The sequence below is a fragment of the Balaenoptera physalus genome, assembly GCF_965194825.1.
Source record: "Balaenoptera physalus genome assembly, chromosome: 13".
Lineage (NCBI taxonomy): Eukaryota > Metazoa > Chordata > Mammalia > Artiodactyla > Balaenopteridae > Balaenoptera > Balaenoptera physalus.
The window spans coordinates 83021734-83093822 of record NC_138892.1 but is presented as its reverse complement, the minus strand read 5'-3'; the positions used below and the strand labels follow the sequence as shown (position 1 = coordinate 83093822).

The following is a 72089-nucleotide window of genomic DNA, read 5'->3' as shown; positions in this document are numbered from 1 at the left end:
ATTTTCCTCTTTTTGATCGGGAGAACATATTCAAACTGCGAGGTTGAGTCGTAGAAAAAATGGATGCTTTAGAAAGATATTCTTTGTCAGACTATTTAGAATTTAATTCTGAAAATTTGGTATTGTAGAAAAGTGGTAATGTCTAATTCTATTTATAACTTAGCCTGTCAGACAAAAGAAAACAATAATCTTTTTCAATTGAGAGAGATGTTGTTTTGAGATACAACAACAATAACAAAAATCAACCAGGGCATAGTAATTAAGGGAGTTCCTAGCACACCAGGATCGCTGCTGCTAAGTGAACCACCAAAGCCCTTTATTTCTGTTACTGGCATTTCTTAAATTTTCCCCAAATGTCAATAATTTTACAAAACAAGCATCTGCTTTCACTTTAAATAAATGTGTCAAAAACTTTAGACAGAAAGCTGAAAAGTTGATCTAAATTGATAAACTAACAAGTCCTTAATTACTGAAAAAAATATGGTAAAATCTTTATTTGCTTTTGCTAAATTTCTTCTCCTTATGATAGAGCCAGCAACTGAGATGATGCAAATGCTTTTATTCAGCACATGAGAAAGAAGTGTCAGTAATGATAAGCAAAGGGAAAATTCCCTTTGAAGCCGTGAATGTTCCTTGGGAAAATGTACACACTTTGAATTCTAGTAAATGTTCCTCCTAAAAAAATCTATGATGAAGCTGTTCGTGGTCCCAGTATCCCTCTTTGAGGGATGTGACCTTTTGGAGGTTCCTGCAAAAAATGTAGAGGTGGTTCGCAGGGTTTGCTTGCAAAACATTAAACATTTTTATTCATGTTGTAATAGACATTTGGATCCATGAACGCTAGGACCTGGTTGCTTCCAAGTCAAAGTGGACAGTCAGGACAAAGAGAAATTTACGGCAAAGAGAAATTTCTCCTGTTATTGCAACATTTCCCAGTATCATCTCATACCCAGCCGCCTCATCTCGCTAAGTAACCACAGTTATTATGATAATGGAAAGTGAGCCAGCTGCTGTGACCTTGGCTCAAATTGTCCCCGGAAATCTATTTTAATGTGTTTGCTCTTACCATCTTGATATTTAGTATGATATCAAGCACTAAGTGATCAGGAAATCCCACATACTAGTGTTTCTCAAAAGGTAGCCTAAACACCACCTCCAGCAGCATCCCCTTTGGTTCTTTTTATGAATGCTGATGTCGGGGCCCTGCCCCACACCCACTATATCATTGAAAGGCCTGGGGCCATGAATTGTAATAAGTACTCTAAGTAATACTTATGACACTGAAATTTGACAACTGTAGATCTAGGGGAAAGGTCATAGAGAATTATAGATCAGTACTTATTTACACTATTGGCTAAGGAAGTACAGATTTCTAGAGGAAAATGATACTGCTTTATCCTATGGATAGAATATTTTTTTCTCTGCTCATCTGTTTAACCAGCATCTTACTTAGCCCAGACTGCTATAACAAAACAACACGGACTGGGTAGCTTATAAACCACAGAACTTTATTCCTCACAGTTCTGGAAGCTGAAAGTCTGAGATCAGGGTGCTAGTGTGGTCTGGTGAGGGCTCTCCTCTGGGTGGCAGACTTCTTATATCATCACATGGTGGAAGGGGGATGGGAGCTCTCTTGGGCCTCTATAAGGGATTAATCTCATTCATGACCTAATTATTTCCCAAAGGCCCCATCTATTTATATCGTCATATTGGGCGTTACGATATCAACATATGAATTTTGGGGGGACACAAACATTCAGACCATAGCAACCAGAATTCCCTAGTTCCATCCAGTGTCAACTGCAACACCCTTAACAGAAGTTCTGAGAGTCATTATTGTGTTGCCCTCAATATCACATGATTTTCACAAGGGACTCAAGCATTCTTTTCTCTGACTTCAGACTAAAGTGGCTAATTGGACAGAATATGTACTGACGTGTTACCTAGTTGTACAGCAGATTCAACCATTCTTATTTTATTCATTTGTTCAACACAAATGACCTTGGGATTTCAGGTTTCATCAATATAATATGAAAAAACAACATGCACACTTTGTTACATACCACAATTGCCTGGCCAATTCAGGGAAAGCTATATTTTACTAACTATTTTTCCTTTCTGAATATACCTGTCAATCCAGCTCACATGGTTCATATGATACTCCTTTATAGATGGAGGTGAAGTCAATACTTGGCTTCTAGTTTCCCTAAATTATTTATTACACAGTCAAAATGCATTCATTAGGAAGTTTTAATATTGCTGATGCCATCTCAGGGGTGATCTCTGTTGTCAGAGTAAATAGGCCATTCATATTAAGAAACAGCATAATGATTACCTGAAATTTCCTGTATGTCTTTTTAGTACCCTATCCTGTTTTTCATTTCAGTAGCTCCTGAAAAAATGAATCATCTAGGAAGTTTGCTTGTCTCCTTAAACCATTTGTGTGTGTGTGTGTGTGGGGGTGGTGAGAACATTTAAAATCTACTCTCTTAGCAAATTTCCAATATATAATAGAATATTGTTAACTATGGTCACCCTGATTTACATTAGATTCCCCCAAACTTATTCATCTTATGATTGAAAGTTTGTACCCTTTGACCAGTATCTCCCCCGGTCTCCCACCCCCCAGCTCCTGGTAACCACCACTCTACTCTTTGTTTCTATAGGTTTGACTTTTTAGATTCTACACATAAGTGAGATTATACAGTATTTGTCTTTCTCTGTCTGACTTATTTCACTTAGCATAATGCCCTCAAGCTTCATCTATGTTGTCTCAAATGCAAGATTTCCTTCCTTTTTATGGCTGTATTCCATTATATACAGATGTGTATATATAGATATACATCTTTTGTTGCTGTGCTTTTGGTGTTATATCCAAAAAAATCATTACCAAGACCAATATCAAGTAGCTTTTTCCCTATGTTTTCTTCTAAGAGTTTTGTGGTTTCAGGTCTTATGTTTAGTCCTCAATCCAGTTCGAGTTAACTTTTGTGAATGGTTTAAGATGGGGTCCAGTTTCATTCTTTCAAATGTGTACATCCATTTTTCCCAAGACAATTTATTGAAGAGACTATCCTTTTCCCATTGAGTACTCTTGGTTTCCTTGTCAAATATTAATTGGTCATATTGGGTTGGCCAAGAGTTCGTTCGGGTTTTGCATTGCATCTTATGGAAAACCCGAACGAACTTCTTGGCCAACCCAATATATGCATGGGTTTATTGGGGGCTCTTGATTCTGTTCTATTGATCTATGTGTCTGTTTTTATGCTAGTACTCTACTGTTTTGATTACTACAGCTTTGCAAGATTTTGAAATCAGGAAGTGTGATGCCTCCAGCTTTGTTCTTCTTTTCCAACATTGCTTTGGCTATTTGAAGTCTTCTGTGGTTACATACAAATTTTAGTATAGTTTCTCTATTTTTATATTGAAATTTTGATAGGGTTTGCATTGAATCTATAGATGGCTCTGGCTGTTATGGACATTTGAACAATATTAACTCTTCCAGTCCATGAACATGGGATATATTTTCATTTATTTGTGTTTTCTTCAATTTCTTTCATCAATTTTCCTATAGTTTCAATATACAGATCTTTTATCTTCTTGGTTAAATTTATTCCTAAATATTTCTATTGTTTTTTATCTTATTGCACATGGGACTGTTTTTTTTACTTCTTTTTCAAATAGTTTGTTGTTAGTGTATAGATACGCATCTGATTTTTGTATATTGATTTTGTATCCTGCAACCTTACTGAACTTGTTTACTAGTTCTAACAGTTTTTTGGTGGTGTCTTTGGACTTTTCTATACATAAGATCATGTCATCTGCAAACAGACAATTTTGCTTCTTTCTTTCTGATTTGAATGTCTTTATTTTTTTCTTGCCTAATTGCTCTGGCTACGATTTCCAGCACTACGTTGAACAAGAGTGATGAAAGTGAGCACCCTAGTCTTGTTACTGATTTTAGAAGAAAAGCTTTCAACCTTTCATTAGGTATTCACTGCCAGATATTCTGATGCACTATCCTGGAAACATGTCTGATATGTTCCACTAACATATACCAAAGGATGGCATTTGATTCACAGGGAGAAAAGATAACAATTCATCCCCAAAACAAGTTTTCTGGAATTCAGTTTTGATTAAGTTCTAAAGATACATTTTAAAGATAAAAAAGAAAACCAAGATTCACCCTTAAAATTAAAATTTTTTATATATATTCCATTGTTAATACTTTTTGTGTTCTTACAGTGCAAAAATTTAGAAACTTTTAAACTCTAAAAATTTTGACCAGTTTACCTATTTGGCCTTAACACATTCTAAATTCCCTTCTAAGAATCACATCAGTGTTTGCAGTTCATCAGTCCAATATGGATGGAGTAATTCTATCTCTTCTTTGTTGGTTTATTCTTGGAGTTGCCATCCATGCTGGTGCTGCTGCTACTGAAAGAGCTGGAATCTGAGTCTGAACCAGAGGAGAAAGAAGAGCTTGTTGAGGAGGCTGAAGATGATGAACTGCAGGAGCTTTCATTGGTGTCACTGTCCTCTGAGGAGAACGAGGTAGATGTTTCTTCACTATCTAATGAAGAATCACTAAGTGAGCTGTCACTGCAGTTGCTATGGGGATGGTTATACTCTTAGACCTTTTTTCTTGGTCTTTCTACATTATTTTTTCTAATGCTTTGTTATAACAATTATTATTTTTTCTTTTAAAGATTTCTTTAATTCTGCTCTTCTTAAAGGCCTATGTAGGTACTCTTTTTCCTGTGCACTCATAAAGCCAATGTCCAAATTCCAAGTATTTCTGACCTTTTACATATATTGCTTATTTGCTTCAGTTTGTCTCCAGGCATGCATGGGGTCACCATCTTAGCTCGGCTGAGGCCTGTCATGCTGATGGAAGATGCAATCTTAATCATGACCCAAAGATCAGAGTAGATAGGGGATAGGAAGTGAAGGAAAGGAAGAGTGCAAGAGAAAAGATGTTATGGTCAAAAGGAACATTTCAATATTCAGGTATTAAAAGAAGAAAAGATCTCAGTGATGAAGAGATCAGTGGTTTGGCCATACTGGTGAGTGTCTGAAGAAGAATAGCAATGAAAGGCCCCAAAGTGAAGGGTGCAGAGGAGCTGGGGGATCAGTGTTGACAGTCACCAAGGACAACAGCATAAGATAGATAACAACAGAAAATAGTGGCCCTGTGGCTTAAGTGCTGTAAGATATGGGAGAAAGTTCGGGACACTGTGAGGTGACATCAAGGAGGATGGTGGGTGTGCTTTGGGGTGCAATCTTCAAAAACTTGGGCAAAAAGCCCTGGAAAAGGCCATGTACAATTTGGACAAGGAAGAGATGAGAACATAATGAGGGTGAGATGAAGGATAAGGAAGGAGGTAACCTGAATATTAATGTGTTACCATCAAGGGGTGGCATGTGTGCATAACTTGCCAACCCCAGATTCTACTTGGAGTATCAACATTACAGTGTGGTCATATCAGTTGGGACTGGAGTTTCAGATTCTTTGGGGCTTTGGGAAGAGAGCTGGAAAAGAGAGATCTGCTATTTTGAGTTTCTGAATATCCATTTTTAGAATGAAAAGTTGTGTGGCTTGTTCCAAAGTTTTAAAGAAAAATATTCCCCCCAATATAATGGTTGTCATTCTTTTCACAATCTTTTGTCTTGAAAATCAATTTGACAAAGAATTAGATTAAGAAACATTAAATATATCTCATTATCAAATCCATTTTCTATACAGGCATACCTCAGAGATATTGCGAGTTTGGCTCCAGACCACCGCAATAAAGTGGATATGGCAATAAAGTGAGTCAGACAAATGTTTTGGTTCTCCAGTGCATATAAAAGTTACGTTTACATTATACTATAGTCTATTAAATGTGCAATTGCATCGTGTCTAAAAAAATAACATACATACCTTAATTTAAAAATACTTTATTGCTAAAAAATGTTAAACATCATCTGAGCCTTCAGAGAGTAGAAATCTTTTTGCAGGCGGAGGGTCTTGCCTCTATGTTGATGGCTGCTGACCAATCAGAATGGTGATTACTGGAGGCTGGGGTGGCTGTGGCAGTTTCTTAAAATAAGACAGCAGTGAAGTTGGCTGCATCTATTGACTCTTCCTTTCACGAATAATTTCTCTGTAGTATGCAATGCTGTTTCATAGCATTTGACCCACAGCAGAATTTCTTTCAGAATTAGAGTCAATTTTCTCAAATCCTGTCACTGCTTTATTAACCAAGTTTAAATAATATTCTAGGTACTTTGTTGTCATTTCAACAGCATCTTCACCAGGAGTAGATTCCATCTCAAGAAACCACTTTCTTTGCTCATCCATTAGAAGTATTGATAACTTCTCATACATTCAAGTTTTATCATGAGATTACAGCAATTCAATCACACCTTGAGGCTTCACTTCTAATTCTACTTCTCTTGATATTTCCAGCACATCTGCAGTGACTTCCTTCACTGAAGTCTTAAACCCCTCAAAGTCATCCATGAAAATTGAAATTAACTTCTTCCAAACTCCTGTGAATGTTGATATTTTGACTTATTCCCATGAATCACAAATGTTCTAAATGGCAGCTAGAATGGTGAATCCTTTCCAGGTTTTCAGTTTACTTTGCCCAGATCCATCAGAGAATCACTATCTATGGCAGCTTTAGCCTACTGAAATGTATTTCTTAAATCATAAGACTTGAAAGTCAGAATTTCTCCTTGATCCATGGGCTGCAGAATGGATGTTGTATTAGCAGGCATGAAAACAACATGAATCTCATCTCCATCAGAGCTCTGGGATGACCAGGTGCATTGTCAGTGAGCAGTATTTTTTTTTCTTCTGAGCAGTAGGTGTCAACAGTGGGCTGAAAATATTCAGTAAACCATGTTGTAAACAGATGTGCTGCCATCTGGCTTTGTTGTTCCATTTACAGAGCACAGGCAGAGTAGATTTAGCACAATTCTGAAGGGCCCTCAGATTTTTAGAATGATAAATGAGCCTTGGCTTCAATTTCAAGTCACCAGCTGCATTAGTCCCTAATAAGAGAGTCAACCTGTCTTTTGAAACTTTGAAGCCAGGCATTGACTTCTCCTCTTTAGCTATGAAAGTCCTAGATGGCATCTTCTTCCAATAGAAGGCTGTTTGGTCTACATTGAAAATCTGTTGTTTAGTGTAGCCACCTTCATTAATTACCTGAGCCATATCTTCTGGATAACTTGCTGCAGCGTCTACATCAGCACTTGCTTCCTCACCTTGCACTTTTATGTTATGGAGAGGGCTTCTTTCCTTAAACCTCATGAACAAACCTCTGCTAGCTTCAGACTTTTCTTCTGCAGCTTCCTCACCTCTCAGCCTTCATAGTATTGAAGGGAGTTAAGACCTTGCTCTGGATTAGGCTTTTGTTCAGGGGAATGCTGTGGCGAGTTTGATCTTCTATCCAGATTACTACAGCTTTCTCCATATCAGCAATATCACTTTTTTATCATTTGTATGTTCACTGGAATAGCACTTTTAATTTCCTTCAAGAACTTTTCCTTTGCATTCACAGCTTGGTTAACTGTTTGGTGCAAGAGGCCTAGCTTTCAGCTTATCTCAGCTTTCGACAGGTCTTCCTCACTAAACTTGATCATTTCTAACTTTTGATTTAAAATGGGCGATGTGCAACTACTTTCACTTGAATACTTAGAGGTCATTGTAGGGTTATTAACTGGCCTGACTCCAATATTGTTGTGTCTCAGGAAATAGGGAGGCCCAGGGAGGAGAGAGAGACAGAGGAATGGCCAGTTGGTGGAGTAGTCAGAACACACACAATAATCGATTAAGTTTGCCATCAGATGTGGGTGCGGTTCAGGGTGCCCCCAAAATAATTATAATAGTAACATCAAAGATCATTGATCATGGATCACTGTAACAAATATAATAATAATGAAAAAGTTTGATATACTGTAAGAATTACCAAAATGTGACACAGAGACATGAAGTGAGCAAATGCTATTGGAAAAATGGTGCCAATAGACTTGCTCGATGTGGGGTTGCCACAAAACTCCAATTTGTAAAAAATTCAATATCTGCAAAGCACAATAAAATGAGGTATGCTTGTACTTTTCGATTATTAAACTACTACATTTTCTTCTGAGTTTTGCTTCTAAGGTTTATTATAACAACCACATTGCATGTAGTGAAAAGATAGTTTTAGGGATGGGGAAAGATATGATGCTACCATGAACTCTTCATCTTTGGTTTCAAAAACAAACATCAACACTTCATCCAAGGATCCACAACAATGCTTTTTCTAGCATCCCAATGTGCAATATTCTATTACATTAATCTGGGCATTTACGGACTTCTGCTCATCTACAAAAACTAATTTTGCCTATTTTCAGGAAAAAAAATTTTTCTTTATATTTAAATTTCTAAACAAAGCTAATGGTAATTAATATAAATTAAGAATATCTCATGACAGCTTATTCCTTATCAATCTCTCCACAGGAACTATGCTGCACAGAATCTTGGCTGATCACCTTCTAGGTTCATGGAAGAACACAAATGTTTGTGGAAGAAGTCAAAGTACTAAGATAAGATTCAGAGAGTTCTTTTGATGTGAAAAGACTCAAACATAGTGAACTGTCTTACGGGTCCAAGGATTCAAATACAATGTGTTCCCAGCACTATAGCACTTTCCCCACAGGAATGGAACATTCTGTTAGCCTCTCATTTTTAGGGCATTTAGGCTGGTCAAAAATCTCACATTTATTTCAGTGAGAGTCATTAATAAAGGATTCTGGGGAATACTCCAGCTCTGAGGTGGCTCCCGGGAAGCAGTGGAATGCGGTGGTGAAGAATATGAGTCCTCAGACCAAACAGATCTGGGTTCTATTCCCAGGTCTTCTTTCTGGGGTCTCGGGGAATAGTTTGCTTATTTACAAAATAGGAATAAAGACAGTCTCTACCTTGTAGAGGTGCCCACATCTAATCTAATTTGTTCACATCAAAAGAGTTAACTTTGATTCTTGGAATGAACATTAAGTTTTAGAAATTTTTAAAAAAGAACAACGATTTTAAAGGACATACTTAAAAAAATAATAAAACAGTATGGTGTTGTAAAGCAGAGAGACAAAACACATCTAGAACAAATCAAGTGAAAGTTAAAATATTATTCCCTGCTTCCAGACTTTGACCCACTTCTACTTAGAAACATAAATATCTTAAGGAAAGTGGAAGTAAAGCTCAAAGTTATCTAAATGTGGATTAGTCCTGCTGTTTTCTGGGTCACTCCTCTCTGCACTTAGAGATACTGGCTCAGAGGAATGTAAACCAAATTTAATATCTCCTTCAGAGAGACACAGTTAGGAGTGTGCTTTTCTCCAATGTGGGAAACACAAATCATTAAATTTGAACACAAGCACTTTTTGGATTTCTGAACTATTGGCCAGCATGGGTAATGGAAAGTGAACAGAAGTTTTAAGGGCAGGAGTTCAACCCTGGCTCTGCTCTAGCCTAGACTAAGGTCATATGAGATCTCTGAACCTTGGTTTCCTCACCTGTAAAATGGGAATGAGGATGATAAAAATAGCTATGGCTAAAGTTACCCTGAAAATTAAATAAGACAAATGCTGTAAAGTGGAAGGTATTATACAGATGTTAACAATTATAATTATTTTAAACTACTGAATTGAATTATCTACCCTAGAATGCAGCCATTCTGCTTGCAACAAACAAACAAGCAAAAAAACAGACTTTAAACCAGGGTGACAGTCCAGGTCTTGTCATCAGTTAGTTGTGTGACCTTCTACAAGCCACTTCATCTCTCAGGACTTCACTTTCTCTTCATTCTGATCTGCTTCACACACTCATTGTGTAGTTCTCATGAAATAAAGAAAAGACCATATTTTGAAAACAAAGTACCAAACAAATGTAAGGCATATTCATTAGCTGGGATAGTCATCAGGAGTTGACTTTACCGCAGTGGAATTGGAGAAAAGAATTCCTATGTTGGTTTTTCTTGAACCCCTTTTATTGTGAAAAGGAGTCATTTCCACCCTTCAAAATGATTGTTTTTTTTCTAAATTGAACTCATATGTACCAATTCAAGAAAACAGTTACTGGAAACTTATGTGGCTTGAAAAGGGAAGATTATTGTGTTGACATCTTGTTTAGGTCTTGGAAAATGAAATTTAAAAGAATCTTTGCCATCCTTCTCGTGTGGAGCCACATTCAGCACAACGTTATAACATAACTGCAGGGTATCTTTCATAAGAATGAAACATCGTTTTGTAGGCAGGCCACTAAAGCTCCTTTTCTTGAAAAAAATTAGCAAAGAAAAAAAATACACATCTACGTGATACTTGAAATCAGTTTTTTATTGTATTATATGATCCAGGGGCCCAAAAAGTATAAGAAGGAATTTTCCCAGACTTTCTGTTATTTCAGCTTTAAGTAAAACAGATTGAAAAACAGTAATAACTTTAAAAAAATGAGTCCTTAGAACTACACATGAAGAAATAAGTGGCCGTAAAAATCCAAAACTAGTGGAATAAAATAATAAATACCATCTAGTCCTGAATTCTAAGTAAATACTATAATAACTACACTCATTTTTCTTTCAGTTTTTGATTTCTTTTTATTTTCTTAAGGAGCTTCATGGTGCTAAAATGGCGTTTCTGTCTCAGTAGCTACTTCTTCAATCATCCTCAGCGTTCATCTTTTTCAATTTCTATTAACTATTAGTACCTGGTATTCAAATTAAGTTAAAATTTTTTTTTTTTTTTTTTTACTGATTTTTACTTTTAAAGTGTTCTTCAATAAAACAATAATGGCATTCACTTTTTGTGTTGTATGTCCCCTTCATTTTGTATTCCATCATGAGACCTAAGGTCATTCTGAGCATACAACTTACTTCATACCCATGATGAATGTTATCACCATATACTATGTTACAATTATCCCATAACTGACCAAAATCAATGCTTCCATTTGATAGGATTAAAGAAAAACATGGACACACATACATGTGTAAAAAGGCACAAGTCTCTCTGTAAATATGACCCCAAGATTCATAGGGTAAATTGGCAGATGCATTACACTGCAGTTACCCAGTTCTATTACAGAGAGGCTAGAAGAACACAAGTAACCTTTTAACTTGAAGGGCTATTTGAAGAGAGCCCTTGACAAAGCATTCATGAAAGACAGAACTGAAGGCAACCATGTCAATCAACGTATATATATATATGCTCAGCTGGGCAACCGTAACTTTACAAGAAAGAATAAAATAGGATTATGTCTGTTTAGAATAACCAGAATGTTTAGGATTATAACTCATGCTGATGGGACAAAAACAATTATAAACAAAAAATGAAAAGTAATCTTATTGTCTCATTAAAATTAGTTTAGTAAATTTCAAATTTCAAAAGAAAATCTTTCAAAATGTTTTAATTTTTAATTTCTGAAACTTTAAACTTAAAATATTTTAGAAAAAAGTTTAATTTTAGTTTTTCATCTTTGTAGATAAAGCAGAATATTCCAACAGCAAGATGTGTGATGACAGAATTACTGATGAGATATTTTAATTCCGTTAAAAGCATCATAAATTATCTAGTAAATACAAGGGACCAGGGCAAGCACCATAAGATGTACAAATATGAGTAAGAATATTCTTTGCCCTCCAGAAGTTTATAAATTCAGAAACGATTCCATCATTTGTGTGAATTCCTGGCTTCTCAATAAGACATATATAAAAACATTTCATTACCTTTCTTTGACTCTAATCATTTTTTTAAAGTTACTATTTTTTGTTGCTGTTTTCATTCTGACTAGTTTGGAAGTAAAACACCATCACCACCCTTTCCATCGCTAACAACATCACTCATGTATTTAAGGTTTGTATTAATAAACACAAAAGTTTCATCCAATTCTAATCCAGTCTTCAATGACCTAACTGCATTCCCAACTCATAACATGGCAGTAAGAAAAAACCAAACATTATTCATAAGAACAAAGGTCACCACTATTAATCCCAGCTCACTCTATTTCTTATTTATGGCATAAACTAGGCATTATAAATGAGTTATAATCCTGCATGATTTTCCACAAATGGAATGCTGGTCTTGAGAAATGCCTTTCCTTAAAAATCAATCTTCAGAATCAACATTGTGAAAATGACTATACTATCCAAAGCAATCTACAGGTTCAATGCAATTCCTATCAAACTACCAATGGCATTTTTCACAGAACTAGAATGAAAATTTTTACAATTTGTATGGAAACACAAAAGAACCTGAATAACCAAAGCAATCTTTATTTATTTATTTATTTATTTATTTATTTATTTATTTATGGCTGCATTGGGTCTTCGTTGCAGTGCATGAGATCTAGGTGTGCGGGCTTCAATAATTGTGGCACGAGGGCTTAGTAGCTGTGGCTTGCAGGCTCTAGAGCACAGGCTCAGTAGTTGTGGCGCACAGGCTTTGTTGCTCCATGGCATGTGAGATCTTCCCAGACGAGGGCTCGAACCCGTGTCCTCTGCATTGGCAGGCAGATTCTTAACCACTGTGCCACCAGGGAAGCCCCAAAGCAATTTTTTTATAAACAACTTTATTGGAGTATAGTTGTTTTACAATGGTGTGTTAGTTTCTGCTTTATAACAAAGTGAATCAGTTATACATATACATATGTTCCCATATCTCTTCCCTCTTGCATCTCCCTCCCTCCCACCCTCCTTATCCCACCACTCTAGGTGGTCACAAAGCACAGAGCTGATCTCCCTGTGCTATGCGGTTGCTTCCCACTAGCTATCTATTTTACGTTTGGTAGTGTATATATGCCCATGACACTCTCTCTCTTTGTCACAGCTTACCCTTCCTCCTCCCCATATCCTCAAGTCCATTCTCTAGTAGGCCTGTGTCTTTATTCCCGTCTTGCCACTAGGTTCTTCATGACCTTTTTTTTTTTTTTCCCTTAGATTCCATATATATGTGTTAGCATACGGTAGTTGTTTTTCTCTTTCTGACTTACTTCAGTCTGTATGACAGACTCTAACTCCATCCACATCACTACAAATAACTCCATTTCATTTCCTTTTTATGGATGAGTAATATTCCGTTGTACATATGTGCCACATCTTCTTCATCCATTCATCCAATGATGGACACTTAGGTTGCTTCCATGTCCTGGCTATTGTAAATAGAGCTGCAGTGAACATTTTGGTACATGACTTTTTTGGAATTATGGTTTTCTCAGGGTATATGCCCAGTAGTGGAATTGCTGGGTCATATGGTAGCTCATTTTTAGTTTTTTACGGAACCTCCATACTGTTCTCCATAGTGGCTGTATCAATTTACATTCCCACCAACAGTGCAAAAGTGTTCCCTTTTCTCCACACCCTCTCCAGCATTTATTTTTTTTAGATTTTTTGATGATGGCCATTCTGACCGGTGTGAGATGATATCTCACTGTAGTTTTGATTTGCATTTCTCTAATGATTAGTGATGCTGAGTATTCTTTCATGTGTTTGTTGACAATCTGTATATCTTCTTTGGAGAAATGTCTATTTAGGTCTTCTGCCCAGTTTTGGATTGGGTTGTTTGTTTTTTTGTTATTGAGCTGCATGAGCTGCTTGTAAGTCTTGGAGATTAATCCTTTGTCAGTTGCTTCATTTGCAACTATTTTCTCCCATTCTGAGGGTTGTCTTTTGGTCTTGTTTATGGTTTCCTTTGCTGTGCAAAAGCTTTTAAGTTTCATTAGGTCCCATTCGTTTATTTGTGTTTTTATTTCCACTTCTCTAGGAGCTGGGTCAAAAAGGTTCTTGCAGTGATTTTTGTCATAGAGTGTTCTGCCTATGTTTTCCTCTAAGAGTTTGATAGTGTCTGGCCTTACATTTAGGTCTTTAATCCATTTTGAGTTTATTTTTGTGTATGGTGTTAGGGAGTGTTCTAATTTCATACTTTTACATGTACCTGTCTGGTTTTCCCAGCACCACTTATTGAAGAGGCTGTCTTTTCTCCACTGTATATGCTTGCTTCCTTTATCAAAAATAAGGTGATAATATGTGCGTGAATTTATCTCTGGGCTTTCTATCCTGTTCCATTGATCTATGTTTCTGTTTTTGTGTCAATACCAAACTGTCTTGATTACTGTAGCTTTGTAGTATAGTCTGAAGTCAGGGAGCCTGATTCCACCAGCTCCGTTTTTCTTCATCAAGATTGCTTTGGCTATTCGGGGTCTTTTGTGTTTCCATACAAATTGTGAAATTTTTTTTCTAGTTCTGTGAAGAATGCCAGTGGTAGTTTGATAGGGATTGCATTGAATCTGTAGATTGCTTTGGGTGGTAGAGTCATTTTCACAATGTTGATTCTTCCAATCCAAGAACATGGTATATCTCTCCATCTATTTGTATCATCTTTAATTTCTTTCATCAATGTCTTATAATTTTCTGCATACAGGTCTTTTGTCTCCTTAGGTAGGTTTATTCCTAGGTATTTTATTCTTTTTCTTGTAATGGTAAATGGGAGTGTTTCCTTAATTTTTCTTTCAGATTTTTCATCATTAGTGTATAGGAATGTAAGAGATTTCTGTGCATTAATTTTGTATCCTGCTACTTTACCAGATTCACTGATTAGCTCTAGTAGTTTTCTGGTAGCATCTTTAGGATTCTCTATGTATAGTATCATATCATCTGCAAACAGTGCCAGCTTTATTTCTTCTTTTCCAATTTGGATTCCTTTTATTTCTTTTTCTTCTCTGATTGCTGTGGCTAAAACTTCCAAAACTATGTTGAATTCTAGTGGTGAGAGTGGGCAACCTTGTCTTGTTCCTGATCTTAGTGGAAATGGTTTCAGTTTTTCACCATTGAGGACGATGTTGGCTGTGGGTTTGTCATATATGGCCTTTATTATGTTGAGGAAAATTCCCTCTATGCCTACTTTCTGCAGGGCTTTTATCATAAATAGGTGTTGAATTTTGTCGAAAGCTTTCTCTGCATCTATTGAGATGATCATATGGTTTTTCTTCTTCAATTTGTTAATATGGTGTATCACGTTGATTGATTTGCATATATTGAAGAATCCTTGCATTCCTGGAATAAACCCCACTTAATCATGGTGTATGATCCTTTTAATGTGCTGTTGGATTCTGTTTGCTAGGATTTTGTTGAGGATTTTTGCATCTATGTTCATCAGTGATATTGGCCTGTAGTTTTCTTTCTTTGTGACATCTTTGTCTGGTTTTGGTATCAGGGTGGTGGTGGCCTCATAGAACGAGTTGGGGAGTTTTCCTCCCTCTGCAATATTTTGGAAGAGTTTGAGAAGGATAGGTGATAGCTCTTCTCTAAATGTTTTATCGAATTTGCCTGTGAAGCCGTCTGGTCCTGGGCTTTTGTTTGTTGGAAGATTTTTAATCACAGTTTCAATTTCAGTGCTTGTGATTGGTCTGTTCATATTTTCTATTTCTTCCTGGTTCAGTCTCGGCATGCTGTGCATTTCTAAGAATTTGTCCATTTCTTCTGGATTGTCCATTTTATTGGCATACAGTTGCTTGTAGTAATCTCTCATGATCGTTTGTATTTCTGCAGTGTCAGTTGTTACTTCTCCTTTTTCATTTCTAATTCTATTGATTTGAGTCTTCTCCTTTTTTTTTCTTAGTGAGTCTGGCTAATGGTTTATCAATTTTGTTTATCTTCTCAAGGAACCAGCTTTTAGTTTTATTGATCTTTGCTATTGTTTTTTTCATTTCTTTTTCATTTATTTCTGATCTGATCTTTATGATTTCTTTCCTTCTGCTATCTGTGGGGTTTTTTTGTTCTTCTTTCTCTAATTGCTTTAGGTTCAAGGTTAGGTTGTTTATTCGAGATGTTTCCTGTTTCTTGAGGTAGGCTTGTATTGCTATAAACTTCCCTCTTAGAACTGCTTTCGCTGCATCCGAAAGGTTTTGGGTCATCGTGTCTCCATTGTCATTTGTTTCTAGGTATTTTTTCATTTCCCCTTTGATTTCTTCAGTGATCACTTCGTTATTAAGTAGTGTATTGTGTAGCCTCCATGTGTTTGTATTTTTTACAGATCTTTTCGTGCAATGGACATCTAGTCTTATAGCGTTGTGGTCAGAAAAGATACTTGATACGATTTCAATTTTCTTAAATTTACCAAGGCTTGATTTGTGACCCAAGATATGATCTATCCTGGAGAATGTTCCATGAGCACTTGAAAAAAATGTGTATTCTGTTGTTTTTGGGTGGAATGTCCTACAAATATCAATTAAGTCCATCGTGTTTAATGTATCATTTAAAGCTTGTGTTTCCTTATTTATTTTCATTTTGGATGATCTGTCCATTGGTGGAAGTGGGGTGTTAAAGTCCCTTACTATGATTGTGTTACTGTTAATTTCCCCTTTTATGGCTGTTAGTATTTTCCTTATGTATTGAGGTGCTCCTATGTTGGGTGCATAAATATTTACAATTGTTATACCTTCCTCTTGGATCGATCCCTTCATCATTATATAGTGTCCTTCTTTGTCTCTTGTAATAGTCTTTATTTTAAAGTCTATTTTGTCTGATATGAGAATTGCGACTCCAGCTTTCTTTTGATTTCCATTTGCATGGAATATCTTTTGCCAGCCCCTCACTTTCAGTCTGTATGTGTCTCTAGGTCTGAAGTGGGTCTCTTGTAGACAGCATATATACGGCTCTTGTTTTTATATCCATTCAGCCAGTCTGTGTCTTTTGGTGGGAGCATTTAATCCATTTGCATTTAAGGTAATTATTGATATGTATGTTCCTATTCCCATTTTCTTAAATGTTTTGGTTTTGTTATTGTAGGTGTTTTCCTTCTCTTGTGTTTCTTGCCTAGAGAAGTTCCTTTAGCATTTGTTGTAAAGCTGGTTTGGTGGTGCTGAAGTCTCTCAGCTTTTGCTTGTCTGTAAAGGTTTTAATTTCTCCATCAAATCTGAATGAGATCCTTGCTGGGTAGAGTAACCTTGGTTGTAGGTTTTTCTCCTTCATCACTTTAAGTATATCCTGCCACTTCCTTCTGGTTTGCAGGGTTTCTGCTGAAAGATCAGCTGTTAACCTTATGGGGTTTCCCTTGTGTGTTATTTGTTGTTTTTCCCTTGCTGCTTTTAATATTTTTTCTTTGTATTGAATTTGTGATAGTTTGATTAATATGTGTCTTGGCGTGTTTCTTCTTAGATTTATCCAGTATCGGACTCCCTGCACTTCCTGGACTTGATTGACTTTTTCTTTTCCCATGTTAGGGATGTTATCAACTATAATCTCTTCAAATATTTTCTCAGTACCTTTGTTTTTCTCTTCTTCTGGGACCCCTATAATTCGAATGTTGGTGCGTTTAATGTTGTCCCAGAGGTCTCTGAGACTGTCCTCAGTTCTTTTCAGTCTTTTTTCTTTATTCTGCTCTGCAGTAGTTATTTCCACTATTTTATCTTCCAGGTCACTTACCCGTTTTTCTGCCTCAGTTATTCTGCTATTGATCCCTTCTAGAGTATTTTTAATTTCACTTACTGTGTTTTTCATTGTTGCTTTGTTCTTCTTTAGTTCTTCTATGTCCTTGTTAAATGTTTCTTGCATTTTGTCTATTCTATTTCCAAGATTTTGGATCATCTTTACTATCATTATTCTGAATTCTTTTCAGGTAGACTGCCTATTTCCTCTTCATTTGTTAGGTCTGGTGTGTTTTTACCTTGCTTCTTCATCTGCTGTGTGTTTCTCTGTCTTCTCATTTTGCTTATCTTACTGTGTTTGAGGTCTCCTTTTCACAGGCTGCAGGTTCGTAGTTCCCATTGGTTTTGGTATCTGTCCCCAGTGGCTAAGGTTGGTTCAGTGGGTTGTGTAGGCTTCCTGGTGGAGGGGACTAGTGCCTGTGTTCTGGTGGATGAGGTTGGATCTTGTCTTTCTGGTGGGCACGTCCATGTCTGGTGGTGTGTTTTGGGGTGTCTGTGGCCTTATTATGATTTTAGGCAGCCTCTCTGCTAATGGATGGGGCTTTGTTCCTGTCTTGCTAGTTGTTTGGCATAGCGTGTTCAGCACTGTAGCTTGCTGGTCGTTGAGTGAAGCTGGTTCTTGATGTTGAGATGGAGATCTCTGAGAGATTTTCGCCGTTTGGTATTTCATGGAGCTGGGAGGTCTCTTGTGGACCAGTGTCCTGAAGTTGGGTCTCCCACCACAGAGACACAGCCGTGATGCCTGGCTGGAGCACCAAGAGCCTTTCATCCACACGGCTCAGAATAAAAGGGAGAAAGAATAGAAAGAAAGAAAGCAAGAGGATAAAATAAAATAAAATAAAGCTATTATAATAAAAAATAAGAAAAAAATTATTAAGAAAAAAAATTTTTTTTAATTTTTTAAAATAAATTTATTAATTTTTTAAAATAAAAAATAAGAAAAAAATTATTAAGAAAAAAAATTTTTTAGTTTTTTAAAATAAAAAATAAGGAAAAAATTATTAAGAAAAAATTTATTAAGAAAATAAATTTGTTAATTAAAAAAAAAAAAAAAAAAACGGACAGACCAAACCCTAGGACAAATGGTGAAAGCAAAGCTATACAGACAAAATCTCACCCGGAAGCATACACATATACATTCACAAAAAAAGGAAAAGGGGAAAAATTAATATATCCTGCTTCCAAAGTCCACCTTCTCAATTTGGGATGATTCATTGTCTATTCAGGTATTCAACAGATGCAGGTATATCAAGTTGTTTGTGGAGCTTTAATCCGCTGCTTCTGAGGCTGCTGGGAGAAATTTCCCTTTCTCTTCTTTGTTCGCACAGCTCCCGGGGTTCAGCTTTGGATTTGGACCCGCCTCTGCATGTAGGTCGCTTGAGGGTGTCTGTTCTTCGCTCAGACAGGACGGTGTTAAAGGAGCAGCTGCTTCGGGGGCTCTGGCTCACTGTGGCTGGGGGAAGGGAGGGGTACGGATGCGGGGCAAACCTGCTGTGGCAGAGGCCGGCGTGACATTGCAGCAGCCTGAGGCGCGCCATGCGTTCTCCCGGGGAAGTTGTCCCTGGATCACGGGAGCCTGGCAGTGGCGGGCTGCACAGGCTCCCGGGAGGGGCGGTGTGGATAGTGACCTGTGCTCGCACACAGGCTTCTTGGTGGTGGCAGCAGCAGCCTCAGAGTCTTATGCCCGTCACTGGGGTCTGCGTTGATAGCCACGGCTCGCACCCGTCTCTGGAGCTCGTTTAGGCGGCACTCTGAATCCCCTCTCCTCGCGCACCAGGAAACAAAGAGGGAAGAAAAAGTCTCTTGCCTCTTCGGCAGCTGCAGACTTTTTCCCGGACTCCCTCCCGGCTAGCTGTGGTGCTCTAACCCCTTCAGGCTGTGTTCACACAACCAACCCCAGTCCTCTCCCTGGGATCCGACCGAAGTCCGAGTCTCAGCTCCCAGCCCCGCCTGCCCTGGCGGGTGAGCAGACAAGCCTCTCTGGCTGGTGCACGCTGCCCAGCACCGAGCCTCTGTGCGGGAATCTCTCCGCTTTGCCCTCTGCCCGTCTGTGGCTGCGCTCTCCTCCGTGGCTCTGAAGCTTCCCCCCTGCCCACCCCCGTCTCCACCAGTGAAGGGGCTTCCTAGTGTGTGGAAACCTTTCCTCCTTCATAGCTCCCTCCCACTGGTGCAGGTCCCATCCCTATTCTTTTGTCTCTGTTATTTCTTTTTTCTTTTGCCCTACACAAGTACGTGGGGAGTTTCTTGCCTTTTGGGAGGTCTGACGTCTTCTGCCAGCGTTCAGTGGTGTTCTGTAGGAGCAGTTCCACGTGTAGATATATTTCTAATGTATCTGTGGGAAAGAAGGTGATCTCTGCTTCTTACTCTTCCGCCATCTTGCCCAGACCTCTCTCCCAAAGCAATCTTGAGAAAGAAAAACAGAGCTAGAGGAATCAGGCTCCTGGACTTCAGACTATACTGCCAAGCTACAGTAATCAAGACAGTATGGTACTGGCACTAAAACAGAAATATAGATCTATGGAACAGGATAGAAAGCTCAGAGATAAACCCACACACATATGGTCACCTTGTCTTTGATAAATGAGGCAAGAATATACAATGGAGAAAAGACAGCCTCTTCAATAAGTGGTGCTGGGAAAACTGGACAGCTACATGTAAAAGAATGAAATTAGAACACTCCCTAACACCATACACAAAGATAAACTCAAAATGGATTAAAGACCTAAATGTAAGGCCAGACACTATTAAAACTCTTAGAGGAAAACACAGGGAGAACACTCTATGACATAAATCACAGCAAGGTCCTTTTTCACCCACCTCCTAGAGAAATGGAAATAAAAACAAAAATAAACGATTGGGACCTAAAATAACTAAGCTTTTGCACAGCAAAGGAAACCTTAAACAAGATGAAAAGACAACCCTCACAATGGGAGAAAATATTTGCAAATGAAGCAACTGACAAAGGATTAATCTCCAAAATATACAAGCAGCTCATGCAGCTCAATATCAAAAAACAAAAAACCCAATCTAAAAATGGGCAGAAGACCTAAACAGACATTTCTCCAAAGAAGATATACAGATTGTCAACAAACACATGAAAGGATGTTCAACATCACTAATCATTAGAGAAATGCAAATCAAAACTACAATGAGGTATCACCTCACACCAGTCAAAATGGCCATCTTCAAAAAATCTACAAACAATAAATGCTGGAGAGGGTGTGGAGGAAAGGGAACACTCTTGCACTATTTGGTGAGTATGTAAATTGATACTGCCACTATGGAGAACAGTATGGAGATTCCTTACAAAACTAAAAATAGAACTGCCATATGACCCAGCCCAGTAGTATGCCCACTACTGGGCATATACCCTGAGAAAACTATAACTCAAAAAGAGTCATGTACCACAATGTTCATTACAGCTCTATTTACAATAACCAGGACATGGAAGCAACCTAAGTGTCCATCAACAGATGAATGGATAAGGAAGATACAATGGAATATTACTCAGCCATAAAAAGAAATGAAATTGAGTTATTTGTAGTGAGGTGGTTGGACCTAGAATCTGTCATACAGAGTGAAGTAAGTCAGAAAGAGAAAAACAAATACCATATGCTAACACATATATATGGAACCTAAAAAAATAAAATGGTTCTGAAGAACCTAGGGCAGGACAGGAATAAAGATGCAGACATAGAGAACGGACTTAAGGACACAGGGAGGGGGAAGAGTAAGCTGGGACGAAGTGAGAGAGTGGCATGGACATATATACACTATCAAATGTAAACCAGAAGCAGCCACATGGAACAGGGAGATCAGCTCTGTGCTTTGTGACCACCTAGATGGGTGGGATAGGGAGGGTGGGGGGGAGGCACAAGAGGGAGGGGATATGGGGATGTATGTATACGTATAGCTGATTCACTTTGTTATACAGCAGAAACTAACACAACAATGTAAAGCAATTATACTCCAATAAAGATATTTAAAAAAAAAAACACTCTTCAGGAAACCCTGTGTCTCTATTTCTTAAAGTTTCACAGAGTTCATTAGCACTCTAAAGGCTCCTGCAATAAAGGAATCTACTTATCTTTGCTTAACCCAACATTTTCTAACTTTCTTTGACAGGCGAACTACCCCCTCCCACTCCACCCCTTAAAGAACTGCTATGGAAATCCCTCAAAACTAGTATTTCCAGGAAGACATTTTGAGAAATGTCGCTGATCCACAAGGGAAAGAATAAATTCAGACGGATATCACATTCTCCTAAAGCTTGAAAACCCGAATTATTCTGCCCTAGGAAGAGGCTGTGACACCGTAACTAAAATGGTGTTTAAATTACAATGCCCCTTGACCTTGTACTTCTTGAAGGATATTTCAAGATTTAAATGGCCTGGTCGTGCTATGGATCTAGCTGGGGAGCTCTCTGATGGTACCTTCTTTTCTCTAAGGTGTCCATGGTTGTTCAGGGCACTTGTATGGGGAGACATACCCTGAAAAAGTAAATATGGTAAGTCATTTGACTGTACAAAAAGCTCTAAGTTAGGCATGGTTTGCTTGTTCTTTTGTCCCCAGATATTCCACTGTCAAAAATCAAACATTGGTAAATTTTCCCTCAATAAGAAAACCATTGACACAGTATTAAAATACTGTGTATTTTACAGTTTTAAATAACCATCTAATAATACATGATTTGGAGCTACTTGGCAAAAGCTACCAGCATTAAATAAATTTTAGTTCACTTGGGGCTAAAATTACTATCAAGTTCTTTCATTAGAAAGTCCTCCTGTCCTCAGATTCTGAGTTTCTGGCTTTTGGGGGCTGCTGGCCACCTGTTCATACAGTGCTCTCTGTTTGCACAAGATGGCGGAAATTCCTTGGGTAGAGGAAGTACTTTACGAAGAAAAGAAAATGGCCAAAATTTCTGCCAAATGGTTCTTTCTCTTGATTTCCTATTCTGTTTTGTTTTATTTCCCTCTTCTTTTGCCAATATACTCTGTCTGGCATGATATAGTTTTTAGCATTGAAATCCTGGCAAAACGCTATTAAAAATATTTAAGCAATGCACAATTATGTGGAAACAAAATAAAACCAAAAAAATAAAAACAGAAGCAAAACTAGGTCAACATTAGCCAAGTTCAGAAGCAGTTGCAAAGGAAGACTGGTTGTATGTACATCTGTAAAGAAAGCTTGTACCAATTAAAGAAAGAAGAGAGTTAGCTTACTTCCTTAACTCCAAACTATAAAAAAGCCAAATCAGCATTCCTACATGACTTAGCTGTTTTGCTACATTTAGTGTAGACATATTCGACGTTTAATGGTTTCTCTTCATCTCTCTCTCTCTCAAGGTACTAGAAATAAGGCTTTTAATGTAGACAAGCCAAGACAGACAATGACCAAGTAATAAAAACAGGATCAGTGCTTGTCAAGTCTCTGGACAATTAAATGCCAAGCTTGCTCCCCTGTATTGCCCCATCTAAGAAGATCAATTTAATAAGGAACAGAAGAAGTTTCTGTTGAAAGGCCAGGGAAAACATGTTGCATTAGCTTAAAAGGTCCCCACAAAAGCTTAGGAAACTGTTTTGAGAGACATATAAGAGGCAGCTGGACAAAGAAAGCACACTGAGCCTCAGAAGGCCCCACTGCTTCTCTCTGGACATCTTTAATTGACAAAGACAGTTCAAGAGGCTTCTTATCCCCCCAATCTCACTGTAGGCAGTAACTAGGGGGCAGCAAATCCCAGGTGCTGTCTTTGAGAGGCGGCTAGTGGATATCATAACTATGACTGTAGCACAAAATACCCTTGTGCTGGACCACCCAAGCCTTGCCCTAGAAACTCTCCTGGACAGCTTATGTCTAAGAATTACTTCGCTGTATCTTGGAAGTGTTTATAAGAACACTGCACAGCCAGGAATGTAATTCAGAAGTTTGTCCTAACTATCTGTCTATCATCTATCTATCTACTATCTAACTATCTATCTCTATCTACTATCTATCTATCTATCTCAATCTACTTACCTAGCTAGGCTAAGCTCTCTGATCACTGACAGATTTAAGAAATGTTCAGTGAACACAGTGAGGCTATTCCCATGCTGACAGCTTCCTTGATGACAAGCAGTAATACAAGCCTACCTGGGACCTTTTGCTCCCTCATCACAGAAGTAATTTCTTAAAGCCTGATCCTTTCCTTAGGAGAGAGAAACAAATATAAACTCTGAAAGCAGAGAAGGCTTTTCATGTATCCTATGCACAAAGACTCTGTCTGCAGCTGCAGAATCATGAAATTTACAGGGAGAGGACTTCAGGATGGCCACAGTGAAGGAGAGACTTTGTTTCAATAGCCTCAGAGTGTCAAAGAATGGAATTGCTAGTATTCATAGCAACTTACTGATTCTATTACCAAGTGTAGCTCTCCACATGGATAAAGTGCAGATATTTTTTGTTCCTGGTAATTGTAAATGTCTGGAAGCAATGGCTTCTTACCAGGTATCTCATTAGGTGAAAATTCCTTTGGGGTTCATCTAATCATGTGAAAGCATTACATTAGTTATGAAACCAAGCTCTATTTCATTAAAATAATTCTTAACTATCAGTTTAGGAAAAGTATCACTTTTTTTGATTTTCTATAATGTTTTCTTAAAACATATACATACATGCATTTATTTAGTTACCACAGACTCAGGCAGAAACAAAACACACTTTGTGTGTTTCCCTTTTAAACATGTTTGAGCTGGAGTAGGGCTTGAGGTCTCCAAGAAGAGTCAAGTAAGGGTATTTTCTTTTGGAAAGATGAATAATTCAAGAGATGTCTTTTGAATAAATTTAAGCTCATCTTGATTTTGATTTCTATAGGTGTGTCATACAAAAATTCCTGCTGTTACTTATTTCCTACCCCATCACAAAAGAACAGAGCCCCATTGATATAACTCAACATAAGCTTCACCAAACTGCAGCAGACTGGTGATTTTCACGCCCTCTTTTGAAGACCAGTGTGAATAGCCACTGTATTTTCCATCTTACAGTCTTATTCAACATTTGTATTGTTTATGGGGACTCTCTTGCTATTGTTTTTTCACTTTTTTCTGTGAATTGAATTTTTAAAATTCATTATACGGTGCTGTGTTTGATGCTTTAAGTAGTTCTGAGGTCGAAAAAAGTTCATTTTCATTTAAAAGACAAAATAAATACAGAAATATAGTTTAATGTGCTGAAGGGAAAAGGAAGAAATTAGTTGTCATGGAAAGAATCTCTAATCCACTGAGAATTTTAAGCCTTTTAATTAAAACATTAGAAAACTTAAATGCATAATAAACACATAAAATGGAAATTGGATTCAGATTCTGAAGCCCTAAGTGAGTTTTCTGACTATGACACTTAATAGCTGCATGATTTGGGTTTATGTCTGTGATTTAGACCCTTTCCCTGAAAAATAGGGCCAATGATATCTTATTGGGCTGCTATGTGAACAAATGAAATGATTTATGTAAAACCACTCCCTCTTACATATTTACAGTCTGTGCATTAAATGTGGTTGTCTTCATTCTGAACCTGCCCCCGGGGTTGGGGGGAAGACACATGGCTGTGTCACCTGGACAACTGCAGGACCCCTGGGCAGTGGTGCTCAGCTGGCTCCACAGCACTGTTGAGCCCGTGCCAGGCTGATACACCTGGCTCTGCTTCTCCCCCAGTCTTTATTTTCCCCCAAACCATTTTCTTCACTGGTGTCAATGACCTTCTACTTGCTCACATCAGTCAAGGTATCATCCATTATTTCTCCAACACTAACCCAGTGACACACAAGACAACTTTCTCTTCTACTAAGTGCTTTTTGTTTGTGAAAGATGAGTGACTGTCTCTCTCTATTTCAAGGCAATAAGAAAGCGCATGTTGAGAGCTCACTCCAAAGTTTGTCATCCTTCATCATCCAGGATGGATGATCTTATGAACACTTGAGTGGTTTTTCTTAAAGACTCTCTGAAATGCCAACAGCAAATAGAATTACAGGCCTGCTCAACCTAAATGTCTACATCTAAGGTTATAGTAACATTCAAAGTTCTGTGAGGTGCCTGTGTGATTGATCAAGGTGCTCATGGAATCCCTGTTATAATACTTCAAAGTATGGCTAGCTCTCTGGTTGGTGGATAGACTCAGGGAAGAGAAAAGGCACAATCACAGATGCCTTTTCTGAGACCAGACCTCATAAAGTTAATATGTGCCGATAACTAACTGATTCTGTGATAGTTTAATGTCCTCATCAATTTCTAGTGGAGATGTACTTTTTTTTCTTTAAGCATCAGCCTTCTGATTTCTAGTAGAGCAGTTGAGATCTATACAATCTGATAGTCTCAATGAGGGGCCTAATTCTTTTTGATTCTCCAAGTATTCCCACTCCACCACCTGGAGTACAATCTTAGCTCAGAGCTTCCCAGCCCAAGGCAAGCTGTCTCCATAAGAAGCATCCAGAAACGTGTGGGGGCATTTCTGGTTTTCCAGTGATTGGGGGCATGACTAACATAGAGTGGGCAGGAGCCCGCAGTGTTAACCATCCTGCAATGCTTAGGACAGGAGCCAGGCTCTGAGCAGACGTGTGATTTGAACAGTCTTACCAAATAAAGAGCTGTTCCACCCAAAATGTCAACAGGTCTCCCATTGAGATACTGCTTAATATTACCAAGTTGTCATCTGTCCTAAGGGCCATGTGGCCCTTATGCATTCATGCTCATTCAGTCTCTCTTTCAACAAGCAATTATCAAGCACCTACAAAATGGTGGGCCTCTGCTAGGTGCAAAGGACACAGAAGAAAAAAGAATGCAGTCCCTGCCCTCAAGAAGCGTCCATGGTGGAAGAAAAACAAGAAAACCAATTTATTTCAACACAGTGTGATGAAGGCTGAAAGAGAGAGGAACACAGGGGAGGACCAGGCACTCACCAAGGTCTTTGCAGAGGAGATGATGCTGGACCAGGAGAGGCAGAAGAGTTGGAGCTAGGGCGGGGTCAGGGAGTAAAAGGAGAAGGAGGAGGAGGAAGGAACGCTTTCCAAAGAGAAAGCAACACCCAAGCAAAACTCAGGCAACTGAAAACATTTCACTCTGATGAGGCACAAGGTAGGTGTGAGGAGAACAAAGGACAAAAAGCAAGCTTTGGAGAGAAGACGATGAGCTTAGTTTTAGATATTCTGGGTTGAAGTGCAGAGGGCAAACTTTAGATGGATACATGGCTCTGACATTTGGGGAAAGTTATGGGGTGAAAATAAAGATTTGAAAGTTGGTCATCACATAAATTGTAACAGAAGCTATTGAAACTAAAGAGATCTCTCAAGAAAAGCAAGCTTGAGAAGAAGGATTTTAGAGTGAGAGAAGACAGTTGACAAAGCAACTGAGAAAGAGGATTAAGAGTAGTTGGAGAGAAGAAGACATACAGATGGCCAATAGGCACATGAAAAGATGCTCAACATCGTTAATTATTAGAGAAATGCAAATCAAAACTACAATGAGGTACCACCTCACACCTGTCAGAATTGTCATCATTAAAAAGGCTACAAATAACAAATTCTGGAGAGGGTGTGGAGAAAAGGGAACCCTTCTACACTGTTGATGGGGATGTAAATTGGGGCAGCCACTATGGAAAATAGTATGGAGGTTCCTTAAAAAACTCAAAATAGAGTTGCCATAGAACCCACTGATCCCATTCCTGGGCATATATCTGGTGATAACTCTAACTCAAAAAGATACATGCACTTCAACATTCATGGTAGCACTATTTACAATAGCCAAGACATGGAAGCAACCTAAGTGTCCATCAACAGGTGAGTGGATAAAGATGTGGTATATCTATATCTATGTATATATAGATAGATATAGATATATATATAATGGAATATTACTCAGTCATAAAAAAGGAATGAAATTATGCCATTTTCAGCAAAATGGATGGACCTAGAGATTATCATACTAAGTGAAATAAGTCAGACATAAAAAGACAAATATCATATGATATCATTTATATGTGGAATCTAAAAAATGATACAAATGAACTTATTTACAAAACAGAAACAGACTCACAGACATAGAAAACAAGCATAGTTACAAAAGGGGAGAGGGGTAGGGAAGGGATAAATTAAGAGTTTGGGATTAGCAGATACAAACACTATATATAAAATAGATAAACAGTAAGGTCTTACTGTATGGCACAGGGGACTATATTCAATATCTTGTAATAAACTATAATGGAAAAGAAAAAAAAAAACAGTAGTTGGAGAGATTGTGATGTATCTTAAGCCAAGAAAAGAGGGAGTTTGAAGGAGGAGAGAGTGTCAATGGTGTCACAGGCTGCTAAGCAGTCAGGAGGCTGATTCCTAGGAAGTGTCAGCTGGATTCAGCCACCGGGGATAGCTGGGGCCCTTGGAGGGACATTTCAGAGGTGGGCTGGGAACAGGAGTGAAGCTGGAGGTGGCTGAGCAATGAGAGGGACAGAGGAAGAGGAGACTGAAACTCTCTCAGGGAAGAGGTGACCGCCCCGGAAAGGTAGACACGACATGGAAAAAGAGAGAGGGGTGGAGGAGTAGCTGGAGGGAAGAAAGAGATGCAGAGACCTGTGTTTATTTGTTCATTTAAAGATGAGGGAAACTTGAGAGCATTTAAATACTAATGGGAAGGAGCCATTCGATTTTAAAGGGGGGAGTAGAACTGCTAAGTGAGGTCCCGCTCACCCTCCCCAGAACCCAGAGCTTGGAATCCTAAGCACAGGAGGGAGGAGGGGAGGAGAGCAATGAAGGTGGGTGTATTTATGGATTTGCCATGAGGAAGCTGAGGATCTCCTCCTACAATGACTTTGATTCCCCGGGTGTACCGGTTACATACTTCTTATTTCAGACAATTCACACATTACAAAATCAAAACAGTACTAGTGATGTGTGTAATGTGCAACATTCATTCATTCAACAGATATTGGTTGTAGGCCTGATGCTGTCCTATGTACTGGGATATAAACAACAGTATCCGATAATTAACAAAACAATAAGAAGGTGATGAGAGCTACAGAGGATAACAAATCAGGGAAGAAGGGGAGGAAGTACTGGGGGTGGGGTGTTGTGATTTCTGTAGGGTGGTAGGGGAAGGCCTCATGGAGAAGGAAGTGGTGAGCCATGCAGATATGAGGGAAAAGCCCTCTAGGCAGTGGGAACATTAAGCGCCAAAACCCAGATAGGCAGGGCCTGTGGCGTCCAATATGGCTGAAGCTAAAGCAGCAAGAGGGAGCAACAGGCGATGGGGACAGAGGATGGGCTGGACCTTGTGAGGGCATCAACTTTCACTCTGGATGAGGTGGGGCTGGTGCCAGGCTCTGAGCAGACGAGTGACTTGAACCAAGGACCCAGGAATCCCCGAGGCTGCCCAGGTGAGAAATGATGGGACAGAGACAAAAGTGGAGGCGGGAAGACCAGCGGAAGTTATACTGTGATCCAGCAGGGGATCCTGGAGGCTCCAGTGGGGGCAGCAGTGGAGATGGGGCTGGATTCTGGAAATAGTAATAACTAACACTTGCACAAAGTTTACTAGTACCAGTGACTCTTCCCAGAGCTACCCATGAATTAACTCATTTAATTCTCACAATAACTCTGTGAGGTGGGTACCTCAACTAACTCCATCTTAACAGTCTAAAGAATATCCTGCCCAAACTGCCATATTGACTTACAGAACAGAATATCAATTAAGCTATTTTTGAAGTGTACGAGAGGTATGAAGCCAAAAACAAAACAAAACACTTTAAAAAAAATTTTTATTTTCTTAAATTTTATTGAAGTCTAGTTGATTTACAATGTTGTGTTAATTTCTTCTGTACAGCAAAGTGATTCAGTTTTATATATATATATATATATATATATATATATATATATATTCAGTTATACATATATATATTCTTTTTCATATTCTTTTCCATTATGGACAAAACCCTTTTTGAATTAAAAAAATTGTGCTTTGATTTTGAAATTTAATTTATAAGTATGATCACTATGAATTAAAATGCTTGAACATTTTAAAAATTAAATGATATTTAATTTCTTTGATTTAATGAACATACATTTGTTACTTTACCGACTTAATTAACACAGCATATATAGTGAGAATGTAATTTTATTAACAAGAAGAGACAAATAAATTCAAGTTTCTAATTGTGATATTAAAAGGACATTTTGGGGACCCTATCACAAAGTCCCAAAATAGCAACACCACTCCAGCAGAGGAACCTCTCTCTACTTATTAAACGCAAGTAACAAATGGCATTGGTATTTTAATTCTTCCAGAAATATATGGCAGTTGGTCTCCAAGGCTACCTGTAACCATGAGAGAGCTATTTTAAATGTTCTTTCAAACAAGCAATGTAAAGAAGTGTGCTTTTTTGTAATATTCAATAAATTCTAATTCTAATTTTATTTTTAATTTTATTGACTACACTTTTCATTTGGAATTATAATAAAATAATCTTATTAAATGATATCACAAGATGTCATTGAACAGTAGGGAAATATATATCTGAGATTAGGTATGTTTTCATGGATTTCATTACAATACAAACAGTAGTGGTTCTTCAATATCCATTCATATGTTACTTTGTTTACTCAATGTCCCTTTATCAGAGTCTAGTGAAATTTCCATACAGGAGGGATGACACAATAAGATATTAGCAGATACCATTCTCAGGACAAGTCTCTATGTATTAAATGAGTTTTAATCAAAACTCTTTGAATCCTTTCCCTTCCCCTGGGTTAGCAAATTAAAAATTGAGTGAGGATTCCTTTTGTGCAGAAGCACATTCCTTCCTTTAGTTTACCAATAGAAAGGCAAGAACTTAAAACTCTTTGAACACATTTTTTTTTCAGTTTGTAGTTTCTACTAAAATTGACCAGTCATTTCCACAGTCTGATGACTGTGTAAGTACATTTGTGTTTCCTTCAGGACGTGGCGACATATCTTGTTTGTCCAAAACAGCAGGGAGGAAAGAAATCTTGTTTGATTTATACATTTTAATGCTAAAACCAATACTTCGGCAGAAGAAAATGGCCTTCGAGTTTAACTGAGGATCACAGCCCTTTTATCAGGTAGGAATCCTTCACATGCCTGGTAACCAAACAGCTGGGACACATCAGCAGGCCTCAGATCACCGGGCGCAGCAAGGCCATATGGGAATGGGGTTGGAGAAAGGGCGTCTAGGTGAACAAACATTCAAGGGAACATGGATAATTTTCTGGTGACAGCACTGAGACCTTCCAAACCACCACGCAATAAAGAATTCTATTTTACATTCTTAGATGCAGGGTTTTTGATGACCAGCCCACATTAATCCATCAATAATTAAGTCATGCAGGGAGTTTGAATAATAGTAAAATTCACAGTTGGTACTAATTTACCTATGATAGATATATTTCACCTACAGCAGAAACTCTTTTAAACAATCTCCGCTTCATCATGTCACCAGGTTAATAAACATTCCCTATTTCCTCTGTAAAACGTATCAGTGGATATCCACAACCTAGAAAACATTCTCTAGTAGCCTGTGCACTTCTGCTCCCAAAATTGCATGACTGCTCAGAGTCAGCTGAGTTTATTCCCAAATTTATCCTGGTTGTACTTTTTGATCAAAATTGCATAAATTAAAGTATCTGCAAATTGATAAAATACACGTATGAAAAGGACTTGTTGCTATTTTTACGAAAACTACGTAAATGATGTGGAAAGATAAGGTCATGATTGCTCAAATAATTGCTATTGAATAAGGTATGGGGAAAACAACTGGAAGAAACTGGAAGAAAATATAAAAATCTCAGATTCTCTAAACAGATTGATATGCAACTGTGTTTAAGTTTTCCTTCTACTTCAAAGCTATCAAGATTGATAATGACTAATTATCATTATCAGTGGGTTTATACAAGAAAGATGACGTGTATTCTAAGCAGTGGGCTCTTATAGAAAAGCCCTTGGTCTGACATTAAAATATTGATGAATGAATGCATATTTGCTCATTTTAGGTTAAAACAAAATGTGTAAGATTGTGTACAATTTGTTTTATGATTCTTCACTTTTAACTGACTTTTAAAATTAATCAGCCAACTATTGGCCAAGTACCCATTCACTTAGAGAGTTCTTTCTGTACTTTATTCAGGCAGGCTCATTGAATTTCTTCTGTGGTTTTATTGGAGGACTGCTCCGTGTAGGAATAGTGAGCTGGTTTTGTATGGTCACTGAAGGAGAAAATATGTATAACTTCTTATTTGCATCCACTGTAATGAAATGACAGAAACATTCCTCAAGATAACTGAGGTTTATTACAAAAATGGCTCCAACTGAGTTACTCCTCTTTGATTTCATACCCTTGGTGTAACGATCTTCCAATGTTAATTTCTTGGGCAGACAGAATATGGCAAAAGCAGTGCTGCACAACTGGGTCTTGGCTTTAAGAAGCCTCAAACCTTTTGTTCTCTTGCTGTCACCAGATGCCATACAAGGAAGCCCAAGCCAGTTTCCTCATGGACTGAAAGCCATGTAAAGAGAGAGAGTCTGGAAGATAAAAGACCGGTTTGAAGAAAGAGAGGCCAAACCAGCACCCATTTGTTCCAGCCATCACAGATGAGATGTGAAACATACGCATTAAGTCTATCTTGGATGCTCCAGACCCAGTCACAACACCAGCTGACTGCAAACACATGAGTTTGCCCAGCTGATACCACATGGAGCAGAAACAGGCTGCCCGACTGAGCCCAGTCTGTTTGCAGAATTTTAAGCAAATAAATGATCGTTGTTATCTTAGGCCTCTGATTTTGGGGGACAGTTTGTTACACAATAATAAGTAACTGTCACAAAACTGAATGGCCACAAAACTTTGGAAGCCAATGGCAGATGTCCCAGTGCTTCTCTGGTGTTCAGAAATATATGATCACAAGCCTTAATGCACCAGCTATAGTAAAAATAAGAAAGCCGCCTCACACTTAAAAAGAAAGCTAGCACTCGTGTTTGTTGAAGATTTAAGAAAGGGGTTCTGACATTTTTCTTTGATTTAGGCTTAAAATTAAATCCATAACCTTAGAAGCAGCATTTTCCAGGGATGATTTTGCTCATACTGCAGAAATAAAATATGCTATGCTAAGAAGAGAAAGTGCAGTGCTAGTTCTACATGATTTTAAAAGTAAAACAAAAAGATGAAGAAGCAGAACAGTTAGGTAATCTACGAATACCAATTTTATATTGTACTAATTTGAAAAATATAAGTCAGACAAAACAGACTGGTTGTTATAGATAAATACCTGATGACAAATGTAACTATTGTCTTTGGAATCAATGTGCTCATGGCAGCAGCAGAAGACCATTGTTAGAAGTGATTTCATACTATCACCTTATCCCTGTATTTCCCCAATTATTCTCCCCCCTGCTGTGTACGAATATGGAAAATGCTAGAAACCTGCACTTAGAGTGGGAATGGGACAAATGGGAGAGGAGGAATCCCTCCCTCAGGAACTGCTACAAAAACCAGCAATATCGAAGTAAAAACAATCTTCCAATCACTTGTGTAAATAATCATTAAAATGATGAACCATCTGCATTTTCCCCTTTCTCTCCAGTGCACATTAAAAAATGACAATTTATTTCAAAAATGACCAACATTCTTTGAATATTTGCAACAGGGGGCTTCACACCAAAATGCTAATATTTTCAAAGCAGGAAGTGTTTTCAGCCTGGTATGAGAAGATAAAATATTTCAAAAATTACTATGCAGTATTTTTGTAGCATTATTTTTTTTCCTTTCTCAAGAGACGTGTTTCTTCCAGAAGCACAGTTGATAAAACATGATTTATTTTTATAATTTCACCAGAGAGAAGATGGAAGTACCTAGCCAGCTTCAATAATCCTGTAAAATTAACTGCCAGTGATTTTTGTTCATTTCATATCCTTATTCTGAGCTTTGCTTTAAGGACTGCCTTATTTTTCTGTTTGAGTCTAACAGAAAAATAAACTTTTAGAATAAAAAGAAATTACTAAAACATTGCTTTCCATCCTATAGTTTTCAGATAAACTTAGAACTCTTTTTCTTCATTCTAGAATGCCATCTAAAATTACTAAATGTTAATTGTTAAAATTAACATCACTAATCTGTGTCCTTTCACTTCAAAATGACATTTTCCAATAGTTAAAGTAATGACATTCATTATAGAACATTTCGCAGATAAGAAAATCTTAAAAAGAAAATAAAAGTCAAGAATAATCTCATGACCCAGAGATAATCACTGTAAATTTTGGTAAACTGTCTCCCAGTGAAGGAATATGAATGTTTATTCAATCTTAAGCATATCTTCTGTTCCTCAATAAAACATCAAACTTTGGTCTGATTATCTCTTTGTAATTTATATATCTTGAAATCTTTGGGAAAGTTTTTGATGGATGCTGTTTTAAATTATTTGCCAGGCTGAATGTTAAGCTAGTGATGAACAACACCCTGTGTGGAATATGGTGGAAGAGGATAACTCTTGATACACTCATATAATCACAACACAATTGAGACATAAAACATTTCCATCACGCCTGTAAATTCCTTTGTGCCTTTTTGCAGCCAATCTCTTTTGCTCATCCACGGCACCAGGCAACAATTGATCTGCCATTTATTGCTATAGCTTTGCCTTTTCTAGAGTTTCACATAAATGGAATCAGACAGGATATGATCTTTTGTGTCTGCCTTCTTTCCCTTAACAATAGCTTTGAGATTCATCCATATTGTTGTATGCAGCAGTACAATGTTATTTTCATTAGTAAGTAGTAGTCCATTATATGGTTAACAACGGTTTGTTTATTCACCAGTTGATGGACATTTAAGCTGTTTCCAGTTTAGGACTATTATGTTTAAAGCTACTATCAACATTTGTGTAAAAAGTTGTGTGTGGAGACGTGTTTCATTCTCTTGGGTAAATAAATACTTAAGAGTGGGATTGCTGGGTGCAAATACTGGGTAAATATATGTTTGACTAGATAAAAAGCTGCCAAAGTGTTTTCCAAAGTGATGCAAACCGTTTACATTCTCATCAGAAGTATTTTGTTAGAATACTCCCCCAAACTTTTAGCCGTTTTGGTGAGTGTATAGTGCTGTATCATTAGGGTTTTAATTTGAATTTACCTAACAACTAATGATGTTGAGCATTATTCATGTGCTTATTGGCCATTGATATCTCTTCTTCGGTTAATTTTTATATATGGTGTGAAGTAAAGGTTAAGGTTCATTGTTTTCATACAGATACCCGATTTACCAGCACCATTTATCAAAAAGATGAACTTTTCCATCACTCAGTTACTCTGGACCTTTATCAAAAATCCACTGACCCAGCTCTTTTGGTCTCTTTGGTCTCGTCTCGGCGGCAGAAGCGAGATGACGAAGGGAACGTCCTCGTTTGGAAAGCGTCGGAATAAGACGCACACGTTGTGCCGTCGCTGTGGCTCTAAGGCCTACCACCTTCAGAAGTCGACCTGTGGTAAATGTGGCTACCCTGCCAAGCGGAAGAGGAAGTATAACTGGAGTGCTAAAGCTAAAAGACGAAATACCACCGGGACTGGTCGAATGAGGCACCTAAAAATTGTATACCGCAGATTCAGGCATGGATTCTGTGAAGGAACAACACCTAAACCCAAGAGGGCAGCTGTTGCAGCATCCAGTTCATCTTAAGAATTTTAATTATTAGTCATGCAATAAATGTTCTGGTTTAAAAAAAAAAAAATCATTGACCCTATATGTTTGGATCTATCTCTGGACGCTTTGTTCTGTTTCATTGATCTATACGTCCATGATTAAAGCAATACCACACTCTATTAATTAATGTGACTTCAACAGAAGTCTTTAAACTAGGTAGTGTAATTCTTCCAATTTTTTTCAAAATGATTTTGTCTATTCCAGGTTCTATGTATTTCTATATAGGTTTTACATTCACCTTGTAAATTTCTTCAGAAAAACCTGCTGAGATTTTTATTGTGACTGCATTAAATTTATAAATCAATCCGGGAATTTACGACATCTTAATAAAATTGACCCTTCTTCAATGAATATGTTATATTGTTCCATTTCTTTAGGTTTACTTTAATTTTTCTCAGCAATGTTTTATAGTTTACAGTGTACAAGTTTTGTATATATTTTGTTAAATATACCCTAATTATTTATTTTTGCTGCTATTGTAAAGGTTATTCTTTAATTGCAATTTCCAAATATTGGTTGCTCATATATAGTAATATTGATTTCTGTACACTGATCTTGTGTCCCATTACCTTGCTAAACCGGCCTTTTACTTCTTAGGATTTTGTACATAGACAGTCACCTTTTCTGCCTTTCAAATAAATATGCATGCCATTTCTTTTTCTTGCCTCATTGCACTGGCTAGGAACTCCAGAGAAGGTTGAGTAAAAGTAGAAAGAGCACACATCCTGACCTTCTTCTGGACCTTATCAAGAAAATATTCAGTCTGTTACTCTTAAGTAGTTATCTGTGGTTTTTTTTTTAATAGATATTCTTCATCAAGTTGAGGAAATTATTTTCTGTTCCTAGTTTGTTGAGAATTTTTTTATGAATAAGTGTTGAATTTTGCCAAGTGCCTTTTCTGTATCTATTGAGATGATTGTATGACATTTCTTTCTTAATCTGCTAAAATGTTGAACTATGATTTAGTTATACATTGTAAACCAACTTTGCATACCTGTGATAAACCCCACTTGTTCAAAGTGCATTAGTCTTTTTCTGTGTTGTTGGATTTAGTTTGATTTTTTTTTAATTAATATACAGCATTCATATTCACAAAGATATTTACTGTAGTTCCCTTTTCTGGAATAGTCTAGGTCTACTTTTGTTATCAGAGAAATGTTGGCCTTATAAAATAAGTTGGGAATTCCATCCTATTCTATTTTTCTGAAGGAGTTTGTGAAGAAATGGGATTATATCTTTTTATATGAATTTTTATACAGAATTCACCAGTAAAGTCATCTGGACCTGGAGGTTTCTTTTTGGGAAGATTTTAAGCAATGAATTCAATTTCTGTAATAAATATAGAGCTATTTAAATTATCCATTTAATCTTGAATGAACATTGATAGTTTGTGTCTTTCAAGAAATTTGTTCATGTCATATAATTTGTGAATTTATTTGTCATAAAATTGTTTATAATATTCCCTTAATAGTCTTTAAGATTGTAAGTGATACCCTCTCTTTAATTCTTGATAATTTGTGTTTGCTCACATTTTTCCTTTATCAGTCTATCTAGATGTGTATAAATTATTTATTTATTTATTTATTTATTTATTTATTTATGTCTGTGTTGAGTCTTCGTTTCTGTGCAAGGGCTTCCTCTAGTTGCAGCAACCGGGGCCACTCTTCATCGCGGTGTGCGGGCCTCTCACTATCGTGGCCTCTCTTGTTGTGGAGCACAGGCTCCAGACGCGCAGGCTCAGTAATTGTGGCTCACGGGCCTAGTTGCTCCGAGGCATGTGGGATCCTCCCAGACCAGGGCTCGAACCCATGACCCCTGCACCGGCAGGCAGACTCTCAACCACTGTGCCACCAGGGAAGCCCCCTAGATGTGTATAAATTTTAATGATCTTTTCGAAGAACTAACTTTCGGTTTCTTTGACACTTTTCCACCCTTTTTTTTTTTTTTTTGGTTCATTTTCTATTTCATTGATATTTCTTTTCATTTTTCTTATTTTTTTTTTACCTTTTCTGGGTTCAATGTTCTACAGTTTGTTAAGGTGAAATTTTAGATATTTAATTTTAGACTTTTTTTTCTTTTCTAATATAAGTAATTAACATTATAAATTTCCTATTTAACACAAATTGTGATATGCTGTTTATTTTTCTTAATCACTTGTTTTGAAATATTTAAAAACTGACACATAGATCATTTAGAAGTAAATCATTTAATTTTGAAATATGTAGGTAATTTTAGATATCTTTCTGCTACTGGCATCTAATTTGATTCTGATATGGTCAAAGAACATACTGTATATAATTTTGATTATTTTAAATTTCTTAAGAATCATTTTATGTCCCAGAATATGTACTTTATTAGAGAATTTATATATGCACTTGAAAAGAATTTGTTTTCTGCTATTGCTGAGGAAAGGGTACTATTAATGTCCATGATATAAAATTGCTTGATTGTGTTGTTCATCTTCCCTATCAAGAACTTATTTTTTGTCTATTTAATCTAACAAATATTGATTGATAGAGGAGAGCTGAAGTCTCCAGCTAAAGTTATGATTAGTCTAATTTCTTCTTTTAATTTTTTTTATTAGGTGCAAAGTCATTTAGAATTTTTGTCTTCTGAATTGATCCAGTTATCATTTCTGAAGTTCCCTTCTTTATCTCTAGTAACATTCCTTGCTCTAAACTCTTTTGTCTGATTTTAATAAAGTCACTTCAGTTTTATTTTGATTATATGTGTACAGTATACATCTCTTTACATTCTTTTACTTTTAACCTATCTGTATCTTTATAGTCAAAGTAGGTTTTTAATGGGTATCATATAGTTTGCCTTGATTTAACAAAAGCCCAACTTACAATATCTGCCTTTTAATTGAAGTATTTAGACTGTTTTCCTTTAGTGGGATTATCATTCTTTTGGATTTAAATTTATTATCTTGTTATACTTTCTATTTGTTTCTTCTGTTCCTTGCTCTCCTCCCCCAAGTTTTCCTGCTTTCTGTTGAAATAATCGATCCTCTTTTGAATTCTACTTCATTTCCTCTTTTGGCATATTAGCTCTTTGTTTTTCACTTTTAAGGACTGCTCTAGTGTTTATCATATATACATGTATTATTATAATTAGGTATAGATGATGACTTATCATATACTATTATTATTATTAAGTACAGAATAGGACTTACCTTGCTTTGTCTTGCTCATATTTGCAAGATCCAGAGGCAAAGTTTATTTACCAAGTCTCTAACATGTTTAAGGGTAAATATATTTCTAATCTGAAACCTTTCTGAGATGATCATTGCAAAAAGTCAGTGTTGTGATGTGAGCAAAGTGCCTGCGAGCACTACATCCAGCTGTGGATTAACACAGTATTTAAATCTTTGTTTCCCCAATAAAGTCAGAGCATGCTTGATGTCCTGCCACCCAATGAAGAATATAAGGGGAGTATAAGAACTATGTATTTTTATAAGGGTAAATATAAATTTTTTAAGTTTCACATTCCCAACATGGCAATAAAGTGCTGTCTCATTTTATTCTCAATCTAATATAACTAACAAGGTAGAATATTTCAATTGCTTTTAAATGTCTCCACAGAAATCCTACTCAAACTGTGAAAGCCTAGACTATATCAGATATGTGTCATTAGTGATTTTTAGAAAAAATGTCCTAAGAACTCACCAAAATATTTTGACAACCGCTTTCTGTTTACTTCCATATATTAAACTGTTACTTTTTCATTTCTTAAGATAGAACTACAGAAGCTTTTTTAAGTAAACATAAAGAACTAAAATACAATTTAAAGTTACTGTATTTAATAACAGACTTGAAACTTGAGCAAAAGACTTGGGCCCCAAGAACTATACCACCTCCAAGGGAAACAAACAAAACCACTCCTGGACTGATAGGAGACAAGTGAAATAATGTCTGAAAAGCATTAATGTATATCATGTACTTATTTGAGGATAGTGGAAGATTACTTTGCTGTTCCAACTGTGAGCTTTCAGGAAATTATCATATAAGTAGTATACCTAGGCCTTGTGAGGCAGAATTGACTTCTGAGCTGAAAAATGAAAACAAAGAGTGAAATTAGGAATTTGTCATTTTACCTCATTTTTAAATTCATGGCTTTGTGAACTTATATTTGAAATGATTCATTATCTTTGAGGCAAGGCTTCCAAAAGAAGTGAACTACATGAATTATTAAACACACCTATACTCAAAACTATGGAGAAGGCAAGAATAACCATCTGAACAAATATGCTGAGTGCATACGAACCAAATGCTGTTAGCATGTAAAACATAAGGGTTTGTATGTGCCAGAAACACACTTGGAGCCTCTTCAGGGCTTTGTTGTCTCGCCCAAGGATCTCCTGAGCATCTTCAGGAGCACAGCAGGGCCCAATTATAGACCTGAGGGCACATCATACAACCAGGGAAACACGTAACTCAAAATCATCTGGCCAGTCTGGCTTTCCTGATTTAGAGTGTGGTGGGCAGAAAATGTGATGATGACACTGGGTCTGCACTGCTGCAAAGCCAGACCCCACAGAGGACAATGACAGGCACTCAGCCTGCTAGGGGAGCCAGCATTAGGCAAACCCTTTCTTCCTTTCATATCTATCCATTTAAAAAGGATAGCTTTTTAATAATGGAGCTTTGAAGAACAGCCCCAGTTGATCAATGTGAGCACAATAAAAAAGAGGATTAATTGGTTTTTACAACATGAAAATAGCCTAAAATCACAACTTCCTCTGCAAACTAAAAATGAGCAATATGTCTTCATTCTCTGCTTTCTTTACCTTCATCACTTCCTCCATTCTAGTTCCTTCAACATTAGACTCAATTCAGTTGGCATATTTGAAGGTTCAAAGACTCTCTCCCTCTCTCTCCATGTTTTCACTTTTGTTTGCATAAATCTCAGGGGGTTCGTGCTTGGAAGGAAAACACATTTGAGACCTGGAGGCTGTGCACGGGGAATTGAAAAGCTCCTCAAGTACATAATTATGATGGGGGATAGAGCTGGGCTTAGCTGAGATAATTATCACATGCCTGGCCTGGAAAAAGTGGGGAGAGTACAGTTCTAAGTAATGGAGGAAGGAGGGGAAAAGGTAAAAAAAGTATGTGTGAGCCAACACAAAACCATTAAAAGTGGAAATTCCTGAGCTGAAATGTTTTGGTCAAATTAATTTCAAGCATTTCTGTGATCTGAGTAATAGGTATAGTCATTCAATATTTTTGCAGGGCCTGCTATGTGCTAAGCACTGTGCTAGGCGCTGGGGACACTCTGAGTTCCTGCCCTCAAGGAGCTTACAGGAGGGCAGGAAATCTGGGCAACTACAACATGGCTTGTAAGAGTGGTGACCAGAGTCTCATGGGAGCAAAGAGAGGGACATCTAGTTAGACGTGGGGACCAGGAAAGTCTTTCAAGAGGCAGTGATAGCTAAGCTGAAACTCTAAGAATAGGTAGAAATTAGCCTCTGGAGAAGGAGGAGTGCCCAGGGAAGGAGAAGCATCCCTTAAACAGGGAATCCAGAGAGAAGAGAGTGTGGGGCTTTTGAGAGATTGAGAAATTCAGGCTGGCTGGCTCGTAGAGGGAAGTCTGGAAGTGGAATAGTCATGAAGGAGCCTTGTGGTCACATTAGAGACCTTGGGCTTTGTTTTAAGAGCAGTGGAAAGTCACTGGAAGGTGATAAATAGATGAGTGAGACCAACTGTATAGCATTTTAGAAAGACAGCTCTGAGTGCAGAGTGGAAACAGATCAGAAGGAGGGAAGACTGGAAGTCGTATCAGGGTTGTGTTTCCATAACTTAGGAAAGAGGGAGACTGTCCAGAAACACAGCAGTGCTGCTATAAAGAATTAATACAACCGTAGCAGCTTAAAGCCACACAAATGTATGATCTTACAATTCTGGAGGTCTGAAGTTCAAAATGGGTCCCCTAGGGCTATAAGCAAGCATTCAGCAGGGCTGTGTTCCTTTCTGGAGGCTTGAGGTAAGAATCTGTTTCCTTATGTTTACTAGCCTCTGGAGGCTGACCCATTCCTTGTGCCATGGCCCCCTTCCTCCATCTTCAAGGCCAGCATGGCTGATCAACTCTTTTCCGTATTGTCATCTCTCTGGTTCTGAATCCTCTCTCTCCTTCTTCCCATTTAAGGGTCCTTGTAATTACATTGGGCCTAACTGGATAATCCAGGTGAATCTCTTTATTTTAAGGTCAGCTGATTAGCAACCTTAAGTCTATCTTTAGCCTTAATCTCCCCTTACCATGCAACATACATCCAAAGACTGGGGATCAGGATGTCAGCATTTTTGGGTGATGATTATCTTGTCCCCCACAGTGGGCACTGGGTGAAGGATTCAGGAGATATTCAGGAAACTGAAGTAATATCACTTGGTGATAAATGCTTCCTCAGGAATCAGCCTCGTATGCTCAGTCAATTTGTTTTTGTGCTCTCTTATTTCCTTCATTCACCTATAGCCTTGCAGTATATGAGGGAAAGAAAATCAAGGTGGCTGACAGAAATGCATCATTACAAAAGGGGAAAAAGAGATCAGAGCAGAAGTGGTTCAAGGAAAAATCTGAGTAAATGGGCAAAATTTACCTGTAGAAATAGTTCTGAGATTCCCAACAGGGGAGTGATTTCTATGCTTTACTCATAGTCATGATGATTTTACTCTGGGAAATTTTCAAGGAAACATTACCACTCATCTTTGATAACTCTTCAGAAGACTCTCAGTAATTACCATAAAACATCTAGGTTTAAATGATGTAACTTCCTGGTGCTATTACCAAGATAAATTACCACATTTCCTCAATTCTAAAATGCACAATTTCCCCACACTCTAATGTTTCTAAAATCAGGATGGATGTAAACATTTAATGTAGTTATTAGTTTTTTCCTCTCAAAAGCTATTTTCAGCTGAGGTTGTCTTACAATTTAGGAAATATGGTAATTGTGAAATGCCCTTCTAAAAGTTGCCCTGCTATACCAGGTTACTGGTTATATAAGAGTTTCTGTGAAACTGAATATAATTATTTTAGCATAATTGATCTAAAGGTAGTTATAATAGGTAGAATAATGGCCCACAAAGATATCAGATTCCCATCCCTAGAAACTGTAAGTATTACTTCATGTGGCAAAATCTGTGCAGATGTAATTAAGTTAATGGTCTTGAGACACGGAGACTATCCTGAATAACTGGCTGTGGGAGGGGCGTGGCTAAATGTAACCCATGTAGTCTTATAAGAGAGAGATTTGATGTGAAGACAGAGCAGAGAGCGATTTGAGGATGCTGACCTTGAAGACTGAAGTGATGCAGCCACTAGCCAAGGAATGCCTGCAGACACCAGAAGTTGAAAAATGCAAGAAACAGTCTTCCCTTGAGACTCCAGAGGGAGTGTAGCCCTGCTGACACCTTCCTTCAGCCCAGTGATACTGATTTTGAATTTTTAGTCTAGAGAACTATGAGGGAATAAATTTAAGCCACCAAGTTTGGGGTAATTTGTTATAGCAGCCAAAGAAAACTAATACAAGTTTTCCTGATAGTAATTGTGCAGCAGGACCAGCTGTGTGTTTAGAACAATCCTATCTCTGTCTTGTGACTATAAAACAATTCCCTGGAGACCTAGGAGAATGTTTACTGTTCAATCCTAATTAAGGTAACTATACATTTTTCTTGACTATTTCAGTGATCACAGTGAATTTTGTGTTTGTCTCTTTAGCAAATATCCCATTGCCCCCTGAGATGTAACAGACATGTAATCTGGATAATAAAATGGACCCCATCCCCAAACTTAAGGTAAGCTCTGCTTTACCTATCCAGGTTGAAAACCCATTTCTCCAACCACAGTGACTGTCCTAGTAAAGGCAGACTATGTTAATAAGTAAACAGCATTCCCTTTGCCAAAGAAGTTAGTATAGACCCAAATCAGACCAATGAGCTGTGAGATGTCTGAGAAAGATGGTTCTCCATCCTGGGAGAGAAACTAGAAGGCAGGTACCTTCCTACGGGATGTGAACAAGGAGGAAGCTAACAACATGGTAGGCAGAAGGCAAAGATATGGCTTCTGGATGAGAATGTTAATGTAACAAATCCTTTATTGAGCATCCATTATGTGCTAGAAGCTATTTTATATACTTTACAGGATTAATTTATTTAATCCCCATAACAATCCTATGAGGTATGTTGCCAATTTGAATCCTGTGTACATAAATAAACAAATTCCCTCTATTATCTCAGTCGGTTTGAGTTTTTTTGTCACACACAATCACGCACATTCACGCTGATACAGCTAGATAGCTTTACCTGGGGTGGCTATGGGAAGGTAGCCATCACCACCTAAAAAACCACTAAACATTGAAATCACACACTGTGACATAAGCAGAAAACACCCGCCTGATTTTCTGCAGCACAAGCCTGACCAGTACCCAACTCTGAATCAGCCCAACTTTCTGCTTTCTCCTCAGTGGTCAAACAGTGTTGGTGACACTAGATGCTTGAATAGCATAACACTCCATAACCCCATGGTTCCCCATTTCATTTTAGAAATCAGTGCTGCTCAGATTTTTCTTCACTTTCTACTAGCTATCTTTTGAATTGTCCAATGCAATAATCTAAATATGTATTGCTTTCCTCTTGGGCCCTAATCCACCTCATTTTCCTGCTCTCAGCAGACCTTTCTTACCCTGTATGGAGATGTTGGACTTCACCTGTGAACATCCTTAACTCCTCCACCTGTTCTCCTTGCTCACTCAGTCAGGGGTTTCACCTGGATAGAGCTGCACATTTAGGTATATTGGCAAACAATTTATCCAATCTGGGGTTAATATCCACAATATTCAAAGAACTCATGCAACCGGATCAAATAAGCAAACAACCCAATTAAAAAATGGGCTAAAGTAGGCATAGAGGGAACTTTCCTCAATATAATAAAGGCCATATATGACAAACCCACAGCCAACATCATCCTCAATGGTGAAAAGCTGCAACCATTTCCACTAAGATCAGGAACAAGACAAGGTTGCCCAGTCTCAACACTATTATTCAACATAGTTTTGGAAGTTTTAGCCATAGCAATCAGAGAAGAAAAAGAAATAAAAGGAATTCAAACTGGAAAAGAAGAAATAAAGCTGTCACTGTTTGCAGATGACATGATACTATACATAGAGAATCCTAAAGATGCTAGCAGAAAACTACTAGAGCTAATCAATGAATTTGGTAAAGTAGCAGGATACAAGATTAATGCACAGAAATCTCTTGCATTCCTATACAACAATGATGAAAATTCTGAAAGTGAAATTAAGGAAACACTCCCATTTACCATTGCAACAACAACAACAACAAAAATATCTCAGAATAAACCTACCTAAGGAGACAAAAGACCTGGATGCAGAAAATTATAAGACACTGATGAAAGAAATTAAAGATGATACAAATAGATGGAGAGATATACCATGTTCTTGGATTGGAAGAATCAACATTGTGAAGATGACTCTACTACCCAAAGCAATCTACAGATTCAATGCAATCACTATCAAACTACCACTGGCATTTTTCACAGAACTAGAACAAAAAATTTCACAATTTGTATGGAAACAAAAAAGACCCCGAATAGCCAAAACAATCTTGAGAAAGAAAAACGGATCTGGAGGAATCAGGCTCCCTGACTTCAGACTATACTACAAAGCTACAGTAATCAAGACAGTATGGTACTGGCAGAAAAACAGAAATACAGATCAATGGAACAGGATAGAAAGCCCAGAGATAAACCCACACTCATATGGTCACCTTATCTTTGATAAAAGAGTCAAGAATATATGGTGGAGAAAAGACAGCCTCTTCAATAAGTGGTGCTGGGATAACTGGACAGTTACACATAAAAGAATGAAATTAGAAAACTCCCTAACACCATACACAAAAATAAACTCAAAATGGATTAAAGATCTAAATGTAAGGCCAGACACCATCAAACTCTTAGACAAAAACATAGGCAGAACACTCTATGACATAAATCACATCACAGCAAGATCTTTTTTTGACTCACCTCCTAGAGAAATGGAAATAAAAACAAAAATAAACAAATGGGACCTAATGAAACTTAACAGCTTTTGCACAGCAAAGGAAACCATAAACAAGATGAAAAGACAACCCTCAGAATGGGAGAAAATATTTGCCAATGAAGCAACTGACAAACGATTAATCTCCAAAACATACAAGCAACTCATGCAGCTCAATATCAAAAAAACAAGCAACCCAATCCAAAAATGGGCAGAAGACCTAAATAGACATTTCTCCAAAGAAGATATACAGATTGCCAACAAACACATGAAAGAATGCTCAACATCATTAATCATTAGAGAAATGCAAATCAAAACTACAATGAGATGTCATCTCACACTGGTCAGAATGGCCATCATCAAAAAATCTACAAACAATAAATGCTGGAGAGGGTGTGGAGAAAAGGGAAACCTCTTGCACTGTTGGTGGGAATGTAAATTGATACAGCCACTATGGAGAACAGTATGGAGGTTCCTTAAAAAACTAAAAATAGAACTACCATACGACCCAGCAATCCCACTACTGGGCATATACCCTGAGAAAACCATAATTCAAAAAGAGTCATGTACCAAAATGTTCATTGCAGCTCTATTTACAATAGCCAGGACATGGAAGCAACCTAAGTGTCCATCATTGGATGAATGGATAAAGAAGATGCGGCACATATATACAATGGAATATTACTCAGCCATAAAAAGGAATGAAACTGAGTTTTTTGTAGTGAGGTGGATGGACCTAGAGACTGTCATAAAGAGTGAAATAAGCCAGAAAGAGAAAAACAAATACCGTATGCTAACACGTATTTATGGAATCTTAAAAAAAAAAAAAAAAGAAAAAAGAAAATGGTCAGAAGAACCTAAGGGCAAGACGGGAATAAAGATGCAGACCTACTAGAGAATGGACTTAAGCATATGGGGAGTGGGAAGGGTAAGCTGGGACAAAGTGAGAGAGTGGCATGGACATATATACACTACCAAATGTAAAACCAATAGCTAGTGGGAAGCAGCTGCATAGCATAGGGAGATCAGCTCGGTGCTTTGTGACCACCTAGAGGGGTGGGATAGGGAGGGTGGGAGGGAGGGAGATGCAAGAGGGAAGAGATATGGGGACATATGTATATGTATAGCTGATTCACTTTGTTATAAAGCAGAAACTGACAGACCATTGTAAAGCAATTATAGTTTAATAAAGATGTTAAAATATTTTTTTTAAAAACCCTGCTATTAAGGTGAGGATCAAGGAGGGACATCTGGTGGGGTTTGGGTAGAGGGGGTGCTGCAGTGAATGTGTGTTCTCCAGCCCCGTAGGATACTGGGCACCTGCTATGATGGTGAGGTGGTGGCATTAGAATGTTGACTGAAAAAAAAAAGCACATCCTTAGAGTTGTGAATTAAATTTTATTTGGGGTGAAATAAGAACTATAGCCCAGGAGATAGCATTTCAGATAGCTCTGAGAAACTGCTCTGAAGAGGGAGGGGGAGAAGGTAGTATTATATATGATTTTGGTGAAGGGGGTACGTGCAGTTAAGCACACATTTTGGCAGAGACTTGCTGTTAGTCATGAGGAACAGATGTTACTGTTAATGATTTTAGTGCTTTTCTAAATGAGGAGATGGAAGAATTGGGCTCATAGAATCTTCTCCTGAAAATATCTAACTATCTGAAGGCCTGTTCTGCCAGTTTTTTCAGAACACAGAGTGTGTCATTCCTGGTCTCCACTCTGAACTCCTTTCAGGGTGTGTTGAATGTCAGCAGCTACAGCAGCTTGTGACTTAATTTTTGTAGAGGCAGATGGCAAGTGCCAATTTTTAGTTGGCAGGAAGGAGTAGAGAAGAGAAAGGGAGAAGGAAATACTAGCAACAAGTTTATCAGTTCTCAGTGTTGCCTTAAGCCAGTCTTGGGGCCCTTTCTCGGGTTTAGAAAATGATGAGAAAAGGGAAGTTTTTAAAACTTTTAATTAGAGGCACTCATTTGGCTGAGTTTTGTTTGGGAGCTTTGCGCATTTCAAATATTTTTTTTAACTCAATAATTAATGAAGGTACTAGTAGATGTTAAAACTATCTCAAAGGAGAATTCCACGAACACACAAAGACACACACACCCATAAATCAGGGATGATGAAATATATTTGCTAACAGGCAAAAGTGGTTGGTACCATATAGGGCGGGAAAATGTAATATTTTGAGGTTTTCTTTTCCACAGGGTAGAAGTCAATTGTATATTCATAACACAAAATTTTGGGGTGTTTTTTATGACAAATATGTTTGGATTACTATGAGTTTTTCATAACTTTTATCCATGCAATATTGTAAAATAGTCTAATCAAGGCAAAGATGGTCAAAGTTGTCCACAGCTATAGAGTCAGATAATCCCTGGAGGGTCCACTGGACAAGATACCGGCACTCCACTGAAAGGATAGCCAGCAAACCTTTTTGCCCACTTATAAGTCTGGGATAATTTTCCTGACAAAATGAGGTGAAAATGAAAATGACTCTGAGTAGGTAGTTTTAACAAGAATGTAGTTCTGAGGCTAAGGACAGTAGCCTTATATGTATCATTATTTTAAGGACTTTTAATTTATTATCTATCTTCTTTCATCTCTGTAACCCTATGAACTATGTACTATCATTCCCAAATTACTGATTGAAAAAACGCAGAGATGTTGAGTTATTTGTCTTGAGGTCACACAGCTGGTACACAGCAGAGCTGGAAGCCCAACCCAAGGAGTTTGGTTCTACAATCTGTTCCCTGGCCTGGACTGAGGTAGTGAAGAGAGCAGCCAGGAGGAAAGATAAAATAGTGGAAAGAATTGAGAATGTTTTAATCCATGTTTATTTGGTGTTTTGAAGATTGGAGAAGGGTTTATCAGATCATATTGTTATGGTGTTATTTTATTGCAAACAAAGGTAAGGTAGTATAAAGTGCAATCGTCCCTGGCTGGACACTGCCGTCATCACTGTTTCCAGGATATAACACTCTTCTTGTTAATAGAAATTAATTTCTTGATGATATAATTATAAACATCTCTTATTTATATTGGACATAGATTAGGTTGGAAAATGCCCTCCTCTCCCAAGCAAAAACGGGGTGGAGTTTAACATCTTTTAGCTTTTAAATCAGATGTGGGTTCAAATCTTGGCTTCCTGTTCTACTAGCTTTGTTAATTTGGACCACTAGTTGCTCTCACTGTTTAAACACTGTGCGTATATCATTGATTAGAATGCTGGCAGGCACCCTTATAAATGGTCTCTGTCATTAGCATTACCCAGCTTGATGAAACCCAAGTGCTGTGTTCCTGTGGTCCTCATTCTTGCAAATGGAGGCACATCACTCACAAAGCTGAGGAGACAGACCTTGTATCTGTTTCTCCTGAAAATGCACCAGACGGTAGGATTTCTTTTGTGCAAAGAAGGTCATTTGAAAAAGCTGGGACTTGAAAAAAATTTGTGTTTTCTCTAACACAAAGGCTTATGCTAGGATATTCTGTAAGATTGCTTCCAGTACAGACCATCCTAGATGCAAGTCAGTGAGATATCTTTGGGCTATTGGCATCATCTGTGGAGGGTTTGAGCACCAATCCTTAATCCTTGAAATAAAGTGCTATCTGACAAAGATCCAGTCCCCATGGAAATGCTGCTATTAGACTGTGGGTACCTTTATTAAGCAGCAGCCTGCCCCAGGACAGAACGACCTTCAAGTTTCTTTAAAAACTGCTAACATTTAAAAGATGAAAGAAAAATGAAACAGAGGCTAAGAGGAAGTTGAAGTGCTGAATGTCAGCGCACCTGTGTTTACCGAATGACCTTGGTTAATGCATAGTCTAAGGCAGTGGTCCCCAACATTTTTGGCACCAGGGACCGGTTTCGTGGAAGACAATTTTTCCACGGACGGCGTGGGAGGGATGGTTCAGGCGGTAATGCGAGCGATGGGGAGCGATGGGGAGGGGCAGATGAAGCTTTGCTCGCTTGCCCGGGCCTCACGTCCTGCTACGCAGCCCAGTTCCTAACAGGCCGCGGACCTGTAGCGGTCCTTGGCCCGGAGGTTGGGGACCCCTGGTCTAAGGGAACGAGGCCATTGGAGTCTGTGAGAACCGTGCGGAGTGGGGACCTATAGGATGATAGTGACTGAACCGAGACAACAGCAAAGGGCTGCGTGAGGTGCCTTGGGGTGATCTGCTCACCCCTGCCACTGTTACACTGCTTCCCTGACGCCTCCCCAAAGACTCCATCCGTAAAGTCTAAAGTCTTGGCAGGCATTTAGTGCCTCTTGTAAGAAACTGAGCTGGTATCTCACGATCCAGGGGTGAGGGAAGAAGCTGGTTTCCCACCCGTTTCAGAGAAATGACTACATGCTATACATGGCAGAGACGACAATGACGATGGTGGTGGCTGGCGTTTATTCAGTTCTCACTACGTGTCAGTCACTGCCTCAGCACATCCTCACTCCCCACATTTGCAGAGTCCAGGGCAAGTGTACAAACAGAGTTCATATGCTCTATGTTTGCATATTTAAAAAACTATTAATCAAGCTAAACACTTAAAAGAAGTCTGTTCTCCTATTTGACAAATATTCCTTCATAACAACCTGGGGAACCTAAGGCTCAGGCTCCCCGACATTCTGTGTAAGAACGTGGAAGCCCAGGAAAAGTCAGCTCCTAGCTCACCCCCTTCTCCTCCTACTTACTGTGCGACATGTGAACGTCCCATATCACAGGGCCAAGCCCCCCCAGCCTTACTAACTGCCACTCTCTGGCCTCCCTCAGGAGGGGAGATGCTCACACCAGCAAGGGCTCAGCCTTCAGGAGGAAGGGTGCAGAGAAGAAGGCTGCAAAGGCCCTGGGGAACGTGGGAACATTTGGGTCCCTGCAAGGGGACATTTGGGTCCCTGCCCAAATGGAGTTCTTGGTGCTCAAATTTCTTCTAGGAGGGATAGCGTGAGCTGGAGACAGGGAGGGGAGAGGCCACTTCCTTGCCACCCCTCCACACTTCCCAGATTCCTCTCTTTGTAAGAAAGAACCCTGCTATAGGAGGGCTAGCGTAGAGTCCCCTAGAGTCTAAGGTCCAGGATGGGTGCCTCGTGCCTGGGTCTGAGGTATACTGGCTTTAAGTGTATCATCTAATTTAAAATTTTACTGCTCCTAAAATCCCATGAAGTTGTGACTGTTATCTGCTTACAGATGAGGAAACTGAGACTTAGAGGGTTCTGTAACTTGCCCTCTAGTAATGGGATGAAATCAGGGCAGTCTTGCCTCCGGAGCCTGTTCCTAACACAGTACAGTAGCCCAGAGATATCTATATAAAATAAAACTGAGATAACTTTTTCAAAATCACTGAAATGAGATATGGTTTAAATAAGCTATAATTCATCCAAAATAATCACTACTCAGTTTTGAAAATATCTTGATAGGTGTCACATTGCTTAAGATCCTAGCATAAATATTATAGAGATTAAGATGCTTCTCCAACAGGAAAGATGTTTCAATATCTGGTTTAATCCACACCTCATCAGTCCAAGGTATTGAGAAGAGTACTCTCTCTCCATCTCTAAGGAGCAGGGCGAGGCCTCTTTTTTAAAATGGAAATTCAAGTGAATAAGAAACAGTGTGCTTTTCTGGCCCCTTGGGATATGAAACCAGAGTTCAGCGGGTCCTGATTGTGAGGAAAACCCTGGGCTCTGTCCGGAGATCTTTGTCCAGAGCACAAAAGAGCCAGTGCAAGCCACTGACACATGAGAACCATAAGATAAAGTCTGGTTGCAAATGTTTGGTTTTGCTCCATACTAAGAATACACGTTTGCACTTTCAAACATGCACTTTCAAAGCATGTTGAGAAGTGCCACTGCAGTCTCAGCGAATGGAGCTTGTCCCTGGCACATAAAGGTGAAGATTCTTTTGCAGACTAATGGTACCTCCAATTTTGAACATAATTTTATTGACAGGCAGTTCAGAATTCAACGCTTAGAATAAGTAAAGATACTGTGCTTCTCTCACTTATACTTTTATGGTGCATGTCCAAAGGGGATTTATCACGACAGGCAAATTAGGAATATTTGACTGTTCAAGTTAGAATAAAACCAGTTTTCTAGCTAAGCTTTAAAACCTGTCATTTTAGAACTTTCTGAGCATTTAATTTCTGTGTAGATTGTACAGATGCACTTTCATTAATCACCCTAGAAGCTTTTAAGTGATGAAAGAACAATACTTTCCATTCTGACTTACATAAATAACTTTCTAATTTTAGGTCAACCATATTATGGTTTTTATGATTTTGCTGTGGCTTCACTTTTTGATTTAATTACATGCTGCTGAAAGATCCTCTTTTCTGCTACAGAGTACTGAACTTCTACCTTTTTGCATGTTAATAAGTTCACAATCTGCTGAGAGTACCTATAAATAACATTAATGATATGAGACAGCTACAGTTTTACCACCTTATTGTTTAAAACAATCACAGGTACTTTTCCAGATTAAAGGACATTAAACAGACTCTACAAATATGTGCAATACTTGATGCTGTAGTGGGCCCTGTACCAGAGCAGACAGTGCTATGAAGGACATTATTGAATCAGTTGACACAATTGGAGTGCAGGTGGCATATGAAATTAGTGTGTGTGTGTGTGTGTGTGTGTGTAGAAAGAATGGAGAGCATTCAACTAATAAAGAAAACAGAATAAAGTGTATCAGCAAGAGGTGAATCTGGGTAAGGGGATATGGGTGTCCTTTTATTATTCTTATTTTTGCAATGTTTTGGTAAGTTGGAGATTATTTTCTAATAAAAAGTCTTTTAAATGGCATGTTACAAAGAAAAAGCTCCATTAGAACTTTTTGCCCTGGGAAATTCTTTCATGTATTATTCACAAGTTTAGCTATGCACTATAAATAGATATTTAATATTTACTTTCCTTGCCTTACTATAACCCTGTTGGTTCCAGCTGAGTCTGGGGAAACCTGGCCGAGTCACTATGGCATCTGGTGACAGAGCTGGAGAGGCCGAGGAGAAGCTTGGGAAGAAAGAGGCCAGGCCACGGCCTCCCCGCTTCCCGGGGCCGCTCCTCCCAGCTGGAAGCCTTCCTGTACTGACACGTGCGGCTCCCACTCAGCGCTCCAGAGTGACTGAGCAAGTAAATGAACAATGCAAGGAGAAGGATGGGTCTTTTAACTAATTTCATATCAAATGTAAGCAACTGACTTCCACTTCTGGGAAAGTGGAATATACATACTTTTCCCTATTCTGCTTGTTAAGTACAACTAAAATCCCTGGACTTTATAAATAAAGTCTGAAAGGTAGTAAGAAGAAGGCAGACCATATAGGTTCATTCAGGACCCAAGGAATGGCCCGGTGGTAAGTTCCCTGTCTCTCTCTTTGCCTTCTGTATCCCTGATTTAGAAATGGGGAAGCCAGCAACTCAGAAATGCCAACAGTGCAGACACAAAAGGCCCACCAGGACCTGCTCTCTCCAGCTAAAGAACCAGGAAGGGGCATCCTCGCAAGACAGGACACTATGACACAATAATTGCCCTACTCCAGCCAGAAATCCCAGACAAAACTGTCACTGTCATTTAAAAATTGAAATGTAGTTGACATACACTATTATGTTAGTTCCAGGTGTACTACATAGTGACTTGATATTTGCATACATTATGAAATGATTACCATGACAAGTCTAGTAACCATCTGTCCTCATTCTTCTTTTTTTGTCTTATTTGGACTCATACTCATGAAAACTCTTTCATGGGCCTAACCAGTATTTGGGAATTACTGAGTAGGCCCAAGGCTCTGGTTTCACAGATGAGAAATTGACTGATTTACCCAAGGTTACTAACCAATCAATGTCATATGGGGCATAATGATTTCTGGTTCAATATTCCTTTCATTACATTTGCTAAGTTAAGTTTCTGGTCACGTTAAATGATCAACAGCTATATTTAATCTCAATTAACCATCTCTCTCCTCTAGAACTGCTGAGACTCTGAGAATCTTAGAGTTCATGTCCATAGATGTCTCACCAGAAGGGATCTTGCATATCAGATACAAGAAGTAGTGTGACTTCAAAAGCAGCTTCCCTGGTTTTGTAATTCCAAGAAATAAATACTGTAGCATTTTAGTAGAGATTCTTATTTAATAAAAATTTGCTTTTTAAATTGAGTGCTTTGATTTGAAGATTTTACTCAAAACTAAAAATAACAGAGGCCGCTCTTTTCAAACTTTTTCATATCTCATGTGTGTGCAAGCTCAGGGACTGAGCAGTCAAACAGCATCACTTCGTAAGCTTAGAGCTATTTTTAATTTTCCTCTCTTTCCCTAACAACATTATCCAATTTCTACTCCCATAGTCTGTGTAATTTTTGAGCAGTTCTATCCTAAGATATGAATTCAGCTTTTCTCTTTCCAGTCTATTTTTCCACATTCTTCTCATTCATGTTTTCCTAAAGTAGTTTAGGAATTTGCTCTTGGGCCCTAAAGTGAATAAATCACCCTTAATCTGGCATGTGAATGAATATCTGATCACATTGTATGACTTTATTTTGAAAGCTCTCATCAGCTATTTCAGTTTCACTAATCCTAAGAAATTTTAGACATTTGACCCATTCTAACATGGGTTTTATAAAAGACAAAAAAGGAGCATAAATATATGTTATTCTTAGGAAAATAATAAGAGATCAAAAGTTTCAGGAAGAATAATACAAACCACAAAGACTCCTGCCTATTCAAAAAGGGCACTTGTAATCCCTGTTCTTTTTTTCTGCCCTTTTCCCCCTGTCACAAACTAAATATTTTCCTGGTTCCAGAAACTCTATATGAGAAAACTGAGTTTCTTCACTTGCAAACCTTTGTTACACAAAACTAGACCACTGGGATTTTGATGGCAGGATTCTTGGAAGTACCAAATTTTGATCACTTAACAGAATTAAAAGAACTGAAATATTTTACTAAGTTTTATCAGTTTTAACTATTAGATAGAAATATACTTTAGAAGGTAAGAAATTTGGCATTAAACACCAATTAACTCTGCTGCTTAAGAGCTGTGTGACTGGGCAAGTTACTTTACTACTCAAAGCTATACTTTTCTGTATTACCTATCTGATAGAGCTGAGAGTGACAACAGTAATGATAAATAGCTAACATCTATTAGACATTTACTATTCCAGATATTGTGAAATATTTTACTTGATGATCTCACTTAATTCTCAAAACACTTTAGTACAATGAAGCTTGAAGTTATCACAGTTAGTGTTTAAGCTGGAATTCAAATCTGGAATCTCTGACTGTAGAAGCCATGCTGAAAAAGATGACTTAAAATGAGTATTGTATGAGGCAATGTGCATAGCATATCTGACATATTATAAGGACTCAGTAAAACTTTGCTATTTTTTGTTAATATCAAAAGAATGTTTCAATTAATATGAAGGAGAATTAATATAATAACATTCTGAGGGATATTACAGCTTATAGAGTGTTCTGCTTAAGCACTGACAATGACTAGGTTCCTTGGGGACACACACAGAATGACATTTACTTTTGTTGCTCAGATTCTAATACTAAGCACCTGCTTTAGTGAAGGTGGTCTATAAACATCAGTTGAATTAAAAGCTGTTCAGAATGATCATGAATATTTAATGAAGTCCATATTTAATCTATCACAATAATCAAAACCCCCAAAGAAGACCTTGGCATTAACAACTGGCCTACAACAAAGGTCCCTGCCTTCTTTTTCCTGTCTGTAACATGATTACAGCCCTCATTATGCCAAGGCTTCATAAGACTGTTATTTTAAGACCCATTCAAGATGCAAAGGACTTTGCCTAGTTTTGCCTTTATCAAATAGTATTTATTAAGTAACCACCTGATTCTCAAATTGTAATGAAGTCATATAAAGCAAGCCAAGGGATGATTGTTTTCTTAATCAAGCCCATCCGAACAAGACCCTGAATTGTCTCAAGAGAGCTTGAATTATAGGTTTTGGGGAAATAAGATTTCGAAATGCATTTCTAAATAAAATATGGTTGTGATCATTTCTAATCCAAAAAGAAAAAACTTATTATTTCTTTATATTATTTGGATTTATTACATTCCCTTCCAGTAAATGTCATTATTATATATTTTTCATAAAGTACATAATTTTATATATTGTTCAGTGAAATGCCTCCATTCTGCAAATGAGGTACAAACAAATTTTGTATCATCTTATAGTCACACAACTGATTGGTGGCAGAACCAAGTCTCTCTCCAGATTTAGGGATTTTCTAGGCATCTGAAAAGAAACACATCCTCAGAATGATGAAGGTCGAATAATACAAAAGACAAGCTTCAAAACAGTTCAAATATCCAAAAACAAAATGGCATTATCTAATCATCAATACCTGAATACTGTTAAAAACTTTCAACCTTATACTATTTTTCTCAAGGCCAAATTCTTATGAGAGTTCCTTATCTTTAATTTTTTAAAGAGGAAAATTTCATTGAAACTAAGCTCTGCAATTAAACACAATTAATTAATGATTTTATGCAAATCAACACATTTCTAGACAACTACTTTAATTATATTCCAGAAAACGTAGATATTTGGTCAAAGACTTTGTGCTAAGCTGTTGCTGCTAAGAACCTATATGTACCCAAATCAATATTTAAAATTTCTTGGAAATCTTTCAATTGTACACAAAGCCTTAAAAACTAAAGTGGATGAGCCTGAATTTAATCTTGTACAATAGTTTGTGAGGTTGTTTTTAAATCTGTTGTAATAAAAACCTTAGATCCACATGGATCTGTTTTATGCACAAAGATTTTTTCTTCTCTGGACAAAAAGATGCTGGTGATGGAGGGCAGGTCTCATTAAAAAAGAAACCAAATAGCGTAATCACTTAGGTATGTAAAAAACTTTCTGGGCCACCACAAAACCCACCCTGAAAAAGAGTTTGCTCACTGGAAAGAATGGGAAAACCAGGAATAACAAGTCAATTAAAATTTCTTTATGCTCCAGTGTAGCAGATTGTAATTTCTAAAAATGGCCATAGCAATATTTCTGGTCCCTCATGTTCCTTCTTGAATTTGGGCAGTGCTCTGTGGCAGCCAGAATGAATGGAAGTGGCAGAAGTGATTCTGCATAGTTTCTCAGGCTAGGTCATAAAGGAGATATGTTTCTGCCTGGCTCCTGGTCTCAGGACGCTCACCTTGGAACCCAGCCACAATGTGTGAGGAGGCACAGGCCACAGAAAGGGGTCACCTGTAGGTGACACGGGTGACAGCTCCAGCTGAGCTCTCAGCTTATGGTCGACATCAGCTGCTGAAACATGAGGAAGGAGCCTTCGGGTAATTCAACCCCAGACTGAGCTGCCTGGCTGACATCAAGTGGAGCAGAGATGAGCTAGCCCCACTGACCCCAGCCCAACTTGAAGATTCCTAAGCAAAGTAAACGTCATCGTAAGCCACTGCTTTTGTGGTCTGCTACTCAGCAACAGATAACCAGAGCATCCCGTTTTTGAAAGGCACAATCACAAAGTACAAACTAATTTTCATTGAATTCTATTCTATTGGCTTTTAATTATCTCTCTCATTTTCAAATTCTCATTGAAGGAATGAACAGATTAGACTAGTGTGAACATTTGTAGATCGGTGTGCTGAATAGAACAGAGAAAGCCCACAGGTGAGAACACGGCACATCAAATCATCCACATGTTGCACCCCTGACGCGACTGCCATCCAGAAACATCTGATATCTCTATGGTGCAGTCACTGGGCTGGGACTAAGCAAAACCCTAACCAGAGGAGACTGCCTTCAGTAGCCCCTGTTCTTTGCTTTCTGCTCCTTTGAGCATCCCTTTCACCCAGGCACCTAGTCCGACCTGGCAACAAAGCAGCTGGAAAAGCCAATCACAGGAAGGTACCAACAGAATTTTAAGCTGTTGTCTTCTCAGAAATGAGATGAATTATGGGGTGGGGAGGGGGGAAGCACAAAGAGAAGCAAAGCTGAGTATGAAGGGAATTAATGTGTGTTTCAGGGGCCTGTGTAGGAGACTGTTTGAGCCAGAGAGTTTCCTTGGCACTTTTCAAATTCCACCAGCAGCATTCTAGGCAGAAGTTCCAGAAAACACAAAGACAGGAAGATGTAGAATGCCACAGAGTTTTTACAAGCCATTCTGTATTTCTTGAGTGTATAGGGGCAAGGGAGGAATGGCAGGAAATCAGACCAGATGTGCGGGCAGGAGACTGAAAGTGAGGGTTTTGCATGCCCTGCTTGCAATCAGCCCTCACCGAGAAACCAGTGGGAAGCTACAGAAGAGTCCCAGGAGCACGGGAGGAAAATTCCCCAGGTCAGGGGTCAGCAGATTGGGAATCAACTCGTGGCTCTTCCTGTTTTAGGTGCCTGATAAGGCTCAGGGCTCAGCGGGGCTGAGTCACTGCAAAGATTCTCCAGCTCTGGGAGTCCACGTTATCTGAGCTACTGTACCCTGAGACAGGGGGCCATCATGGGGTGATGGAGGTGGAGATTCCACAGCAGCACGAGCTGCGAGCTACGGGGTCTATACCTTCCAGGGCACCTGCCTGAGGGGTGAGGAGCAGATCCATGCTTTTCTTTATTTTTAAAATATTCAATTCAAGACCATGACAAAATGCCCACACTCTGTGGGGTTAAATTTGAAAATAATATTCACCAATGCTTCTTTAGCTTCAAATTCTACTGTTCATAACACTATTTTCCCTCCCTCCTCCTCAGTCAGCCAAGTTGGATTTAAAATATTTAAGATGATATTTCTTTAAATTGCACACACATCTGCGAAGTAGAAAGTTGGAAAATTAGGCAAAAATATGTCACTGAGATGAGTCTGAATTTCTAAGGACAAGAAAGACTGGGAAAGCAGCCCAGTTTTGAAACTGGGAATCAAAAATTGGCTAAACTTTTTTGTAGCTTATTTGACAAAATTGTCTTAAAAATTATAGCTTATTTTAGCCAAATAAATTCAGATGAAACTCAAACACAATGCAAAGAACCATAAATGAGGTATTTGTGACATTTTCCGAAACAAACATAGTGCATTCGTTTCTAGGAAAAGTGGCCAATGGAAAGGTACATATTCCCAATTACAAGGAACAGAAGAAACATGAGAATTAAGACAGCTAATGACACTGCCACCGACGACACACAGTATTTCTGCCTTTGATTAACTATGTGGCTTTAGACTTTTCTATACTTTAATCTGTCACACAGTATATGTTAAAAAATACAGTAATTACAGACCTATTCTACCTCCTAGCAAACTTGTGAAAACAATTGGTGGGACATTAATAGATTCCCGCAGTAGGTATTACTGAGCTTGAATTTCATTTTCTGGCTTGGGCAGGTCTTCCTGAGCTGCAAGGAGGTAAATATCTTTTCTCAACACTCCTGTTAAAGTCTCTGAGGTGACTGAGTGTCAGCACAGAAAGTGGCTTAGCTGTCATAGGCACAGCCATACATCTGACCAAGCAGCTAACAGAACAGCAGTGGCCTTGCTTGGTGCTATAAATGGCCACAGAGGAAACCCAGCCTGGCGCTTAAGTGTAGCCTGGAAGCCTGGCTTCCAGAGCATGGGGCCCAGTGGGGGAAATACACACACAGATACTCACACAGTTCTCCACACGTATCCACAAACAAGACAGAGTCACACACACCCACACATGTATATGAAGACAAATACACAGATACATGCCCAGTCCATAAAGATACACACACACAGATGCACACACACATGCATAGACAAGACAGACATGGATGGACACACACACACACACACACACACACATACATACCCACATGTGTACACAGACAGATGCACACAGATACACACACACCCCCCGCATACACATACACAAAGACAGAGACTGACACACACAAAGCCACATGTACACCGATGTGAGGCATTCTCTCCAGACTCTGCTGGGGTGGGCAGTGTGGGGTTGAGTGTACGTGAGAGGAAGAGGTCTCCTGACCAGCCAGGGAAGACTCCCTCCCCTGCAGGCTGTTAACATGTTCTATCTCTAAACAGGATCCTGATGTGTTTGGGGCATGTGGGTGTTTCTCAGACTTCCACACATAGCAGCTATATTTCGATCCTGAAGATCTGTTTGACAGACCGAGGCCCTAGCTGTCTGCATGTAATTTATAAATCTTCGGAGAAGCTGACGACAGTCAAGCTCCCCACTTCAGCCCTGGATTAAGACACTTGCCAAGCTGACAACTGGCAGGGCTGCATCTCTGCTTACTTAGACTCCCTGCTGCATTCACATCAGAGGCCGCATATTCTGAAAATTCATAATTCTTCCCAATGAAAAGTATTAGACACAGCCATCCAGAAAAAGCATGCCCAACAGGTGTGAGGCAAGCCAGGAAACAGTGAAGTCTGCAGTTAGGGGGGTCTAAGCATCCCTCTTTGAGTCTTCCTCTCGTTTCTGTCTCTCCTCCTGCTATAAATATACTGTGTCTTTCCTCATGCTTTCAATTACAATCCAGAGAGGGAAACACGGGAGACACAGATCTAAATGTATGGGTGTTTTCTATCACTGTGTTTGTGTTTTTATGCTGTTGCAAGACAGTTGGCGATTTGTAGTATTTCAGATCTCTTAGTCACTCTTTAAGACGTGTTCCTCTTCTCCAAGAAAGCTTCCTTGACTGCTCTACACACACCTCTCTTCCCATTGTCTAGGTTAGATGTCCATCTCCTGGAAAATTCCAATACCCTCTACAAACTTCTGTCGTTGTCCTTCATCTCGGAGGGCCTCGGCCAGCAGCGGCTTGAAGCAGGATTTCAGTTCCCGGCCAGAGCTTGACATCAGGCCGTGGCAGTGAGAGAGCTGAATCCTAGCCAGTAGACCAGTGACCAGTGACCATTGACAAGGCCCTGGCCCTTTGGCTTTGCAGAAATGAATTCCCACAAAGACGGAAAGTAGTGAAGCAAAGTGTTTATTAGGAGGAAAAAGATTACGTGTGGATAGACACACAGGCGGACTCAGAGAGAGAGTCGCACCCTCGTGGTAGCTTAAATCACTTTTATGGGGCAGTTCTTCCAGGCTTCCCTTCGCCAATCATCTTGCTTTGCCTGGTTCTGAGTCCGTATTTGGTATATCTCAGGACCCTCCCAGGTGTGCCCGCGCATCTCTTAGCCAAGATGGATTCCAGAGAACAGGCTTATGGGTAGGTTGACTTTTCTCCCCTTTTGAACTCCAAGGAGCCTTTCTGCACGTGTGTACTTGGGAAGGTCTCCTTGATCTCAAGAATGAGTAATATGTGGTCTTTTATCTCTTATCTGGGTAGGGCTCAGCCTCTCCTATTATCCTCCTGTTATCTTCATCTTGGAATATCTGTCGGTAGGGGACACCCTCCAACTTCTCAGCCTGGGGCCCATCTATCTCCAGCCTCATCTTTTTTTTTTTTTTTTAACATCTTTATTGGAGTATAATTGCTTTACAATGGTGTGTCAGTTTCTGCTTTATAACAAAGTGAATCAGCTATACATATAGCTTTACATATAGTTTTGATTTGCATTTCTCTAATAATTAGTGATGTTGAGTATCCAATCATGTGTTTGTTGGCAATAGGTATATCTTCTTTGGAGAAATGACTATTTAGGTCTTCTGCCCAGTTTTGGATTGGGTTTTCTGTTTTTTTGATATTGAGCTGCATGAGCTGCTTGTATATTTTGGAGATTAATCCTTTGTCAGTTGCTTCATTGGCAAATATTTTCTCCCATTCTGAGGGTTGTCTTTTTGTCTTGTTTATGTTTTCCTTTGCTGTGCAAAAACTTTCAAGTTTCATTAGGTCCCATTTGTTTATTTTGTTTTTATTTCCATTCTCTAGGAGGTGGGTCAAAAAGGATCTTGCTGTGATTTATGTCAGAGAGTGTTCTGCCTATGCTTTCCTCTAAGAGTTTTATAGTGTCTGGCCTTACATTTAGGTCTTTAATCCATTTTGAGTTTATTTTGTGTATGGTGTTAGGGAGTGTTCTAATTTCATTCTTTTACATGTAGCTGTCCAGTTTTCTCAGCACCACTTATTGAAGAGGCTGGCTTTTCTCCATTGTATATTGTTGCCTCCTTTATCAAAAATAAGGTGACCGGGGGCTTCCCTGGTGGCGCAGTGGTTGAGAGTCTGCCTGCCGATGCAGGGGACACGGGTTCGAGCCCTGGTCTGGGAAGATCCCACATGCCGCGGAGCAACTAAGCCCGTGAGCCACAACTACTGAGCTTGCGCATCTGGAGCCTGTGCTCCGCAACGAGAGGCTGCGATAGTGAGAGGCCCGCGCACCGCGATGAAGAGTGGCCCCCGCTTGCTGCAACTAGAGAAAGCCCTCGCACAGAAACGAAGACCCAACACAGCCAAAAAATAAATAAATAAATAAAGTGAAATTCTTAAAAAAAAAAAAGTAAAAAAAAAAAAAAAAATTAAAAAAAAAAAAATAAGGTGACCATATGTGCGTGGTTTATCTCTGGGCTTTCTACCCTGTTCCATGGATCCATATTTCTGTTTTTGTGCCAGTACCATACTGTCTTGATTACTGTAGCTTTGTAGTATAGTCTGAAGTCTGGGAGCCTGATTCCTCTAGCTCCATTTTTCTTTCTCAAGATTGCTTTGGCTATTAGGGGGTCATACAAATTGTGAAATTTTTTGTTCTAGTTCTGTGAAAAATGCCATTGGTAGTTTGAAAGGGATTGCATTGAATCTGTAGATTGCATTGGGTAGTGGAGTCATTTTCACAATGTTGATTCTTCCAATCCAGGACATGGTATATCTCTCCATCTATTTGTATCATCTTTAATTTCTTTCATCAGTGTCTTATAGTTTCCTGCATACAGGTCTTTTGTCTCCTTAGGTAGGTTTATTCCTAAGTATTTTATTCTTTTTCTTGCAATGTTAAATGCGAGTGTTTCCTTAATTTTTCCTTCAGATTTTTCATCATTAGTGTATAAGAATGCAAGAGATTTCTGTGCATTAATTTTGTATCCTGCCACTTTACCAAATTCATTGATTAGCTCTAGTAGTTTTCTGGTAGCATCTTTAGGATTCTCTATGTATAGTATCATGTCATCTGCAAACAGTGCCAGCTTTACTTCTCTTCTGATTTGTATTCCTTTTATTTCTTTTTCTTCTCTGATTGCTATGGATAAAACTTCCAAAACTATGTTGAAAAATAGTGGTGAGAATGCACAACCCTGTCTTGTTCCTGATGTTAGAGGAAATGGTTTCAGTTTTTCACCATTGAGGACGATGTTGGCTGTGGGTTTGTCATACATGGCCTTTAGTATGTTGAGGTTAGTTCCCTCTAGGCCTACTTTCTGGAGGGTGTTTATCATAAATGGGTGTTAAATTTTGTCAAAAGCTTTTTCTGCAACTACTGAGATGATCATATGGTTTTTATCCTTCAATTTTTTAATATGGTGTATCACATTGACCGATTTGCGTATGTTGAAGACTCCTTGCATTCCTGAGATAAACCCCACCTGATCATGGTGTAAGATCCTTTTAATGTGCTGTTGGATTCTGTTTGCTAGTATTTTGTTCAGGATTTATGCATCTATGTTCATCAGTGATACTGGCCTGTAGTTTTCTTTCTTTGTGACATCTTTGTCTGGTTTTGGTATCAGGGTGATGGTGGCCTCGTAGAATGAGTTTGGGAGTGTTCCTCCCTCTGCTGTATTTTGGAAGAGTTTGAGAAGGATAGGTGTTAGCTCTTCTCTAAATGTTTGATAAAATTCGCCTGTGAAGCCATCTGGTCCTGGGCTTTTGTTTGTTGGAAGATTTTTAATCACAGTTTCAATTTCAGTGCTTGTGATTAGTCTGTTCATATTTTCTATTTCTTCCTGGTTCAGTCTCAGAAGGTTGTGCATTTCTAAGAATTTGTCCATTTCTTCCAGGTTGTCCATTTTATTGGCATATAGTTGCTTGTAGTAATCTCTCATGATCCTTTGTATTTCTGCAGTGTCAGTTGTTATGTCTCTTTTTTCATTTCTAATTCTATTGATTTTAGTCTTCTCCCTTTTTTTCTTGATGAGTCTGGCTAATGGTTTATCAATTTTGTTTATCTTCTCAAAGAACCAGCTTTTAGTTTTATTGATCTTTGCTTCATTTCCTTCATTTCTTTTTCATTTATTTCTGCTCTGATCTTTATGATTTCTTTCCTTCTGCTAACTTTGGGTTTTTTTTGTTCTTCCTTCTCTAATTGCTTTAGGTGTAAGGTTAGGTTGTTTATTTGAGATGTTCCTTGTTTTTGAGGTAGGATTGTATTGCTATAAACTTCTCTCTTAGAACTGCTTTTGCTGCATCGCATGGGTTTTGGGTCGTTGTGTTTTCAGTGTCATTTGTTTCTAGGTATTTTTTCATTTCCTCTTTGATTTCTTCAGTGATCTCTTGGTTATTTAGAAGTGTATTGTTTAGCCGCCATGTGTTTGTATTTTTTACAGATTTTTTTTCTGTAATTGATATCTAGTCTTATAGCGTTGTGGCCGGAAAAGATACTTCACATGATTTCAATTTTCTTAAATTTACCTAGGCTTGATTTGTGACCCAAGATATGATCTATCCTGGAGAATGTTCCATGAGCACTTGAGAAGAAAGTGTATTCTGTTGTTTTTGGATGGAATGTCCTATAAATATCAATTAAGTTCATCTTGTCTAATGTGTCATTTAAAGCTTGTGTTTCCTTATTACTTTTCTGTTTGGATGATATGTCCATTGGTGAAAGTGGGGTGTTAAAGTCCCCTACTATGATCGTGTTACTGGCAATTTCCCCTTTTATGGTGTTAGCAATTGCCTGATGTAATGAGGTCTCCTATGTTGGGTGCATAAATATTTACAACTGTTATATCTTCTTCTTGGATTGATCCCTTGATCATTATGTAATATCCTCCTTTGTCTCTTGTAACATTCTTTATTTTAAAGTCTATTTTATCTGATATGAGTATTGCTACTACAGCTTTCTTTTGATTTCCATTTGCATGGAATATCTTTTTCCATCCCCTCACTTTCATTCTGTATGTGTCCCTAGGTCTGAAGTTGGTCTCTTGTAGACAGCATATAGACGGGTCTTGTTTTTGTATCCATTCAGCCAGTCTATGTCTTTTGGTTGGTGCATTTAATCCATTTACATATAAGGTAATTATAGATATGTGTTTTCCTATTACCATTTTCTTAATTGTTTTGGGTTTGTTATTGTAGGTCTTTTCCTTCTATTGTGTTTCCTGCCTAGAGAAGTTCCTTTAGCATTTGTTGTAAAGCTGGCTTGGTGGTGTTGAATTCTCAGCTTTTGTTTGTCTGTAAAGCTTTTAATTTCTCCATTGAATCTGAATGAGATCCTTGCTGGGTAGAGTAATCTTGGTTGTAGTGTTTTCCCTTTCATCACTTTAAATAAGTCCTGCTACTCCCTTCTGGCTTGCAGAGTTGCTGAAAGATCAGCTGTTAACTTGATGGGGATTCCCTTGTATGTTATTTGTTGTTTTCCTCTTTTAATTTTTTTTTTGTATTTAATTTTTGATAGTTTGATTAATATATGTCTTGGTGTGTTTCTCCTTGGATTTATCCTGTATGGGACTCTCTGTGCTTCCTGGACTTGATTGACTATTTCCTTTCCCATATTAGGGAAGTTTTCAACTATAATCTCTTCAAATATTTTCTCAGTCCCTTTCTTTTTCCTTCTTCTTCTTCTGGGACCCCTATATTTTGAATGTTGGTGTGTTTAAAGTTGTCCCAGAGGTCGCTGAGACTGTCCTCAATTCTTTTCACTCTTTTTTCTTTATTCTGCTGTGCATTAGTTATTTCCACTATTTTATCTTCCAGGTAAGTTATCCATTCTTCTGCCTCAGTTATTCTGCTATTGATTCCTTCTAGAGAATTTTTAATTTCATTTATTGTGTTGTTCATCACCGTTTGTTTGCTCCTTAGCTCTTCTAGGTCCTTGTTAAAAGTTTCTTGTGTTTTGTCCATTCTATTTCCTAGATTTTGTATCATCTTTTTTTTTTAAAAGATTTATTTATTGATTGATTGATTGATTGCTATGTTGGGTCTTTGTTTCTGTGCGAGGGCTTCCTCTAATTGTGGCAAGCGGGGGCCACTCTTCATCGCGGTGTGTGGGCCTCTCACTATCGTGGCCTCTCTTGTTGCGGAGCACAAGCTCCAGATGCACAGGCTCAGTAGTTGTGGCTCATGGGCCTAGTTGCTCCGTGGCATGCGGGATCTTCCCAGACCAGGGATTGAACCCGTGTCCCCTGCATTAGCAGGCAGATTCTCAACCACTGCGCCACCAGGGAAGCCCCTAGATTTTGTATCATCATCTTTACTATCATTACTCTGAATTCTTTTTCAGGTAGACTGCCTATTTCCTCTTCTTTTGTTTTGGTCTGGTGGGTTTTTGCCTTGCTCCTTCATCTGCTTTGTGTTTCTCTGTCTTCTCTTTTTGCTTAACTTACTGTGTTTCAGGGCTCCTTTTTGCAGGCTGCAGGTTTGTAGTTCCCATTGTTTTTGGTGTCTCCCCCCACTGGCTAAGGTTGGTTCAGTGTGTTTTGCAGGCTTCCTGGTGGAGGGGACTGGTGCCTGTATTCTGGTGGATAAGGCTGGATCTTACCTTTCTGCTGAGCAGGACCACATTTGGTTATGTGTTTTGGGGTGTCTGTGACCTTATTATAATTTTAGGTAGCTTCTCTGCTAATGAGTGGGGTTGTGTTCCTGTCTTGCTAATTGTTTAGTATAGGGTGTCCAGCACTGTAGCTTGCTGGTCACTGAATGGAGCTGGGTCTTAACATTGAGATGACAATTTCTGAGCGAGCTTTCACTGTTTGATATTATGGGGAACCGGGAGGTTTCTGGTGGACCAGTTTCCTGAACTAGGCTCTCCCACCTCAGAGGCACAGGCATGACACTCGCCTGGAGCACCAAGACCCTGTCAGCCACATGGCTCAGAAGAAAAGGGAGAAAAAAAGAAAGAAAGAAAGAAAAAAAATAAAGATATTAAAATAAAAAGTAAAAGAAATATTAAAACTTAAAAAATTAAAAAGTAATAAAAAAGAAAGAAGAGAGTAATCAAACCAAAAAACAAATCCACCATTGATAATCAGCACTAAAAACTATACTAAAAAAAAAAAAAGAGACAGAACCCTAGGACAAATGGTAAAAGCAAAACTATACAGACAAAATCACACAAAGACGCGTACTTGTACACACTCACAAAAAGAGAAAAAGAAAAAAGAGGAGGAAGAAAGCCACCAAATCAATACAAATCTACCAATGATAATAAACTCTAATACTAAACTAAGATAAACATAAAACCAGGAACAAATCAGATGCAGAAAGCAAACCCCAAGTCTGCAGTTGCTCGTAAAGTCTACCACCTCAATCTTGGGATGATTCATTATCTATTCAGGTATTCCACAGATGCAGGGTACATACATCAAGTTGATTGTGGAGATTTAATCTGCTGCTCCTGAGGCTGCTGGGAGAGATTTCCCTTTCTCTTCTTTGTTCACACAGCTCCTGTGGTTCAGCTTTGGATTTGACACTGCCCTTGCGTGTAGGTTGCCTGAGGACGTCTGTTTTTCATTCTGACAGAACAGGGTTAAAGAAGCAGCTGATTAGGGGGCTCTGGCTCACTCAGGCCGGGTGGGGGGTGGAGGGGTACAGAATACTGGGCGAGCCTGCGGCAGCAAAGGCCAGCGTGACATTGCAACAGCCTGAGGTGCGCCATGTGTTCTCCCGGAGAAGTTGTCCCTGGATCACGGGACCCTGGTAGTGGCGGGCTGCACAGGTTCCTGGGAGGGGAGGTGTGGATAGTGACCTGTGCTTGCACACAGGCTCGTTGGTGGCTGCAGCAGCAGCCTTAGCATTTCATGCCCATCTCTGATGTCCGTGCTGATAGCCGTGGCTCGCGCCCGTCTCTGGAGCTCGTTTAGGCGGTGCTCTGAATCCCCTGTCCTCGTGCACCCTGAAACAATGGTCTCTTGCCTCTTCACCAGTTCCAGACTTTTTCCCGGACTCCCACCCAGCTAGCTATGGCGTACTAGCCCCCTTCAGGCTGTGTTCACCCAGCCAACCCCAGTCCTCTCCCTGGGATCCGACCGAAGCCCAAGCCTCAGCTCCCAGCCCCCACCCATCCCGGTGGGTGAGCAGACAAGCCTCTCAGGCTGGTGAGTGCTGGTCGGCACCAATCCTCTGTGCGGGAATCTCTCCACTTTGCCCTCTGCACCCCTGTTGCTGAGCTTTCCTTTGTGGCTCTTAAGCTTCCCCCCTGGCCACCCCCATCTCCACCAGTGAAGGGGCTTCCTAGTGTGTGGAAACCTTTCCACCTTCACAGCTCCCTCCCAGAGGTGCAGGTCCCATCCTTATTCTTTTGTCTCTGTTTTTTCTTTTTTTTTCCCCTACCCAGGTACATGGGGAGTTTCTTGCCTTTTGGGAAGTCTGATGTCTTCTGCCAGCGTTCAGTAGGTGTTCTGCAGGAGTTGTTCCACATGTAGATGTATTTCTGATGTATTTGTGGAGAGGAAGGTGATCTCCACATCTTACTCCTTCATCATCTTTAAGGTCTCTCCCAGGCAGTATTCTGATAGGAAGCCTCCATGCCTTGAGCCACTAGTCTTTCCTCTCCTGCCTCATCTTTAACTCATTTTTTTATATCTGTTTATGTGGCTGTTTTTCACGTTACACTCAAATTCCTTAGGAACATGCCCAGTATATTCAGATCTGTCATCTCAGGACCAGGCACATACAGGATAGGTACTTGACAAAAATGTGACGTGTTCAGAAAAATTCACAATTAGGGCTGCACGTTTATCACAGGGATTTTTTCAGGCATTTGTGTGGCTTTATGGGCCTTTCCATGGAGGTAGTCTATCTCTGATAACCCACTGACACCACAGTAGATGGGACAGCAAGTTGAGGTGGCAAGTTCTCAGGCTCTGAGCACACAAGAGTGTTTCAGATGGTCTGACAGCTTTGACACTTGCAGGAGAGTTTTTCATCAGGATACATTGTCCACTGTCTGAAATTCTTTAATTACATTCATTACTCTTTGTTACTATTTGTTCTCTGATGACTGTAATAATTTTCTTGCTTGGAGTAATCAACATATTTCAGAGACATCTACTGTTTTCATTGTTAAAATAAATTTTAAATAGAGAATGCTAAGTCTTTGTAATCAACTGAAACCCATATACATCATCTGATTGCACAGTCCTTCTTTGACATCCCTGAGAAATGTGTTCACATCCCAGTTACATGGGTGAGGGTGTTGCACCATTTTTAATTCTTGGGGTTGTTAAGAGGATTCAATAAAGGAAAGGATATAAAAAATTTTTTATATTCTTAAAAAGTGGGCCATCAGATAAGCATTCACTAGTTAAACACTTCCCATGCATGAATCTTGAGCATGGCAATCCAAACTCATACCAGGTACCAAAAAATGCTCATATCATCCTCATAGCACTGTGATGGAGGTAAGTATTATCATCCCCACTCAAAACCAATATATATCTTAGACCTTTGGGTCCCTCACAAATAATTTTAATAACAGACATCAAGCCAACAAATGTGAAGACTCTGAAAGGTATGAAAACAGCAAAAATTCAGGAATTGCCAAGTGCTTGTTAAGAATTTTCTGCAGCCTTTCCAGTTGACCGCAGAAAATGAAATGAGGAGTTGTTAATGGAGTAAGTCAGAGGGCCAGGTTTACTTAAAACAGCACAGAACTTTGAATCCAAGAAAGTCTTTATACTTGTTAATACTACCAATGGTGAAGCTAATTAGAATTACAGCAAGCCTTTACAATTTACAAATTTTACAATTTGGCCTCTTCAAAGGCCAATTTCTTCTGCAAGAGCTGCTACCCTATGCAGTAATGATCAAGGAGCTGAAAGTAGAGGGAAATTCAGAGTGTTCGTATCCTATTTTGTATTTTTGGTTTTTGAGTTCTGAACTAAATCTTTTGAATGTCCCTTTTAGTGTTGTTTTGTTTTGTTTTTAATTGATAGTCTTAAATTTCTCACAAACTAGGCCGTGAGTTTAAAAATCCTAATGTCATAAAAATTATGATCAGTGCATTTTATTGTGTGTAAATTATATCTCAGTTAAAAGCAGAACTCTTTAATCTTACAAGAACAAAATTTTACTATCCTGGGTTAAATGAAGTGGAATACTGCAGCTCTAAGACTTTTTTGTTTTTACTATAAACATGAATGAACAAATTCATGAACAAAATGTTTTTACTATGAACATGAATGAACAAGCTCTATTTGGAAATGTGGGATACTTTCTGCTTATATGTATTGAAATGTTCAAAGGAAAACAAGTCAAAACCCTTTAAAAAATCACTTCTCTGGAAGCAGCAAGATTGGAAAAACACAGGGACTAATGCTGAACTCCACTTATGGTGTGAGGCAAGCAATTGCTAGAGAGAAAGAGGGTTTTAGGGAATTACAACCATAAATAAATATTTTCCCAACTGGAAAGAAACCATTATAGGGCTTTACGGCAATCTGGGGAGTATCTGATAACATGAAATTTCTTCATCATGCAAGGTAAGACTGCAATGGTGTTTTAGAACTACCTCTACCTTCTGGGTCTCTAACATGGGGCATCACTGCTTCACTTTGCCAGCTGAACGGAGACACAGCTATTTTATAACCTAGAGAGATATGAATAGAGAATACGAGATACCAATTAGTCTATCCCATTATTTTATATGGACCACTTGCTTATGCTAGCACTCAGCATCTGGAAGACTAGACACGTGATGTGCACTAGCCACAATATGTTACCTTAGGGAAAAAAATTGCATACTAACATCTGTCTCTCCCTGTTTATTTTAACATAAGCATGCAAATGCCCTGTTGAAATTGCCCTTCGCAGTGAGAAAAGCCAGAGAAAGCTGGAGAACATTCACATTCCAGGGACCACAGAGGGCCCAAGAACAAACAGCACAGTTGGAAATCTGCCAGGTGGGTCGAAGGTCTTAAACTCTAAGCCCACACATACTCTATTCCTTGTCATCACAACCACAATGTTTCTCTTTAATACACAATTCTTTACTCCATAAAATTTTCTATTAACTTCTTAGTAATGTCATCTTATCGTGACCTCTCAAACTTGTATTTGCTACAGGAAATTATATTTTTCACTGAAGTAATATAATATATGCTATAGGATTCTGACTTTGTTCAAATTAAGTAGTACATAAACTCACAAGAGTTGTGTGCATTTCTCTATTATTATATAGAATATTTATTCATTCATTCAACAAATTCATTCACTCAAAAAAACCATCTAGTTTGTGCAAGTCCCTGTCCTGCCATCAGGGATGCAGCAGTGAATAAAGCAAAGTCCATAAATTTCACATGCTAACGAAGAGCTAGACATCAAAGAAATTAATGTATGCACAGTAAAATGTCAGGTAGTTTTAAGTGCTATGAAAAAATATCAATTAAAGTAAGGCTATGGAGGGTGACAGAGGGTGTTATTTTAGATGGTGGTTGGGGAATATTGCTTTGAGAAGGGGCATTTGAATATAGACCTAAATTAAAATGTGAGAATAAACCCTACAACTATTGGGTGAGAGCATTCCAGGCAGAGGGAACAGCAACTGCAAAAGCTTTCTGTTAAAAGGCTTTTTGGTTGACTCTTTCCCATGACTACAGTAAATAAAATCGCTTATTGGAGCTCTGATCCAAAGTCAACATGAAGTTTCATTTTTCCCACAGTGTGTATATATATATATATATATATATATATATATATATACATATATATATATATATATATACACACACATACACATACACACACACACACACAGAGGCAAATACAAATGCAAACACATACATTTATAATAGTGTTGAGTTTGAGGTACTACAACACAAGGCAGTGTATTAGTCAGGGCTCTCCAGAGAAACAGAACCAATAGGATGTACATGTTTATAGGAAGAGATTTAGTATAAAGAACTGGAGGCTGGCAAGTCCAAACCCACAGTGTGAGTTGGCAGGCTTGAGACCCAGGAGAGCTGGTGGTGCAGATGAAGTCCAAAGGTAGTTTGCTGGAGAATTCCTTCTTGCCTGGGGAGGCCGATCTTTTTTGTTCTATTCAGGCTTTTAATGGATTAGATGAGGCCCACCCACATTATGGAGGACAATCTGCTTTACTCAGAGTTCATCAATTTAAATGTTAGTCTCATCCCAAAACACCCTCCAAGTTAACAATTGAAATTAACCATCACAAGCAGTATGGTTCCTAAGGCAACAGGAAGCCACTGTGGGAGGAGCTGAAATCAGGAAGATGTGGGGAGAGAAAATCCACTCAGCTATCAATTTTCACTTGTGTGAGGATGGCTGCGTTTTCCGTATTTCAGAGTATTCGATGCTGGGTATTCGTTCTGGTGGGCAGAGTTGGAAAATCTAAGCAGTGCCTAAGAGATATGTGTTTGCACGCAGGACCAAAGCCAATTGAGTAAACTAAGGGTCAAACAGGATCCCCATCAGGCCCACCTGACTTAGGGGAAAGCTATGGCATGAGTATAAGCACTAGGCAGGGCACTAGACAGGGTAACCCATGAGAACTAAGGAGACAAAACCTAAGTAAAGCCCCATTCCTGTGCTCAGAACCAATCAAGAGCAGACAGGGAAGAGGAGGGTATGCAACAATTCAAGGGCTTCTCAGAGGCCCAGGCTTGAACCTAATTCACCACACCTCAGTCCTGGTTAGAGATGAGTGTGGCTCAGGTAAGGTCGGGGCCATGGACTCCTAGGTCCAGACCACTTAAACTTGAAAGTGGAGTCATCAGTGAAGTTAGCTTTGATGAAGAAAACAAAGGTAGAGAAATGAGAAGATAGCTAATATATATTTGGTAAATCAGGTGCATGTATTAATAGTTTTATTT

The 72089-nt window shown here is 38.6% G+C and overlaps 1 long non-coding RNA gene and 1 pseudogene across 2 annotated transcripts; both read left to right on the top strand.

Moving 5' to 3' along the window:
- Positions 1-34814: 34814 nt before the first annotated feature.
- Positions 34815-35176, top strand: LOC309641556 (large ribosomal subunit protein eL37 pseudogene; annotated as a pseudogene). The gene has a single exon. The product of its transcript is annotated as a large ribosomal subunit protein eL37 pseudogene (transcript).
- Positions 35177-60719: 25543 nt separating this feature from the next.
- Positions 60720-66244, top strand: LOC309640730. Its single transcript, XR_014252365.1, has 2 exons — positions 60720-61293; positions 61645-66244. It is a non-coding gene; the product is annotated as an uncharacterized lncRNA (long non-coding RNA).
- The last annotated feature ends 5845 nt before the right edge of the window (positions 66245-72089 follow it).